The sequence below is a fragment of the Nicotiana tomentosiformis genome, chromosome 1 (assembly GCF_000390325.3).
Source record: "Nicotiana tomentosiformis chromosome 1, ASM39032v3, whole genome shotgun sequence".
NCBI lineage: Eukaryota > Viridiplantae > Streptophyta > Magnoliopsida > Solanales > Solanaceae > Nicotiana > Nicotiana tomentosiformis.
The window spans coordinates 16,511,593-16,574,904 of NC_090812.1; the positions used below are offsets into that span (position 1 = coordinate 16,511,593).

General features: G+C 40.5%; 5 protein-coding genes across 5 annotated transcripts; 4 read left to right on the forward strand and 1 right to left on the reverse strand.

Moving 5' to 3' along the window:
• The first annotated feature begins 9,897 nt into the window (after positions 1 to 9,897).
• Positions 9,898 to 11,872, forward strand: LOC138893665 (basic blue protein-like). The gene is made up of 2 exons (XM_070178317.1): positions 9,898 to 10,298; positions 11,564 to 11,872. Exons 1-2 carry the CDS (start codon positions 10,115 to 10,117, stop codon positions 11,761 to 11,763), a joined length of 384 nt encoding a protein of 127 aa, XP_070034418.1. The 5' UTR covers positions 9,898 to 10,114; the 3' UTR covers positions 11,764 to 11,872.
• A 15,506-nt stretch (positions 11,873 to 27,378) lies between these two features.
• Positions 27,379 to 28,210, forward strand: LOC104100421 (chemocyanin-like). The gene is made up of 2 exons (XM_009607641.4): positions 27,379 to 27,654; positions 27,960 to 28,210. Exons 1-2 carry the CDS (start codon positions 27,489 to 27,491, stop codon positions 28,151 to 28,153), a joined length of 360 nt encoding a protein of 119 aa, XP_009605936.1. The 5' UTR covers positions 27,379 to 27,488; the 3' UTR covers positions 28,154 to 28,210.
• A 1,104-nt stretch (positions 28,211 to 29,314) lies between these two features.
• On the reverse strand, positions 29,315 to 29,750 carry LOC104100423 (chemocyanin-like). The gene is made up of 2 exons (XM_018772174.3): positions 29,618 to 29,750; positions 29,315 to 29,511 (listed from the first exon to the last, which is right to left on the reverse strand). The coding sequence occupies exons 1-2, from the start codon at positions 29,748 to 29,750 to the stop codon at positions 29,315 to 29,317; spliced, it is 330 nt and encodes a 109-aa protein (XP_018627690.1).
• Positions 29,751 to 44,003: 14,253 nt separating this feature from the next.
• Positions 44,004 to 44,528, forward strand: LOC104100424 (basic blue protein-like). The gene is made up of 2 exons (XM_009607643.4): positions 44,004 to 44,127; positions 44,335 to 44,528. The coding sequence occupies exons 1-2, from the start codon at positions 44,004 to 44,006 to the stop codon at positions 44,526 to 44,528; spliced, it is 318 nt and encodes a 105-aa protein (XP_009605938.2).
• A 9,533-nt stretch (positions 44,529 to 54,061) lies between these two features.
• Positions 54,062 to 57,144, forward strand: LOC138902983 (uncharacterized). The gene is made up of 2 exons (XM_070190908.1): positions 54,062 to 54,908; positions 56,957 to 57,144. The coding sequence occupies exons 1-2, from the start codon at positions 54,062 to 54,064 to the stop codon at positions 57,142 to 57,144; spliced, it is 1,035 nt and encodes a 344-aa protein (XP_070047009.1).
• Positions 57,145 to 63,312: the final 6,168 nt, after the last annotated feature.

Genomic DNA, 63,312 nt, shown 5'->3' on the forward strand with positions numbered 1-63,312 from the left:
GGTCGCAGGTGCGAGGAAGTTCCACATCTGCGATGCCCGCAAATGCGCAAGGCTGTTCGCAAATGCGCAAGTTGCGCAGAAGCGGAAAGGACGTCTGCAGGCGCGAGTGCGCAGGTGCGGCCCTTTCGTCGCATGTGCGAAGGCAGAGGGGGTAAGTGAGTTGCGCAGATGCACACGTTTTTCGCACAAGCGCACCCGCAGGTGCGAGCCCAGATTCCGCAGGTGCGGAAATACCTGGGTAGTAATTAAAATCGAAGGGCTTCGCGATTTTTATCATTTTTGGCTTTGCAAACTCGGGTTAGGGCGATTTTTGAGAGCATTTTTGAGGCATTTCTTGAGGTAAGTCCCTTGTGCTTATTTTTGATCAATAATCTTGCCTTGCCATGTATTTTTTCACCTAGTTAATATGTATTTAAGGTGAAAATTGGAAGTTGGAGGCTAGGGATTTGGAAGTTTGAATTGTGGATTGGAGGACCATTTTGTGTCGGATTTTAGTAAATTTGATATGGTTAGACTCGTGAGTGAATGGGATTTCTAGTTTCGTAAATTTTGTCGGGCCCGGGAGGGGGGGGGGGGGTGAGTTTGAGCCAATTTCGAATTTTGGCCTAATTTTTATAGTTTTTCTTGTGGGATTCATTCCATTAGCGCGTATTGATGGTATTGTACTGTTTTGAATAAATTCGGGCCATTTGGAATCGGATACTCGTGGCAAGAACGTGATATCGAGTTGATTTGAGCGGTTCGAGGTAAGTGGCTTGCCTAACCTTGTGTTGGGGACTTCCCCCTTAGGATATCTTGATATTATTTGGTGTGCGGGCGCCGTGTACGTGAGGTGACGAGTACGTACACAGGCTATTATTGCAAAAATCCTGTTTAACCTTTTTAAAATCATAAATTATTTCTCTTATTAATTGTACTAATATGTTTAATTGTGTAGTTTAGACTAGAAAAGTATGCTTACGTGTTTTAACTGCCTAATTGACATTCTGTGCGTCATGTTCAGTTAAGTCCTTATTTGCCTTATCTGTGTCCAGTATAAACTGTATAACTCGATGTCATACCTGTCATTTCATCTTGCGTTGCATATTTAAATTGGGACTACGGACGTATTCTGGGAGATCCCCCTGTACTGCATATTTACTTTGGGACTACAGACGTATTCCGGGAGATTCTCCTGTACTGCATATTTACTTTGGGACTACAGACGTATTTCGGGAGATCCCCATGTACTGCATATTTACTTTGGGACTACAGACGTATTGCGGGAGATCCCACAGCACTGCATATTTACTTTGGGACTACGGACGTATTTCGGGAGATCCCCATGTACTGCATATTCATTTGAAACTACGGGACGATATCCCGAGAGATTTCCCACTGTGTTTATCTGGTTTTGAGCCGAGGGCTCCCTTAACCGTTAAATTTTCAAAAAATTTCTTTAACTCTATTACCGTAAATTCTACTTATATCATTTACTGTTCAATTTATTATATTTATTCTAGTAGGGCCTTGACCTGACCTCGTCACTACTCGACCGAGGTTAGGCTTGGCACTTACTGGGTACCAGTGTGGTGTACTCATGCCCTTCCCTGCACATATTTTCTTATGCAGATCTAGGTACGATCTATTGGCCTTGGGGTTAGTGCGTGCTGTTGATTCTAGGAGACTTCAAGGTACTTCTGCTTGCGTCCGTAGATCTTTGGAGTCCCATTCTATTCCCTCGCCTAGATACTTTCTTTGTTATCCTCAGACTTTTGTATAGAGCTACAAAGATTATAGCAGCTTGTGACTTAGTGATATTCCGGGTCTTGAGAAATTATTTTATATATGCCGAGTGGTACTACTCTTGGCTATTTATAATATGTTGTTTATCCTTAAAATATTGTATTTTATGTATATTTTTCGCAATAGTAGGTTTACCTAGTCGTAAAGACTAGGTCCCATCACGACACCTTACGGAGGGTTAATTTGGGGTCGTGACAAGTTGGTATCAGAGCTTAGCTTAGTTCTTGAGCATGTTCAGCACTCTGGCTCAGGCTGGACTATTTCTAATAGCTCCCGCTACATCTCAGGCAGGGGGAGGGGCACAGACTCCCGCACCCCGCACCCTTGAGCAGAGGGTCCAGGCTGATCAGGCCCCAGAGTATATTCCTATGCCCCCAGTGGCTCCGGTTCAGAATGAGATCAGGGTAGCTGCTTCTGAGGCAGAGCAACTCAGACTTGAGAGGTACAAGAAGTATCACCCACCTACTTTCAGCGGACTAGCTTCAGATGATGCTCTGGGTTTTCTTGAGGAGTGTCATCGTTTTCTACGCACTATGGGCATTGTGAAGACGAGTGGGGTTACTTTTACCGCTTTCCCACTGAGGGGAGCAACATATCAGTGGTGGCATGCCTATGAGCTGAGTAGTCCGGACGATGCAGTCTCACTCACTTGGACTCAGTTTTCAGAGATGTTCTTGCGTGAGTATGTTCCTCAGTGCCTCAGGGAAGCTTGGCGCGCAGAGTTCGAGCAGTTGCGTCAGGGTTCTATGACTGTGTCAGAGTATGCAGTCCATTTCAGTGGGTTAGCTCGCCATGCACCGGCTCTGGTTGCTACAGTTAGAGAGAGGGTTTGTCGTTTCATTGAGGGACTCCACCCTAATATTTGGACCAGTATGGCCAGGGAGTTAGAGATGGACATCATTTATCAGTAGGCAGTGAGCATTGCCAGGAGAGTGGAGGGCATGTTCGCCCGTGACCGAGAGGAGAGAGAGGCCAAGAGGTCTCGAGAGACTGGACATTATTCAAGAGCTCGTGCACTAGCAACACGCTATGGTAGGGGTTTTGTGAGTCGCCCTGTTCATTCAGCTCTTCCAGCAGCCAGCGGTGTCCCAACTCCTCCTAGACCTCAGGAGCCCTATTATGCACTGCCAGTATCCAGTATGCCTCCTACTCGAGGTGCTATTACCGGCCAGTCCAGCATGCCAGGTCCGAGTTAACCTTAGCCGCCGCGTCCTTCGAGAGGTTGTTTTAAGTGCGGTGACACTCGTTACCTGGTTAGAGATTTCCCTAGGGCCAGGGGGGGTGCATCTCCACAGACTTATCAACCTCCACGTGCTCCACCGGGTCCTTCGGCCATTCTTCCAGCACCAGCTACCACCCCACCTCCTCAGCCAGCTCGAGGTGGAGGTCGGGGAGGTGGAGGTCGCCCTAGAGGGGGAGGCCAGGCCAGGTACTATGCCCTTCCAGCACGTTCAGAGGCCGTAGCTTCAGATTCAGTCATCACAGGTATCGTCCATGTCTGTCATAGGGATGCATCAGTATTATTTGACCCAGGCTCTACGTATTCATATGTGTCTTCTTATTTTGCTCCACATTTGGGGATATCTCGGGATTCTTTGAGTTTCCCTGTTTATGTATCTACTCATGTGGGAGATTCTCTCATTGTGGACCGTGTATATCGGTTGTGTTTGATTGCTCTTAGTGGTTTTGAGACCGGAGCCGATTTGTTATTACTCAGTATGGTAGATTTTGATGTTATCTTGGGCATGGACTGGTTGTCGCCCCATTATGCTATTCTTGATTGTCACGCTAAGACAGTGACGCTGGCAATGCCAGGTTTGCCGAGATTAGTGTAGAGAGGTACCTTTGAGTATACTCCCCGCAGGATCATTTCATTTCTTAAGGCTCAGCGAATGGTTGAGAAGGGGTGTGATGCGTATTTGACCTATGTGAGAGATGTCAATAGTGATACCCCTGCAGTGGAGTTAGTTCCAGTAGTAAGGGACTTTCCAGATGTGTTTCCAGCTGATCTTCCGGGCATGCCGCCCGACAGAGATATTGATTTTGGCATTGATTTATTGCCCGGCACTCATCCCATCTCTATTCCTCCATATCGTATGGCTCCTCCTGAATTAAAGGAGTTGAAGGAGCAGTTGCAGGAATTGCTTGATAAGGGCTTTATTCGGCCCAGTGTGTCACCATGGGATGCTCCGGTCTTTTTTGTAAAGAAGAAGGATGGTTCTATGCGTATGTGTATTGATTATCGACAATTGAACAAGGTTACAGTGAATAATAGGTACCCATTTCCTCGTATTGATGACTTATTTAACCAGTTACAGGGTGGCAGGGTGTTTTCTAAGATTGAATTGCGTTCTGGCTATCATCAGTTGAAGATTCAGGAGCCGGACATCCTGAAGACTGCTTTCAGGACCAGATATGGTCACTATGAGTTTCTTGTCATGTCATTTGGGCTGACCAATGCCCCGACAGCCTTTATGCATTTGATGCACAATGTATTCCAGCCTTATCTTGATTCCTTCGTCATTGTGTTTATTGACGATATCCTGGTATATTCCCGGTCTCGGGAAGATCATGAGCAGCACCTGAGGACCGTGCTTCAAACTTTGAGGGAGAAGAAATTGTATGCAAAATATTCTAAGTGTGAATTCTGGCTTGATTCAGTGACATTCTTGGGTCACATAGTGTCTTGTGATGGGATCAAGGTAGATCCAAAGAAGGTGGAGGCATTGCAGAGTTGGCCTAGACCGTCATTAGCTACAGATATCCGCAGTTTCCTTGGTTTGGCGGGGTATTACCGTCGCTTTGTAGAGGGATTTTCATCCATTGCAGCACCTATGACCAGGCTGACCCAGAAGGGTGCTTCGTTCAGGTGGACCGAGGAGTGTGAGCAGAGCTTTCAGAAGCTCAAGACAGCTTTGACTACAGCCCCAGTATTAGTATTGCCTACAGGTTCAGGGTCCTACACTGTCTATTGTGATGCCTCGAGGATTGGCCTTGGAGCGGTATTAATGCAGGACGGTAGGGTGATTGCCTACACATCTAGACAGTTGAAGGTGCATGAGAAGAATTATCCAGTTTATGATCTCAAGTTAGCAACTATTGTTCACGCCCTGAAGATCTGGCATCATTATTTGCACGGTGTTCCCTGTGAGATTTACACTGACCACTGGAGTTTGCAGTACTTATCCAGGCAGAAGGACCTTAATTTGCGTCAGCGGAGGTGGTTGGAGCTACTTAAAGACTATGATATCACTATATTATACCACCCGGGGAAGGCCAATGTAGTGGCCGACGCCTTGAGTCGCCAGGCAGAGAGTTTGGGAAGCTTGGCATATCTTCCGGCAGCTGAGAGGCCCTTAGCCTTGGATGTTCAGGCCTTAGCCAGTCAGTTTGTGAGATTGGATATTTCAGAGCCTAGTCGGGTATTAGCTTGTGTGGTTGCTCGGTCTTCTCTTTATGACCGTTTCAGGGAGCACCCGTATGATGATCCCCATCTTCTAGTTCTTCAGGACAGGGTTCGGCGAGGTGATGCCAGAGATGTGACTATTGGTGATGACGGTGTGATGAGGATGCAGGGCTGGATCTATGTGCCCAATATAGATGGGCTTCGGGAGTTGATTCTTGAGGAGGCCCACAGCTCGCGGTACTCCATTCATCCCGGTGCCGCGAAGATGTACCAGGACTTGAGGCAGCACTATTGGTGAAGGAGGATGAAGAAGGATATAGTTGGGTTTGTGGCCAAGTGTCTCAACTGTCAGCAAGTCAAATATGAGCACCAGAGGCCGGGTGGATTACTTTAGAGGTTAGAGATCCCAGAGTGGAAGTGGGAGCGGATCACCATTGACTTTATAGTTAGACTTCCACGGACTTTGAGAAAGTTCAATGCTATTTGGGTGATCGTGGACCGGCTGACCAAGTCAGCCCATTTCATTCCAGTATTGACTTCATACTCTTCAGAGAGATTGGCTGAGATTTATATCAGAGAGATTGTCTGCCTTCATGGTATTCCAGTATCCATCATTTCAGACAGAGGTACACAATTCACATCCCGGTTTTGGAGAGTAGTACAACAGGAGTTGGGTACAAGAGTAGAGTTGAGCACCGCCTTTCACCCTCAGACGGACGGGCAGTCCGAGTGCACGATTCAGATTCTTGAGGATATGCTCTGTGCCTGTGTGATGGAGTTCGAAGGTTCATGGGACCGATACTTGCCACTTGCAGAGTTCGCTTACAACAACAGTTACCAGTCCAGCATTCAGATGGCACTATATAAGGCTTTGTATGGTAAGCAGTGCCAGTCCCCAGTGGGATGGTTTGAGTTGGGCGAGGCCCGATTATTGGGTACAGATTTGGTCCAGGATGCCCTGGATAAGGTGAAGGTGATTCAGGAGAGACTTCGCACAACCCAGTCTAGGCAGAAGAGTTATGCAGACCGTAAGGTTTGTGATTTGGCATTTATGGTTGGTGAGCGGGTCTTGCTTCGGGTATCGCCTATGAAGGGTGTCATGAGATTCGGGAAGAAGGGAAAGCTGAGCTCGAGGTTTATTGGTCCTTTTGAGATATTGCGGCGAGTTAGGGAGGTTGCTTATGAGCTTGCCTTGCCTCCCAGCCTAGCAGGAGTTCACCCGGTATTCCACGTGTCCATGCTCCGGAAGTATCACGGTGATCCGACTCATGTATTGGATTTCAGCTGAGTCTAGTTGGACAAAGATCTATCTTATGTTGAGGAGCCAGTAGCCATTTTGGACAGGCAGGTCAGACAGCTTAGGTCAAAGAATATTGCTTCAGCAAAGGTCTAGTGGAGGGGTTAGCCGGTCGAAGAGGCGACTTGGGAGACCGACCAGGATATGCGCAGCCAGTACCCTCATCTTTTTACATTTTCAGGTATGTCTTTATACTCATTCGAGGACGAACGATTGTTTTAAGAGTGGAAGGATGTGACGACCCGACCGGTCATTTTGAGAGTAATAGCCTCGATCCCCTATTAACTGCTTTACCCAAATCATTTTCTTCTATTGTGACTTGCCGGGATGATTGGTTTTAAGTTTCGGAGTATTTTGGGACACTTAGTCCCTAAATGAGAGTTTAAGCCTTAGGATTTGGAACGTAGTCGGAACTATGTGAAGATGACTCCTGAATAGAATTTCATCAGTTTCGTTAGCTCCGTTAGGTAATTTCGGGTTTAGGAGCGTGTCCGGATTGTGTTTTGGAGGTTCGTAGCTCATTTAGGCTGGAAATGGCAAAAGTCAAATTTTTAGAGTTTTGGGCCGGTAGTGAAATTTTTGATATCAGGGTCGTTTTCTGATTTCGGAAGTTGGAGTAGGTCCGTAATGTTGATTATGACTTGTGCGCAAAATTTGAGGTCAATCGGACGTGATTTGATAGGTTGCGACATCGATTGTAGAATCTTGAAGTTTCAAGTTCTTTAAAATTAAATTGGAGGGTGATTCGTGATTTTTGCGTTGTTTGATAGGATTTGAGAGATCGACTAAGTTTGTATGGTATTTTAGGATTGTTTGGTATGTTTGGTCGAGGTCCCGGGGGCCTCGGGTGTGTTTCGGATGCTTAACGGGAAGAAATTTGGACTTTGGAAAATCTGGTGCCTTTGCTGGTTCTGGTGTTTCGCACCTGCGGAAAATAGACCGCAGATGCGCGAGCCGCACATGCAAAGAGAGAAGCACAGATGCGATAAGTCGAGAGTTGGCCTGGGGTCGTAGGTGCGAGGAAGTTCCACATCTGCGATGCCCGCAAATGCGCAAGGCTGTTCGCAAATGCGCATAAGCGGAAGGGACGTCCGCAGGCGCGAGTGCGCAGGTGCGGCCCTTTCGTCGCAGGTGCGAAGGCAGAGGGGTTAAGTGAGTTGCGCAGATGCGCACGTTTTCCGCACAAGCGCACCCGCAGGTGCGATCCTAGGTTCCGCAGGTACGGAAATACCTGGGTAGTGATTAAAACCGAAGGGCTTCGCGATATTTATCATTTTTGGCTTTGCAACTCAGGTTAGGGCAATTTTTGAGAGCATTTTCGAGGCATTTCTTGAGGTAAGTCCCTTGTGCTTATTTTTGGTCAATAATCTTGCCTTGCCATGTATTTTTTTACCTAGTTAATGTGTATTTAAGGTGAAAATTGAAAGTTGGAGGCAAGGGATTTGAAAGTTTGAATTGTGAATTGGAGGACCATTTGGTGTCGGATTTTAGTAAATTTAATATGGTTAGACTCGTGAGTGAATGAGCTTTCTAGTTTCGTGAATTTTGTTGGGTTTCGAGACGAGCACCCGGGGGGCCGAGTTTGAGCCAATTTCGGGTTTTGGCCTAATTTTTATAGTTTTTCTTGTGGGATTCATTCCATTAGCGCGTATTGATGGTATTGTACTATTTTGAATAGATTCGGGCCATTTGGAGTCGGATACTCGTGGCAAGAACGTGATATCGAGTTGATTTGAGCGGTTCGAGGTAAGTGGCTTGCCTAACCTTATGTTGGGGACTTCCCCCTTAGGATATCTTGATATTATTTGGTGTGCGGGGCGCCGTGTACGTAAGGTGATGAGTACGTACACAGGCTATTATTGCAAAAATCCTGTTTAACCTTTTTAAAATCATAAATTGTTTCTCTTATTAATTATACTAATATGTTTAATTGTGTAGTTTAGACTAGAAAAGCATGCTTACGTGTTTTAACTGCCTAATTGACATTCTGTGCGTTATGTTCAGTTAAGTCCTTATTTGCCTTATTTGTGTCCAATATAAACTGTATAACTCGATGTCATGCCTGTCATTTCATCTTGCGTTGCATATTTAAATTGGGACTACGGACGTATTCCGGGAGATCCCCCTGTACTGCATATTTACTTCGGGACTACGGACGTATTCCGGGAGATTCTCCTGTACTGCATATTTACTTTGGGACTACGGACGTATTCTGGGAGATCTCCTTGTACTGCATATTTACTTTGGGACTACGGACGTATTCCGGGAGATCCCCCAACACTGCATATTTACTTTGGGACTACGGACGTATTCCGGGGGATCCCCCTGTATTGCATATTCATTTAAAACTACGGGACGGTATCCCAAGAGATTTTTCACTGTGTTTATCTGGTTTTGAGCCGAGGGCTCCCTTAACCGTTAAATTTTCGAAAATTTTCTTTAACTGTATTACCGTAAATTCTACTTATATCTTTTACTGTTCAATTTATTATATTTATTCTGGTAGGGCCTTGACCTGACCTCGTCAGACCAAGATTAGGCTTGGCATTTACTGGGTACCATTGTGGTGTACTCATGCCCTTCCCTGCACATGTTTTCTTGTGCAGATCCAGGTATGATCTATCGGCCTTGGGGTTAGTGCGTGCTGCTGATTCTAGGAGACTTCAAGGTACTTCTGCTTGCGTCCGTAAATTTTCGGAGTCCCCTTCTATTCCCTCACCTAGATACTTTCTTTGTTATCCTCAGACTTTTGTATAGAGCTACATAGATTATAGCAGCTTGTGACTTAGTGATATTCCGGGTCTTGAAAAATTATTTTGTATATGCCGAGTGGTACTACTCTTGGCTATTTATAATATGCTGTTTATCTTTAAAATGTTGTGTTTTCTGTATATTTTTCGCAATAGTAGGCTTACCTAGTCGTAAAGACTAGGTGCCATCACGACCCCTTACGGAGGATTAATTTGGGGTCGTGAAAAAAAAATTTCTTTAGTTTAATGACTTAGGTGGTTCTCACGAGTCAATTTTGAGCCTTTTTTAAATTATTATGCGAGACGTCCCGGCCTGGAAACCCCGTTCGCCCCAGCTTGGCGAATCTGATTCCCGAGCAACGAATTGTATTTTAGTGGAATGGCTTAACTTACTCCCCATACGAGACCGGGATAGATGTCGTCGTAAGTTTTAAATATATTGTTAATTACTAGAGCTAGCTAGCTAGCGGATATTGAGTTGTCCTACATCCATTTGCGAAATGTAAATTTGGTCTTTTTGTATGATCTTGCGCAATTTTCTTCTTAATGAGTTAACTTTTATGGTTGAACTATCCTTCACATACCCCACAGTGTGAGATAATACTAAGTATTTTGTTGTTGTTATTTCTTAATTTAATAATGCCAAACCCATTACAACTAGTTTCCACCGTCCCCTTCTCTTACTTTGAACTTTGAAGCAGTGGTCTGTGGACCTCCACTGGCACTGACAGTACTGCTTGACCAAAGTCAGTAAAGAATCCAAAGACCCACCCATCATAGAATTCTCTATATAATGGTTTTGTGGGAATTGCAAAACTAATACAAAGTCAAGAGTTTTAGTCTTTTATATTTATAATTAACACATATAGTAAGATCATGTCTGGTCAGGGAAGAAGCAGTGCAATGAATTCGAAGGTGGCGTTGGTGTTGTGTGTTGTGGTGCTAATTCAGACACAGATGGCTCAGGCTGCTGTGTACAACGTTGGTGGTTCTGGTGGCTGGACTTTTAATACTGTTGCTTGGCCTAAAGGCAAGCGCTTTAGGGCTGGTGATATTCTTGGTAAGTATTGCAAAGAATTTTTATACACTATTTTATTATACTTCTTCTATTTGTTTGAACGTATGAGGGACTAATTTTTGTGTGAATTCGGACATAAATTTCTTAAGTTTTTTTTGATATAAAATCTATATATTTAGAAACTACATAAAAGATAGTATAAGAATAATTAATAGTTCAAAATATTTAAAAACTATTTGCAAAATATATGGTAAAATACCATTTGACTCACCAAATAATTATAGGTTCATTCTTTTTTAAACCAAAAGACTCTTACTAGTTCTACTTATTATGGAAGTAAAAAAATTTTTTAGTGCGAGCTTATAGAATTGTTAAACTACTGAAGTAACATTGTTAGCAACAAGTACTTTTTAAAATTGTTATAGCAAGTCTTTAAACTCATTTTGTGCTCAATAGTGATGACATTATCACCATATTAATTTTCTCCTTTTTAACGTTTCTAATTGAAAATATACGTCTTAGATCTATAACCGATGCGCTATTTACTTGTTTTTTTAAAACTTAGAAATCCCACATCCGTTGTGGCCTGTGGGATCGGTAATTTGTTCTTTATATGGTTTTGAACCATTCTAACCTCATAAGAACTTAGGTCCAAGCTAGATCCATTTCTAAATGTTATCTTGAAAATGAAAAACTGCCAAAGTTTTGTTTAATGGGACCCAGCTTTACTGTTTGTAGTTTTTGTTTGACTCTATTTCAACATTTCGAAAACAGAAGTCAATTTCGGGTTAAATTAGCAGTGAACAAACTGTCGATTTCTGACAACAGGGCCTGGTCAATTGGTTTTGAGACTTTTATAAAATTGTTTTAATTTTATGACCCTATGTCTTTTCTTATATATATATATATATATATATATATATATATATATATATATATATATATATATATGATACGAGAGATTTACATTTACACGTAGAAAATTTATTTTTTACTCAATAAATTTAAAAAATCTTAAAATTTTAAAGAGACTTAAACACGGCTAGGGGTCCATTGAGAGGCATGGTATATGATTAACTACATATAAAGGCATTTATGTTGTCAAACCAACTTTGATTTTGTAGAAGATTTTGTGTCAGGTACAATTATTTCACTCACATGACACTGCCAAAAAAAATAGTACAAGATGTTTTAATGTATTGAAATATTAAAAATAATACTCTAATAGTAACTCATTATTTTCTTATATACTAGTTTATATGTTACCGTTAATTTTGCGTTACATACAATTTTTATTGTTGTTGCAGCATTCAACTATCTCTCGGGTGCACATAACGTTGTGGCAGTGAACAAAGATGGATATAGCAATTGCAGAACACCTCGAGGTGCAAAAGTGTATACTAAAGGGGGTGATAAGATAAAGATAGTGAAGGGACAAAACTACTTCATCTGCAATTTCGCCGGCCATTGCGAGTCTGGAATGAAGATTTCTGTCTTTGCTTCATGATTTCGATCTATGCTCTAATCAGACTTCCTATATGATGTTGTCAACTACTTACTTTGTTTTGTGTACTACTTATGTGAAATAATGGATAACTATTTATGTTTTGTTATTATTTTGTTGTTGTTGTTGCTGCTTTTCCATTACTATACATCTGTTGCTTTAATGTTGTAATTATGTTGGACTGAGTTGAGTTTCTATCTGAAACTATCTTTCTACTTGTACAAGTGTAATGTCATGGGCTGCTTTCCATCATCGACCCATGACCCCTTGGACGCGCCCCGTGGCGTCCCGGCAAGCCTCCCAACGCCTAGCGCCACGGTCGGCCCCGTGGTCTCGGCAGCGCCAAGTGACAAGCGAGCATGCGCCTCTGTCGCCCCACCGATAATCAATGCCAGCGCCCAGCGGCTGGCCAATACCATCAGTGCCGCGCGCACCGACAATGTCGCGCGCCCAAATCATCATGTTGCCATCAGCGCCGCACACCCAGACAGTGCCCCGCGCGCAGACCCAATGCCAAGCACCAGCGCCCAGCCGCTGGCAGATCCAAATAGTGCCGCGCGCGCCCACAGCAATGCGCGCGCAGACCCTGCTGCTCAAGACAAAGTTGCTGCCATCGGACTTGCTTCCATAGAAGACTAAGTCCTTTTCATTGTAATTATAGAGTAGTTTTACTTCATTCATTTTCAGTGTGCTTCTACAGCTTTCTTAGGTCAACTCATGTAACTTTGGTTTATTTTTTTAAGCATTATTAAGGGGGACCAAAGCATTCAAACATTCAAGCATTCAAACAATTCTCTGTACTGGTGTCTCTCCCCCCGATACCGCATTTCATCTTGTAATAGCTTTCATCATCATCAATACAATCATCAGCTTTCATCATCAATTGCTCATTTTTCGCTGCTCAATTGCTCACGACATTGGTTTTTCCGTACGGCACTGACAATCTAATCTAGCGTACGGCGAGGGCCTCAGTTGGCGCATAGCAACCGCATTGACATCGGTTGCTTAGCCTTACGTCGCCCTTCCAAGGAACTTCAGGAAGGCGCCGCGTAACAGTTGGTATCAGAGCCTAGGCTCGACATCGGACGAGGGAACTCATTGCCATCATCATCACCATTTCTGACCATGGTGAATCACGGGGATCGCATCACGACCCTAGAAGAGACGGTTGACGCATTACGGCCCATCGTGCATACGTTGCCTGATCTAAAAACCAGCCTAGTGCAAAGGTTGGACGACTTGGACCGCAGAATGCGGCAGGCCGAAAATGACATAGCAAACATCAGTCAAGACTCTGAGGAAGACCGGCAAACGGCTGCCGTCGAGACAACCAAAATTCATGGCCAATTCGAGGACCTCCAACAGGAGCGTGCCGAGGATTTAGCCCATCGGGAACTAGAGGCAGACAGACTGACAGTCATGCAGCAAACCATAGACAACTTGACAGGCCAGCTCAATGTTGTCAATGCTGCCCTTCAAAGCCTGCTCAAAGGAGGCGAAAACCACATCAGGGGTGCCATGAACATTGCCCCCATGCCACAAAAGCTAAAAATTCCAGAGCCCAAGCCATACAACGGAGCCCGGGATGCTAAAGAAATGGAAAACTTCATCTTCGACATCGAACAATACTTCGATGCCGTTGGACATTTGGAAGAATCCAAAAAGGTAGCAACTGCTGCCATGTATCTTCAAGGCGATGCAAAACTCTGGTAGCGAGTCAAATACGAAGCCATCAGGGCCGGTGAAGATACTCTCCAGACATGGGCAGAACTGAAGGCCGCCATACGCCTGCAGTTTTTCCCCAAAAACGTGGAATACAATGCACGGAGAAAGTTGCGTGAACTCTGCCACACCAGGTCGGTGCGGGACTACGTGCGTGAATTCTCCGCACTCATGCTAAACATACGGGATATGGGGGACAAAGACAAACTGTTCGCATTCATAGAAGGTTTGAAACCTCATGCTCGTATGGAGCTGTAAAGACAACGGGTAGATACCCTGCCCAAGGCCATTCAAGCTGCTGAGTGCCTTGGGGATTACCAGTTGGAAACTCAGAAGGATAGGCCCCAGCCGCCTGTCCGAGGAGGATACAATGGGAGCCAACCTAGCAACGGTGGCCCCAACAGAAACGGAGGAGATCGAGGTACATCCAAATCCAAGACTCCTTCCTCAAGCAGTAACACTACTGCATCAGTCAACAACCATCAGGGGAGAAAGCCCCCATCAGAATGCCATCATTGCGGCGGGGAACATTGGAACAATCAATGACCCAACACACAAGTCAATGCTCAACAAACTGTTGACGATGACGAGTCAGATGCCGACGACTCAGACGACATCGATCCAGTAGGTTCCTTTAACGCATTTGTCGGCTCCATTCATGATACCTTGGCGGGAACCAGTACTGGCAACCCCAAGAAGAAAGCATTCCCAATCGACAAGAAAGGGAAAGGAAAGGCGAACGAGAGGCCTCCCACATCACAAAAGAGGACCTTAATGTTCGTTGACATGAAAGTAAACGGCAGACCTATTCGGGCATTGATAGACACGGGTGCTAGCCACAACTACCTGGCCTCAACTCAGGTGCAACGCCTCGGTCTAGCAGTGCAAAAATGCAAGGGTCGTGTCAAGGCTATCAACTCTCCATCTTAGCAAGTGAGTGGAATAGCTAAAGAAGCGCCAATCCAGCTTGGCCCATACAAGGGAATATTCGACCTACGCATAGCTATCATCGATGACTTCGAACTGATAGTGGGATTGGAATTCCTCAGGCAGACCAACACCATGCCGGTACCATATGCCAACATGCTCCTAATGATGGGAGACAACGGGGCCAAACCCCACACCATACCGTGCATATCCAAGAAGATGGCCGCTGGAAACATCACGGCCATGCAGTTTAAGGAGGGAACCAACAGACCTGAACCCACAGTTCCGGCTGCCCTCAACATCATCAAACATGCATCACATCATCAGGGTCCAACAGCTCATGGCGCCCCTCATTGTGTGAAGACTTGTCAAGCATTCCCAAAGGACAAGTCGGATCACCCAGCACAAGCGGGACTCTTGGAGCCGCTACCTGTCCCACAGAGACCTTGGGAAAGCATTTCCCTGAATTTCATCACAGGATTACCCAAGGTCGGAAATCATGCAACCATCATGGTGGTAGTAGACCAGTTTTTCAAGTATGCTACCTTCATCGCAGCCCCACAGAACATGTCGGCAGAAGAAACATCTCGACTCTTCTTCTCCCATGTTGTCAAAGATTGGGGTATGCCCAACAACATCATCAGTGACTGCGACCCACGCTTCACTAGCAAGTTTTGGACCCAACTCTTCAGTTGCCTCGGATCCAAATTGAGTTACAACTCAAGCCATCATCATCAGCAAACACATGATCAAACAGACCGGTTCAATGACATGCTGGAGGAATATCTCCGCCAATTTGCAACCGGGTCACAAACACATTAGGTGAAGCTTCTGGATGCTGCTCAGCTGTGTTTCAATTCACAAAAGTGCGCCCATACAAACAAAAGCGCTTTTGAAATTGTTACCGGACAGCAACCGCTACTCCCACATAATGTGAATGCACCAAACATACCATCATCTCATCGAGCTGCCAGTTTCTCTACAGAATGGGAACAAACTTTGAAGATAGTGCGGAGCTATCTTGTCAATGCCCAAGATAGGGCAACGAGGCATGTCGAACAAAACCGTCGCTTTGCCCAACATCAAGCAGGGGACAAAGTGATGGTAAGAACCCCAAGGCAGAACTTGTTTGCAAAGAGGACCCAAGATCCTCGCCTATTGCCAAGCTATATCGGGCCTTTATCCATTGAAAGGCGCATCGGGAAATCCACATACCAGCTGAACACACCAGCCTGGTGAAAAATCCATCCAGTCTTCTATGTCAACCGCCTCAGGCCATTTCAGAAATGCATGGAAGATCATTCAGAAAGACATCTCACAGCTCCGAGGGGAACAGACCTCCCAGCCATCAAGAGCCTGACCAATCATCATCATCCTGCAGGTAAGGCTCCGAGGACGTCGCCAACTCAGGTGGGGGAGAATGTCATTGGCTGCTTTCCATCATCGACCCATGACCCCTTGGACGCGCCCCGTGGCGTCCCGGCAAGCCTCCCAACGCCTAGCGCCACGGTCGGCCCCGTGATCTCGGCAGCGCCAAGTGACAAGCGAGCATGCGCCTCTGTCGCCCCACCGATAATCAATGCCAGCGCCCAGCGGCTGGCCAATGCCATCAGTGCCGCGCGCACCGACAATGCCGCGCGCCCAAATCATCATGTTGCCATCAGCGCCGCACACCCAGACAGTGTCCCGCGCGCAGACCCAATGCCAAGCACCAGCGCCCAGCCGCTGGCAGATCCAAATAGTGCCGCGCGCGCCCACAGCAATGCGCGCGCAGACCCTGCTGCTCAAGACAAAGTTGCTGCCATCGGACTTGCTTCCATAGAAGACTAAGTCCTTTTCATTGTAATTATAGAGTAGTTTTACTTCATTCATTTTCAGTGTGCTTCTACAACTTTCTTAGGTCAACTCATGTAACTTTGGTTTATTTTTTTTTAAGCATTATTAAGGGGGACCAAAGCATTCAAACATTCAAGCATTCAAATAATTCTCTGTACTAGTGTCTCTCCCCCCGACACCGCATTTCATCTTGTAATAGCTTTCATCATCATCAATACAATCATCAGCTTTCATCATCAATTGCTCATTTTTCGCTGCTCAATTGCTCACGACATTGGTTTTCTCGTACGGCACTGACAATCTAGTCTAGCATACGGCGAGGGCCTCAGTTGGCGCATAGCAACCGCACTGACATCGGTTGCTTAGCCTTACGTCGCCCTTCCAAGGAACTTCAGGAAGGCGCCGCGTAACAGTAAGTATGCATACACAGTAATATCCTCCCAAAATCCTCACATATGGGATGACACTGCGTTGCTATTAAGTGCTTCTATTGGAATACTTGTCTGGTAAAAATATATGAAGAACTCTAATGGTAGCTTAAGTTCTTATCTTATCTAAGGAGATAGTTCAACAATATAATCAAGTGATCAAAATTTCGAATTTCAATATTATCGTTTATATCGCAACAACTTTATAACCAATAAGAGAACACAACAAAGAAAAAAGTCAGAATAACCAGCTCTTCAATTTCCAAACAGGTAGTAGAAGCAGCGCGCAAATGCTTAATTAATAAACTAATTACAACCCGATAAAAGTTGAAGATGCAGGCTTAGAGCTTTTATCCAGCGTTCTCTACTGTCCAATTGATTTTCTTTTTTAATTTCTTTTAGTTATGGTTCATCCCTTAACTCAAAGAATTTAGCTTTTTCTTTTTGTTTCTTAGGACTCCACTAGCTTGTTGAGTCCGGAACCAAAATGTAATTCTTTTGGATTTAAAGAATCAAAATGCATGGAAAAAAACATAGAGACCAAAATATATATAACGCCCATTTAAAGGGCGTTATACCTTAACGTCCGTTTGCCCGTTAAGGTATAACGCCCTTTTAAAAGGCGCTATATATATAACGCCTTTCCTTACCGCGCTATACATATTATGTGGGCCCACCAATAATTCTTCTGGACTTAACTGATATAACAATAATTCAACTGGGTATAACGCCCTTATTTAAAGCGCTATACCTAAAACAATTATACCCCTGATTGGTTTTTGTCTTATTTAAAGAGGTTAAGGATTTTCTAAAAATCCATTCACAAATATAAGTCTTCTGAAATATTTTTTCGTTAAGGTTTTTTGCATTTTGTCATAATGTTTGAAGAGCGAAGAATAAGAGTTTCATTATACTGGGGAGGGGGAGGGGGGAAGGTGAGGTTGTGGTGGAGAATAACTCAGTAACCTATAGTTTATCTCCACAGTGTCATGTTAAGTTGCCACTTATAATGGAGTACGATACATTGGTATTGTTGTTATGTAAAAAAATGAGTGTGAGCAAACGTTCGGTGAACCTTAAAGTAACCGGAAGATATTCAGATTCTGTCAGTCCGCAAGGGGTTACTTGTTATGCTGAGTTTAATATCGAGGATGATGAAACTCTGAGAAATTTTTTGAGGACTCCGGATGAATACCGGAAATTTCTTGTGATAAAAATGTTGGAAATGTACGTCAAGGTTGAAGACGCTCGCAATAATGAGGTTGCGCAAAGCAGGGATATTCTTCAGTCATCGGGTGGTTATTTTGGAGCAGTTTTAGCCAAACAGGTTCCGGCTGAAAGCGTTTGGCATGATCTAAACTTATCTCCACAGGCGAATGAGGAACGAGGAAATAATTTGTCTCCTAGTTTACATAATCCACAAGATGAGTGGTAAAATTTAATTTTCCTTTGTGTTACGATGTTTATTTTTGCTGTATTGAATTTGTATTAACACTCATATATTTCACAGGGGGTACCAGCCAGATATGAATTTTACAAGTTATGAACCAACGCCTAGTTGAAATGTGCCTAGTTCTGGTATGTTGGATCATGGTGGTGCATCCGAGAGTCATCACCAATAGGATAATGTCTATCATGGGATGTCAACACATTACGATTTGTAAGTGGAGTGATATAGCTATATGTAAAGTATTTATCAATTTGAGTAACTCATTATTTTATTGGTTGTGCAGTGAAAACGAGCATCCTGAAGGTCCTGTATTTACTCAATTGTCCGAAGACGACATATTTAATCGGGATCTGGCAGATACACAGAGTTAGAAAGGGAATAGTGATTATGAAAATAATGCTGATGAATCTGGAGATGACACACCCTTCCCTGATAAGGGTGATGATAAGGAGGAAGAAAATGCTGGACCTGATTTGATGAGGGAGCATGCTCTACCCTCCGTTAGACCAAGTGTACGAGTCCCACGTGTCGTTTCATTCAAGGGATATTACCTTGATCATTTGCCAAGTACACCGGATGTAGATGCCCTCACAAGGGATATTGACGAAATTTGGACAGCAATGTGGGATGAATCTAGAGCAATGGTGTTGTCAAAGGGCATGTTTTTTCCAGATAAAGAGCACCTAATCAGGGCGGTGCTAATGTATAGCGTAAAAGAGTGTCGTGAGTTCACGGTACGCGAGTCATCTCCAAATGTATACAAGGTATTCTGTCGTAGATGATTTACGGGTTGTAATTAGATGCTTCGTGTGAGGAAGAAGAAAACAAATATGTGGGTTGTGGGTATGTACATTGGCACCCACAATTGTGAAATGGACACATTCAGTGGAAATCATTTTAACTTGAATGCTGACTTGATTTCTCTTGTATTGATTCCATACATTGAAGCGTTCATAAGATACAAGATCAAAAAGTCTATAACATTCGTCCACCAGGAATATGGGTGCACCATTACCAAAAGAAAGGCATTTCTAGGGCGCAAACGTGCGTTTGAAATTGTTTATGGTAACTAGGATAAGTCCTTTGCATCTCTACCCAGGTATATGACTGCATTGCAACACTTTAACCCCGGGACTATTGTTGAATGGAAGCTTGAGCGGAGCCCGAGAATACCAGAACATATATTCAAATATGTGTTCTGGGCATTTAAACCAGCAATTGATGGTTTTCTGCATTATCAGCCGATAATATCCATAGAATCATGTCTATGGAAAATATGATATTAAGTTATTGATCGTTGTTGCAGTAAATACTAATGGAAGTATATTTTCTTTAGCTTTTGCTATTTGTGCCAATAAAAGCCAAGAGACATGGACACTATTTTTGAACCACTTGAAAGAGCACTTTATCAAACAGCGCTCAGGTATTTGTCTAATATCTGATTTGCATGGTGGTATTTTAAGTTCTGTACAGAATTTGTGTGTATGGCAGGAACCGTATGCCTACCACCATTACTGTGTGAGGCACCTGAAGGCCAATTTCCAAAACGCATATCCCAACAAGGATTTGCATGATTTAATGTGGATGGCTGCAAGAGATCACCAAGAGTTTAAATTCAGGAGGCGCATGGAATCCATCAGGCAGGAAGACGAGGGAGCCTATCGTTGGTTGATGCGACATGAGCTTGACAAGTGGACTTTGCATGTGGATGGTGGCAGAAGATGGGGAATTCTGACTACAAATGTGTCAGAGTCTTTCAACGGGTTATTGAAGTCTGTACGTGGATTGCCTGTCACTGCCAAAGTGCGGATGTCATTCAAGCAGATGGCAAAAGAGGTTTGTTGAAAGGGCTAGAGGTGTATCTTCATTGATAGAAAGTGGTGTTGAATTTATGCCAATACCAATGAAAAGATTTGAGAAATACAGGCACGAGCACATTGGCATTCATATTTACAGTTTTGCAACGAGCGAAATATTTTTGTAGTTCGCACCGCTATCCATCAAAATCGGGAGAATAATACACACACCGTAAATGAAGCCAAACAGTTATGCTCTTGTGGGAAATGATCCATCTTCCACATGCCGTGCTCAAATGCCATCAAATGCTTTCAACATACAGGTTTAGGGGCAACCAACTATGTTGATAAAGAATATAGTGTTGATGCATACTTAAACACCTATAATGGGCAGTTGCAGCAAGTGGGTGCTGAGCATTATTGGCAGCCAGAACCATTTAAAATGGTGTGTAACAAGGACTATGTACGTCAACGACAAGTGAAAAAAAGAACGCGTATACTGAACCAAATGGATGTTGGTGATACCGTTTATGCACGCAAATGCAGCATATGCTCGCAAATAGGACACGATCGTCGTAAATTTCCTTCAGCTAGTTTGGGTGGCAGTGGTAATTCAACCCCTGGTAAAAGTTCATCTAATGTGCCCAACTATCAAGGATACATATAGTGTTTTATTTCCGTAATGTGGTTGTAATAAGTGTATGTACTTGTTTATCTTGCAGAATGTATGAAATAAAATTATATTTCCATTGGTGTTAAATCTTATTGATATTTAACATTAATACTTCAGTACAACAATCTAACATAAACCCATTTGAAAAAATAATTGTCTTGTCGACCTGAAATGCTGCTTGCCTGCAAAAGCTATCTTCTAAAAAAGTTGTATTGTACCCGAAAGAATCTTTAACACATGAAGCATAGCACGGTGAAATACTACGTTATGTATGTTATCTTGTCGACCTAAAAAGCTGGTCGCCTACAAAAGCTATCTTCTAGAAAAGCTGTTTTGTACCCGAAAGAATTTTTAACACGTGAAGCATAGCGCGGTGAAATACTACGTTATGTGTGTTGTCTTGCCTATAAATAACTAGCGCATTTTAGTTATTATCTGCACTTAACCAAAATAAATAGCAAAAATTTCCATATATTTTTCATTTTTCTTGCATTAACAAATGTCTAGACGCAATGACCAACCAAGGTGCTATTGTGGCAAACATGCGATTTTGAAGGCATGTTGGTCAGATGGTAATATTGGGCGCATATACTGGATATGTCAACAATTATTTGGACGCAATGACGGATATCAATGTATGTTTGAGGAATGGTATGATGAACCCATTAACCAAGAATACTACAAATCATGTTTGCAGTATATTTAAAATATGAACAGTTAATAGCAACACCAGATCTCTGAAATGCAACGAGAAATTGCGGCAGTGCAGGAGAAACTAAAAGAGGCGGAAAAAGAAAAAAATAGGCTGGAAGAGAAATTTAAGTGGTTGGAGCAGAGAATAATAGGCGATAGTGACTAAACAAACACATGTATGTGTTAAGTATTGTATTTTATCTTTATGTTTTCTGTGTCATGTATTTTCATTAGTTGTACCGAATTTAAATTATTTTAAGTTGCTATGTTTGTTTTGTAGTATTAAAATAACGAAAAACCGGAAAAATAAAAATATAATGCTCATATAATATAAACAATAAAAATTGTTGCTATTATTTACTGAATGTCGTATGTACATAAAATAAAAAAAATCAATGTGTCCCACATCCTGTATGTTTTAAAGCAGCCGTTGGCCTGAGGCGCATCCCATCTTGCCCGGCTACACTATCAGGATCATCCTCATCACGTCACCTCTTTATCGGAGGATGCGCTGCAGCATGATCGTTAGTAGGCTGGCAAGCTCAGTAGAGGGGGTTGTCGGTCCAGCAGTAACCTGCAAAATAATAAGATATTTTAGTATATGAAATATGTATTAGTAATGTACGTGTTAAGTCACATAAATTTAAATTGTCTTACCATGTTCTCGTGCTCCTGAATATAATCATCCGTCGCAGCCATGTCAGTATCGCACAAGGTGGCCTCCGTGACGAGCGAGGATGAAGCCTTAAAACAATATTTAGATATTTATGACTAATCAATGAGATACGAACAAATATAAATAATAGTAATACAAATAAACCTGTGCCTGTGAAATATCCTCAGCATCTCTCGATGATGAGCCATAACTCAACCGATGACCACTATCCACATCTCGTGTTGGACGATCATCAGCGACGGTCGATGGGTCAGAAAAATACTGATCCCACTCCTGTCACGTAATGGTCGTGCCCACGATCAATAATGGAGATGATGGGGTCACCTGCGAAGTCCTTGGAGTAAGTTGAAGGCTGAATGAAGGCATATCTCTAGGAGCATGGTCTGGCTCATGGTGGTCACCCGGCTGATCAACTCCAACATCCACAATAGGTGCCTCAACGGCCCCGTACTGGGGACCACCTCCTCGCCGACCCCCACGACCTCGTAGGACACCCCTACCTCGTGGGACATCCCTACCTTTCTGGGCACGCCTGCCACGTCGACCATGTTCCGGATCCACTGGTGGCCCACGATGGTACTGCTCTAGCGCCACATACTTAGCCTCGTATTCTAATCGCTCATCATCTCGGGCTCGCCTCAATGTCCGGGAAGCCAGATCGGTAACCTGTCGGCCATACTCATGCAAAGCGGATGCTCCCTCGCGGATATGCTGCTGCATCTGCAGTCCCAACTGGTGGAACAGATGTAGGCCAATAGCCTGCACAACATACCAGTGCCTCGTGCCTCCCGACGTATGGAACATACCGACTGCCAACACGATAAATGGGATTCCCAAAGAAAAGTCAGGTAACGCTGCCGTACCAGCCCATATACTCATGCTCACCATCCGTACGGTCAGGTGGCGGGGGTGGCGAAATCAGGTCATGTCGTTGGTCCCAAATATCGATATATGTCTCTAGCCATGCCACACATGTCTGGTCAATCCTAGAATGATCATCCTGCTGGTAATGTGTCATATGCCAAGCGGGCGGTGGCAGTACATGCTGCGGGCGACCAAACTGGCGACGTACTCACTCGGTGGCATGATGCTCGACAATATCGAGACACATCAACGAGACAGAAGAGCTCCACATAATTCGGCCGATCGAGCAATAATCGGGCAAACCAGCTATTAGCTTGTCACTGTATGGCCTCCAAATGAACTAGGAGTATTAAGTAAAAACAGGAAACGTGAGTATACGCAGCACATATAAAGCCAGGCCAAGTAAACTTAGGTATACATTTACCTGTGCGCCCTCCAGCAAATCCAAAAAATCCTACAATATGGGAGATTATGTCGAGCCTCGTACTCCCGTCCATATCCTCGCCTATCAACCCACCTCCTAGCTAAAGGGAGAAACAGAGGTGGTGCATCCGGAGCTAAAGGTGGTAGAGGTGACTGCAACTGCAAGAACCGCTCCCAGGCCCAAACCTAATATACAACGTGGACGTAAACTTTAAGGTATATTTTTACTAGGTATGTTATAATGAAGAGAGTATTTGACTATGTTTTCACATGCAGCAGCGGCAAAAATCCTGCAACATCTAGTTGGGTGCCCATGCTCGCATGTCACATCTGCCTGTACAAGTAATCGAGAACAGCAGCACCCCAACTGTAATGATGTAAATCATCTAGCCGCTCAAGATGATGAAGAAATCTCAAGCTAACTAGGTTTCCCGAAGTGTTCGGGAACAAAACCCCTCCAAACATAAGCAGCAGCAGCAAACCTCGTGTACCGGTGAATATGAAGCTCCGATATATCATCTGTGATGTCAGCATGCATCGCCTCCAAATGCTTCCGGACGGGAGTCAACTGCAGACGATTGGCCCCAATCAATGCAGTCTCATCCGGTGGCTGGAAACCGGTGAGCCGCTGCAGCATCTCCAGGTAATGCAAACTCATATACTCTCTAATGGCATTCGGCAAAGCAACAGGGTGTCCATCAACGGGCAGCCCATACAGGACCTCCACGTCCTGAGGCGTGATAGTGGCCTCGCCAATGGACAAATGGAATGTGTGCGTCTCCGGTCACCACCGCTCTATCAAGGTCGTGATCAACGACCAATCCAGCTGCAACTGGCCGATCTTCACAATCCTATAAAACCCGTATCCTAGAGGCGTCTGACTATACGGGGATGGAGAGGGTGAGTCCTAAGAAAGTCCCACATATCATCTACTCTCCTAGCGCGGAACGTCTGGGCCAGTAACTGTCCCTCCCATATGTAAGACGACCTATGCTCGCCCTGTAGCAACAGTAGGTCTAGCGTGGCAGGTCCGGGATGCAAAGGCGGAACCTCCATGTCGGCTACTGTAAATTGAACAATATTAATTACATTATTTTACTTTAATATGTTAGTTTTATTATTTTATATGTTTGTTTGTTGCTCACCTATTTTTGACTATAATAAAATTAAATAATTAATTTTCATAATTATACAAGATTTAATTATTAAATATTTATATATGGATTCTGGGCTCGATATTTGAGGCCCAGTAGCACCAAGGTATCCTGAATTCTTGTGTTCATGATGAAATTGTTTTTTCGATTTATCACTCAATAGTTCTGTTATTTTAAATATTAGTTTATTATTTATATGTTAGTTTAATATTGTATATGTTAGTTTTATTAATTTATATGTTAGTTTTATTATTTTATATGTTAGTTTTGTTATTATATATTTTTGTTTATGACTCACTTATTTTTGACTATAATAAAATTAAATAATTAATTTTTATAATTATACAAGATTTAATTATTAAATATTTACATATGGGTTCCGGACTCGATATTTGAGGCCCAGTAGCACCAAGGTATCCTGAATTCTTGTGTTCATGACGAGAAAAGTTTCCTGATTTATCACTCAATAGGTCTGTTATTTTAAATGTTAGTTTATTATTTATATGTTAGTTTAATATTATATATGTTAGTTTTATTAATTTATATGTTAGTTTTATTATTTATATGTTAGTTTTGTTATTATGTATTTTTGTTTATGACTCACTTATTTTTGACTATAATAAAATTAAATAATTAATTTTCATAACTATACAACATTTAATTATTGAATATTCATATAACAATACTTAGTTCGGGAAATATTGTTGTTTTCTCATGTTATTTTCTTACATTTGTTGACTAGAATTGGACAAAATTTATGTTTGAACTATCAGTTTTTTTGACGTATTTTTGGGTATAAGAGATACTTAAATGATTAATTTCAATAACTACAAGAATACTACGCTAAAGGGCACTACATTTTACTACGCTAAAGGGCACAACATTACAAATACGAGCATTACATTTGGCCACAAGATACCACTACAGGGAACTAAACTAACAATTTATCTATTTTTCTAATCTTTTAGCAAATAAATAATCTAAAGCGGATAACAACAATAAATTAATTTAATAAAAAAACAATCACGAAAATACATATACCACAGTAAAAAGTAACTAATTAATATTTTTTTTAACAACTAATAAAAATTTCTCTATTTTACTAATTTTTTAGCACACTAATACTATAGTCCGAATAAAAAATAACAAATTAGTTAAATCGCAAAACAATCAAAAAATAACATAGAGCACATTAAAAATAACTAATATGCATTTTTTATACGAGTTTTAACAAAAACTAAGTCGCAATACCTCGATTTAAGATTTTTAGAAAGTTGAAGATTTTGTGATTTGGAGCCGAAACGAGCAACCCACTACTAGAATACGTCTTAGCAAGGATGTGTGACCGAAAATATATACTCTTTATGAGACCAGTGGGGTCCACTCTATTTTTTTTCGTTGACAATTTGGGTACCACTGTTTTTTTGTTTTGTTTTTGTTTTAAGGGGGAGAGAATTTTTGATTTGGTGGGAAAGGGAAGGGGACGGGTTTTTATGTGGGTATAACGCCTTTTATTAAGACGCTATACTATAGCGTCTTAATAAAAGACGTTATACCTTCCCGCTCTTTTCACGTTCAACTATAGCGCCCTTTAAAAGAACGTTATATATATTTTGATCACTATATTTTTTTTTCCACATATTTTAATTCTTTGAAACCAAAATAACCACATTGATTCACGACTCCTAGTTTGTTTCTCTAATTGCAGGTCACTGTCCTTTTTGTGTTGTTCAATGTATTTTCCGACATAATGATGAAGCAAAAGAGGTTTAAAGTGTAAATCAAACTTTAGTCCTAAAACTAAGGGCAGGTTTGGCCATAAAAAAAAAAAAATCATTTTTTGACAATTTTATATTTTTTTTTTGAAATAAGTGTTGACCATGAAATTTTTAAATTTTACTTAAAATTTAATATCGAATTTTTTTAAAAATTTAAAAAATTTCAAAAAGTTATTTTTCAAATTCTTTACTTTAAATCCGTCACAAAAATTCAAAAACCTCTCCAAATTGTATTAATGTCCAATTGCAATTATAATTTTAAACTTTTTTAAAAAAAAATAAAATCAGTTTTCTTCTGAAATTTCACAATCCTTATGTCCAAACCCCGCTAAACAGGTCATGAATTTCATTTGAAATTTTGTCTAAGAAATTATTTTCCCTTAGAGCGTCAAAATTAATATACCTTTATCCCTCTTTTTCTTTCATAATAACTTGGCAATAGAAGTTTTCCTTAACTAATCAATTTTGTGTAAAGATTTTTTTTTTCTCGTCATTTGTATATTCCTTCCATTCTTATACATCTGGTGGTCTGTCTATTTGGTTTTTCACTGATTCGAGGACTTAAAAGCCTAATTAATTTTAATTTCCTTCTTCATTTATTCCAGGATTCCAACAATCTGATCAATTAGTTTGAATTGTTTTTGGTTTTAAAGAAAATTTTAGTCAAGCATTTTTTTACCCGCAATTTGAACAAGTTCACGTTTTTTTTTAAAATCTTTTTCTCGAGTAACTACGATGAGATTAATAAGTAACACACATGTAGTAAAATATATACAACCAATAACAATCTGAATATTCTTAACCGACAAACTGTATATTTTAGTAGCTCCCAAAAAAATAGCCGATAAAATATATACATATTTTTGTATAAATATATAATGCTATATATATATTATATTTTTTAATCAATAAATATAATTAATTTCGGCCGACCAACCGATTTGCATTTTGCTCAGTTAACATCACCTAAACGGTTATTTGAGCTCTTATCTTAAATCGTCCATAATTGAAAGAAAAAGAAAAAACTTATTGCACGAAAAAGTCGCACTTTTCCACCATGCAACATGGGTAGATTTCATGAAATCTACATTGAATGCCCAAAAGAAGATTGCCAAAATCTAGAAAATGAAATTAGCATTAATTGGGCAGTCTAGCTAGCACCACTATAAAAAAAGCCACAAAGTTGTAACAAGTCATTCAGCTAACTTCTAAATCTTTGAATTACACCTTTTAAAATAAATTCCATCTCCTACTCTACTATATAATTTCTATCAAAAAAAATAAATACTATTTACTAAGTAAAACAAAATGTCAGGTAAACAAGGGTCTGCAATTTTATGGGCTATATTTATGGTGTTGTTTACTATTCAAATAACTAATGCTGCTATTTACAATGTTGGAGATGGTAATGGCTGGACTTTGGGTGTTAGTAACTGGCCTAATGGCAAGAATTTCAAAACTGGCGATGTGCTTGGTATGAAACTAATATCCATTATTTGCCTTTTTAAACACTTTTTTTCTTTTGTTATAAGCACTTTATTTTTAAACTATAAATCAAGTGAATGCAACTTCTCAAGCTGAGGTATAATTTCTTTATAAGTTGTCGAAGCAGTTCTGTTGTCACAATCTTTTTTGTTAAATCGTAGAAGTGCTCATTTATCAAAGTGAGATAGTATGTTAAGGAAATAACTGATTATGTCAGATTAATTAGGAGTTTATGTAGTGTTTATTTATTACTTCATGACTTTAACAACCTTTTTTTTGTTTTTTAATTTGCAGTATTCAAATATCCTAAAGGTATTCACAATGTGGTGATAGTGAACAAGGCTAATTACGGTACTTGTAAGGCTTCAGGGAAAACACTTAGTTCTGGAAATGATAGAGTAACTCTTGGCAAGGGCACATACTACTTTATTTGCGGCATTCCTGGTCATTGTAATGGTGGCCAAAAGATTTCAGTTACTGCTAATTGATAAGTATATCTCTTCATTTCTATATTTGAAGAATGAAATAATAACTTAGTTATACTAGTTTTCTTTTTTCATTCCAGTACTCCACAAGCAAAAAACATCTATATGGATCAAGAAATAAAACATTCTATATATATCATTGGTACTCCAAAGTACAACAATTGGAATGAAATAATACTACTAGATTAATTTTGATAAATGCGGTTTAAATTGAAATAAATTAATTGGCAATAACAACCGTCTTAACGCCATTAGAACAATGTGGCCCGATTGTACAAATGAAGTACTGTGTTCCGAATTCAAAGCCAAAATTTGAATTGCATCACATGAATTAAGACGAAGGGAGTATTTTGTACAAACCCATATAAAATAGATTAATAATGCCAAAATAAAATTAAAAACTTAGCAGGTATTCGTATTAAACCAATAAATGCATAATAGTATTTTTCAACTAATTATTTATCACTTAATAATAATTAATTATTATGTATTAAATTTTAATTTGTTATTCTTAAACTCAAATTATACGAGAGGAATGTAAATTTTTTTTCGAAATGAGAGTTCCGGACATCAAAAATGTTAAATCCACCCCTAACTCTCAAACTCATTGGAAAGGTATTCCTTTTTTATAATCATCTGGTGTCTTATATCCACTAGCCTGGCTAATTCAGATTCGCTGAACTCATCGAAAAAGAATTTACTCAGTGGCGGTTTGGTAGTATTCACTTGTTTTGTTTTTCTACAATTCACTTGTTTATTAATAAAATTATTTTTAATCAATTTTTTCATAACAAAATTAAAAAACAAAAAGTTCGAAGCGTCGGAATGCTCCCACTGCTTATTGTATGTTTTATTTGCTTTAATTTTCATGTGATAGTGGCGTCGGCACTTTGATTGTACATCAATTTACTTTCTGGAACTATTCTAAATCAGTACAAAAGTTTTTGTTTAGTCGCAAGTGTTCGAACATCGAATGTGAATTGTAACAAAAGAAAAAATGAAATGACAACTTACTTATGCTAATTTGTTTTTCCATTCAAGTACTCCACAAGCCAAAAACATCAATATGGATCTAAGAAATAAAACATTCTATATATATCATTGGTACTCCAAAGTACAACAATTGGAATGAAATAATAATACTAGATTTAATTTTGAAATAAATTAATTGGCGATGACAGCAACCTTTACACCATTAGAACAGTGTGGCCCGATTGTACAAATGAAATACTGTGTTCCTTGTACAAGTGTTACTTTGTCGTCTCCTGAACTAAAAACTTGTCCTCCAGTACCATCGCAAGAGTCAAATCCTGCCTTGCTCACTCTCACAACGTTGTGCATCCCAGCCATGTATTTAAATTCTGTATTTTAGGAAAGAAAAACGAAAAACAGAAACGTTAATTTTTGTAAAATAGATGCACTTTTTCATTATTATTTGAATATAAAAATTTGTTTATGAATGCTTACCAATGACATCGCCAACCTTGAAAGTCTGGCCATTAGGCCAACCATTCATATTGAAACCCCAACCATTAGCGCCACCAGCAGGAAATGTAGCTGCATTTGAAATGTTGGTTTGAAGAAGGACGCATAACATCATAGCTACGGCAATAATTGTGACTATTTCTGTAACAACCCGATCGGTCGTTTCGGGAAGTTATATCCCCGTTTCTCCCGGGTTAGTTGGTTCGGGCCCGGAGTGGTTTCGGATTGGAATGAGACACTTAGTCTCTTATTTAGAACCTTAAGTTGGAAAAATCAACCGGATGTTGACCTATATGTAAACGATCTCAGATTTAAATTCCGATGGTTCCGTTAGCTCTGTTAGGTGATTTTGGACTTAGGAGCGCGTCCGAAATATGATTTGGAGGTTCGTGGTAGAATTAGACTTGAATTGGCGAAATTTAAAAATTTGGCGATTTCGGTCGGCAGTAAAAAATTTGATATCGGGGTCGGAATGGAATTCCGAAAGTTGGAGTAGGTTCGTATTGTCATTTGTGATGTGTGTGCAAAATTTGAGGTCATTCGGACGTGGTTTGGTTAGTTTCGGCATCGGTTGCCGAATTTGGAAATTTAGAAGTTCTTAGGCTGAAATCCGAGGGTAATTTGATGATTTGATGTTGTTTTGAGTGATTCAAAGGTTCGACTAAGTTGGTATGTTGATATATGACTTGTTGGTATTTTTGGTTGAGGTCCCGAGGGCCTCGGGGTGATTCCAGGTGGTTAACGGATTTGTCGAAGTTAGAAAAATGCTGTTGAAGCTGCTGCTACTGCTATTTTCGCACCTGCGGAAGAAAGAGTCGCAAGTGCGAGGCCGCTGGTGCGCGTGTGGAGTTCGCAGGTACGGGCAATGCTGGGCTAAGCAGGTTGCGCAGGTGCGAGTTGGAGGTCGCATCTGCAAGCCCGCAGGTGCGAAACCTAGGGCACATATGCGGAAAGGGGGATGCTGGGCAGGCTTCGCAGAAGCGGAGTATGAGCACGCAGGTACGCTTGCGCAGGCGCGAAAATTTGTTGCGCAGATGCGGAAAAATGTGAGGCCAAGGCTGGAGCGCAGGCGCGAAGGATTTGGCCGCACGTGTGAGCCCGCATGTACGAGGCCTGGAGCGCAGGTGCGGAAGCTGGGGAATTAAGTGGAGTTCGCGGATGCGGCACCTTGACCGCAGGTGCGGTCCTGCAGGCGCGAAAAAAGAGCCCGCAGGTGCGAAAAACTTGGGAAGAAACCATAAATAGAACACTTCGCGAATTTGGTTCATTTCCACCATTTTTAAGTCGGTTTGTGGAGCTTTTGGAGTGATTTTTGAATGGTGGTTCAAGGGCTATCAGTGAGGTAAGTTGCTTGAGCCCTAATACTCGTATATGTGGTGATTTTCCGTTATTTAATCATGTAATTAGTGAAAATGAGGGGTTAGGGTTGGAATTTTTGGAGAGTAATTTAAGGATTTGAAGGACCAAACGATGTCGGATTTTGATAAATTTGGTATGGTTAGATTCGTGAGTGAATGAGCTTTCTAATTTTGTGAATTTTGTTGGATTTCGAGACGTGGGCCGAGTTTGAGCCAATTTCGGGTTTTGATCTAATTTTGTAGCTTTTCTTGTGGAATTTATTCCATTAGCACGTATTGATGGTATTGTACTGATTGTGAATAGATTCAGAGCATTTGGAGGCCGAGTCTAGAGGCAAGAGCATTGCGGGGTAGTGATTTGACCGGTTTGAGGTAAGTAACGATTGTAAATCTAGTCCCGAGGGTACGAAACCCCGAATTTTGTATCATTCTACTATTTTTAGTGACGCACATGCTAGGTGACGGGCGTGTGGGCATGCACTGTTGGAGATTGTAACTTGGTCTGTCTTGTAGCAACTGTAAAGTTGCATACTTTGTTAAGACTATATGATACTTATATGTTTTAGAAAGAGTTTCTGTAAATTGGGCTGAATGCCATGTTTGGGCCTTGTGCCAGTGTTGTTTGGACCCTTAGGGGCCTTTTCTTACTATCCTCTCAGTGTTTTCGATTGAAAAATCTATACTCAGTCATGTTTATACTTGTTTACCGCATAACTCAGTTTTATGACTCTATTTTGATGCATATAAATATTTTGGACCGAATGTCCGAGTGGCTTGAGAGGTTTATGACTGAGTGAGGCCGGAGGCCTGATTTGTGAGGATATTTATGGGATCGGGCTGCACGCCGCAACATGTTGCATATTAATGGGATCGGGCTGCACACCATAGCATGTTGCATATTTATGGGATCGAGCTGCACGCCACAGCATGTTTGATATCGGCCGAGGGCCTGATTGTGAGGATGAGTGTGGATCGGGACTGCCCGCCTGCAATATACTTTATTATGATAGCACGTGAGTTGTCCGTGCAGCACATGAGTTGTCTGTGCAGATTATAGCGCTTGGGCTGAAGGAGCCTCTCCGGAGTCTGTACACACCCTCAGTGAGCGCAGGTACCTACTGAGTGCGAGTGCCGATGCTGAGTGACTGGGAGGCATGAGTGATTGTGAGGTATCCCCGAGTGGCACGAGTGATTGTGAGGTATGCCCGAGTGGTACGAGTGACTGTGAGGTTTTCCCGAGGGGCTGTTTATGATTTCATCATTTTTGCTCACTTTGCATTTTTTCTCTGTTTGAAAACTGTTGAAAAATATCTTTAAATGATTTTTACTCGAACTTGGTTTAAACGAGATATTTTGATTCAAATCCTGATTTATAAAGCATGTGGTATTTTACTGAGATTTCCTGATATGAACGTTATATGCTTTATTGCTCGTCACTACTGCTCAGTCTTTATTTATTGTTGTTGCTTACTGAGTTGGCGTACTCACGTTACTCCATGCACCTTGTGTGCAGATCCAGGTGTAGCTGGATACGGTAGCGGTTGTCGATTGTTCTGATTGCAGATTTTCCCGGGGATAGCAAGGTAGCTGCCTGGCGATCGCAGCCCTGCTCTTCTCCCTCTTATCTTCCTCTAGTTGTATTTTGCTATTTTTCAGGCTGAGTTAGCCTTGATATTGTTAGACAGATTGTTGTAGATGCTCATGACTAGTGACACCCCGATATTGAGCTTTTTTTTCGCACTTTTGTTTTGATTTGAACTCCTTTGCGAAGGTTTTTATGTTAAATAGCATTGAAATTATCTTTGAAATGAAAATATCGGTTTGTTTTGGAAATAAGTCGGCTTGCCTAGTTCCACGATAGGCGCCATCACGACAGGTTACATAGGTCTCACGAGTCATGAGCGGGTTTAGTAGAGTTTTCCGGATCGGTACGGAGACGTCTGTACTTATCTTCGAGAGGCTGCAGAACCCTTAGGAAAATTTCACTTTCTTGTATTCTATCGTGCAAAATTGATTCATCTTGGAACATAACTCTTTGAATTCCTTCCACGCATTCGTATGTGCACATGAGCGCTCGGTATCGGTTGTGCATCGCCAGCTTGTGATTCTATGAACGAGGTTCGAGATGTGTATTATGTGTTTTGGTGATGGGCTAGTCTGGAGGACTTGAGGCCAGGTTTAAACCGTAGTTTTGGCTCGGTAGCTTCAGTTGTAACCTGTACATTTGGACTCATATGTCCGGTAATGCCCCTACGAGTGGAATTCGTGGCTCGATGAGCGGTGGAATGGCTTTGTGATGAGTATGATGTAACTGCTGGATATGGTAAGACGATTTGAATGTGACGAGAAGTGTTTTCTTGAAATGTAAAAGAAGGCCATTGGGCGCTTGATTTTCATTTTGATGTGACGTACGGTCTCGAGTGCGAATGTTTTGGAGGATCTTTCACGTTGTTAAATTTTGGGGCAAATTAAATTCTCATGTCTTGTCAATGAGTGTGGACTCAAGAGGAGTAAGTGATTGTGTAGTAATTGTGGTTGCGAATAGGTATTTTTTGATGTTGATGGCTCGAGAAAGATGATCTTCGAAGAGACTTAGAGTCGGTAGCATTTTATTGGTTCAGGTGCAACAGAGATACATTTCGATTTGATGCAGCAGTTGGGTAGCAAAGTATGAGGGAAGACATGACGGGCAGTGTTTCGCGGTGGTTGAAGTACTAGCAGGTCAAGTAGGAGAAGTAGAGATTGAGAAGTTTCTTAAAGAAGATGATTTAACCGAAGTAAGAGTGGCAGATTAGCATATGAATTCACTAGTAGGGTAGTCGTGCGCCTTGAGAAAGTGTAGAATGGTTTAGAATCATGTTAGTATGTGAATCGGCCTGCAGACTCTATTTGGAGTGATGGTTAGTGTACAAAGAAAAATTGAATATGGCAGAAAGGAGTGTGTTTGAAATGAATAGAGGCGTGAAGATCAAATTATCGTGTCAGGTGCAATATGACTTGAGTTCGGAAGGTATTGTCGACGTACAGTTGATGTCAATAGGGAAAGTGCAGACTTATACAATGGTGGGCGAGCATGAACTCAGGAGAATTTACGGATTTAGTGGTCGTTGCACTCAGTGCAGTATCATTGGAAGATGTCAGTAAGGAATTCCACATGTGGGTTATCTCCTGTGTGCAGCTAGCGGTGGCATGATGTTGATGAAGCTTTTGCAAGGAATATTACTTGCTACTCGGTAGGAGGTCGCGTATGCGATTTTGGCTGGAGATTCGGAATATTCATGAAAGGCTTAATAAAAGACTTCGAGAAGTCTGGTAGGTTAACGATGCGAGACCTTGGTAATTGAGAAGGAGAAATCCTTACAGGTTCTAATTTTATATAATTGCAGCTTAAGGCTAAGCGGGGGAGTCTGCTATCGACGAGTTAATTGCACGGTTATGGGTCGTATTAGTTTCGGTTCGGGGTATACCTGTGAATCAGTTATGACTTGCAGATGTCGAGATCAAGGATGACTCGGGTAAAGGAATTTTTGGACACAAGTTGTATTACACTCTATGGTTATAGGAGGAGCATAAAATAATTGAGTGGTTATTCATAGAGAATGTAGTGTACATAGAGCGGGAATTTGCTCGGTTGCGTAGGAGTGTGGGTTACTCTTTATTACCTTGGGTGTTGGTGTTCTAATGGGGCACAAGTCGGTTCGGTTCGTTTGGTCGGTTAATTCGAGAATTGAGTAGAGTGGATGACTCTCGAGAATGGTTCTAATAGATTCAAGATTTATAAATATGGCTAGAAAACTAGGAGTTGCATTGAACGGTGTTGAGACTCGTGGCATCTTATACCATTGTGAATTATGCATTTCAGTATCAAGAAGGTGAAGGAAACAGTTTTAGGTTCACATAAAGTCTCTTCGGAGTAAGCATTTTTGGTTGTGGAACCTTTGGGATACATAAAAAGGGAATTCGGCAGCTTATAAGCCTTAGGGCGGCGTGATTCTATGCTAGAGTTCGTGGGGTAAGTTTTAGTTAAGGATAGTAGTGTTCTAACAAGGAAAAAGTAGCAATTTAAAGGCAATTTAGAAAGAACTTGGAGAAATAGGACAGCTTGGTAGTAGGTTGGGTTAGCACAGTAATGGGTATGATCGGTTCTTTGGGTACTTATGATGTGGCTAATATCTATAGGTGTTTCGTGGCAATGCTCTCGAATTTGGCAACCTGTGTGGCTTGGTGGAGTTAGAGGAATTCAGTTCAGATAGCTTGGTTATGTTCGAATGGATTTCAAAGTGTTCATGATGGGTTCTACCATGGTTTGAACCAGATATTTTCTACCGATGTACGGAACGTGTTGTGTGTTATGATTTCCTCCTAGAAAGAAGTAAGAAAAAGGTTTCTGACTAATAAGGTATGTAATTTGCTAGTGACTCAGAGTTGATAATGGAATTCTTATGCTTGTCACATGATGGCATAATAAATGTGGTGTGTTGTGCCGGAATAGGATTTACATGTACAAGGTCACAGTTCAGTTTTGAAGGGAAGGACATAAATTCTTAGGCAGCATGAACGGTTTCCGATAACTTGGTAAATAATATTACTATCTTGTATAGCTTGATGAGAGTGTACATTTCAGAAGGGGCAGTGTGTTCTGATTTATGGGTACTTCGCTAGTATTGCGGCACTCTCCTGGTTGATCGACTGTTGATATTCAAATTTTTGCCAAGTGGCACGGAAGAATTTTTTTTTGTATTTCTCGTGGGATGATTGTGTATGAGAGAGGTGTTAGGCATTCGGGCGGTGGATGTGGAATCAAATATGGTGATTCATGTGTTATATGGAATTGGAGATTGGGAGTTCTCAAGAGCAGATTGTTTCATGGTTGTGGACTGTGAAGTTGTGGCCGGAGCTAGCCAGATGATAGAAGGTGTTATGAATCCATCATTGTGGACTTTCGGAGGTTGTTTATCTATTGGTGGCTGACCATGGGGCCCATTGGTAGGCCCAATTAGGATGTGTATTCTACACCGAGCCGGATTGATTGGCTCCATACTGCTATTGTTGAAGGATGTGCCATTCGGTTGATATGAAGCTTATTCGTGTTCTAAAATAATCTGTGAGTTACTCTTCTATACTACGAGGAGTTGTGATTCGTTGGTTATATGCACATATGGTGCGGTTCTATTGTGGCCTTATAGCGGAATTTGAGCGAGAATAGTATTGGATATTGCTTGGTTGATGACATATTGGTTATGTTCTTTCGGGTTTTATGTGGCATGGTATTGTTTGCTTCTCTGTGGTTATGGTAATGCACTTTGGGTACTTGATGTCGAATTGCGCATGGTTATTGATTGTAGCAGGGTGGCTTGAGGTGTTTCATATGGACTAGTATTTGGATAGGGTCGCGTATTACAGCAGAGTTATGTGGAAATATGATCTCTTGTGTAAGATTCGTATGTTATGGTTTTGTGGTGTGTGATGGGTTCTTAGCATTGCATCAGGGTGGTACTCGTCGAGCTTGCAGAACGGTTCTCCTGTTTGGGTCATTGTTACGATTGGGTACATTTGGAATGTTGCTATCTGGTACACAGATTACACGAGTTGTGGCTTTAGATTGTATTGATGTGTCATGTCACTAGAGTGGTCGTGTTGGATGAGACGAGGTCATTGGCCCAAGGTCATTGGGCCTAGAATGGATGCTATCAGATTTGATTGTGGTATAATTGGGAGGATAATATCGGAAGTCGGCTTTGAAATTGGCTATAGTTCTTGTAGAAGAAACGGGAGCTCCATGACCTGTTGGTTTAATGAATGGTTATGAATTCAGTATGTTTCTTTCATCATCGGCAGTGTACGAAGGTTTTAGAACGAGGTTTTGTCTGAAATGAGGTTTATTACTAGCACTGATTGATTTGAGTCGATATTGTGATTTGAAATCATTGCTTCGAGCATTTGAGCTATGCAGTATTTGAATTTGAGTATTTGAGTTATGGTTACGGCTTTTGGTACAGCTTGTTCATACTTATACGGTATGTAGATGCGAACTTCTAATCTTATAAGAAATTTCGGATGTCGGAAATTTGATTTGAAGGCTTGTGGGCTAGGTTGAATTGAGGAATTTCAGTTATGCTGTGCTATCGGACCTGTATGGGATAGGGTGATGTGGGATCATCCTCGGGTATGTGCATGGGAAAGTTACACACCCATTTCCTGGCATTTGGAACAACTCTCGGCAGGTTCGAGGATGAACGTATGATTAAGTGGGGGAGGATGTAACGACTCGGCCGGTCGTTTCGGGAAGTTATAGCCCCGTTTCCCCCATTTCTGTTTCCTTTATGCTCTTAAGCTATATTATGATATACCGGGTTGGTTGGTTCAGGCCCGGAGTGGTTTCGGAGTGGAATGAGACACTTAGTCTCTTATTTAAAACCTAAAGTTGGAAAAGTCAACCAGATGTTGACCTATATGTAAATGATCTCGGATTTGAATTCTGATGGTTCTGTTAGCTCCGTTAGGTGATTTTGGACTTAGGAGCATGTCCGGAATGTGATTTGGAGGCCCGTGATAGAATTAGGCTTGAATTGGCGAAATTTGGAAATTTGGCAATTTCGGTCGGCAGTGAAAAATTTGATATCGGGGTCGGAATGGAATTCCGGAAGTTGAAGTAGGTTCGTAGTGTTATTTGTGATGTGTGTGCAAAATTTGAGGTCATTCGGATGTGGTTTGGTTGGTTTCGGCATCGGTTGCCGAATTTGAAAATTTAAAAGTTCTTAGGCTTGAATCCGAGGGTAATTTGATGATTTGATGTTGTTTTGAGTGATTCAAAGGTTTGACTAAGTTGGTATGTTGATATATGACTTGTTGGTATTTTTGGTTGAGGTCCCGATGCCCTCGGGGTAATTCCGGGTGGTTAACGGACTTGTCGAAGTTGGAAAAATGCAGTTGAAGCTGTTGCTACTGCTATTTTCGCACCTGCAGAAGAAAGAGTCGTAGGTGCGAGGCAGCTGGTGCGCGTGGGGAGTTCGCAAGTGCGGGTAATGCTGGGCTAGGCAGGTTGCGCAGCTGCGAGTTAGAGGTCGCATCTACGAGCCCGCAGGTGCGAAACCTAGGGCGCAGATGCAGAAAGGGGGATGCTGGGCAGGCTTCGCAGAAGCAGAGTATGAGCACGCAGGTGCGCTTGCGCAGGCATGAAACTTTGCTGCGCAGGTGCGGAAAAATGTGAGGCCAAGGCTGGAGCGCATGCGCAAAGGATTTGGCCGCACCTGCGAGCCCGCATGTGCGAGGCCTGGAGCGCAGGTGCGGAAGCTGAGGAATTAAGTGGAGTTCGCGGATGCGGCGCCTTGACCGCTGATGCGGCCCGCATGCGCGGAAAAAGAGCCCGCAGGTGCGAAAAACCTGGGCAGAAACCATAAATAGAACACTTCGCGAATTTGGTTCATATCCACCATTTTCAAGTCGGTTTGTAGAGCTTTTGGAGTGATTTTTGAAGGGTGATTCAAGGGCTATCAGTGAGGTAAGTTGCTTGAGCCCTAATACTCGTATATGTGGTGATTTTCCGTTGTTTAATCATGTAATTAATGAAAATGAGGGGTTAGGGCTTGGAGTTTTTGGAGATTAATTTAAGGATTTGAAGGACCAAACGATATCGGATTTTGATGAATTTGGTATGGTTAGATTCGTGAGTGAATAAGCTTTCTAGTTTTATGAATTTTGTCGTATTTCGAGACGTGGGCTGGGTTTGAGCTAATTTTGGGTTTTGGTCTAATTTTATAGCTTTTCTTGTGGAATTCATTTCATTAGCGCGTATTGATGGTACTGTACTGATTGTGAATAGATTCGGAGCATTTGGAGGCCGAGTCGAGAGGCAAGAGTATTGCGGGGTAGAGATTTGACCGGTTTGAGATAAGTAACGATTGTAAATCTAGTCCCGAGGGTACGAAACCCCGGATTTTGTATCATTCTACTATTTTTAGTGACACACATGCTAGGTGACGGGCATGTGGGCGTGCACTGTTGGAGATTGTGACTTGGTCCGTCTCGTAGTAACTATAAAGTTGCATACTTTGTTGAAACTATATGATACTTATATGTTTTAGAAAGAGTTTCTGTAAATTGGGTTGAATGCCATGTTTGGGCATTGTGCTAGTGTTGTTTGGACCCTTAGGGGCCTTTTCTTACTATCCTCTCACTGTTTTCGATTGAAAAATCTATACTCAGTCATGTTTATACTTGTTTACCGCATAACTTAGTTTTATAACTCTATTTTGATGCATATAAATGTTTTGGGCCGAATACCCTCTTTTACTGAAATGCAAGAGTGGCTTGAGAGGTTTATGACTTAATGAGGCCGAGGGTCTGATTTGTGAGGATATTTATGGGATCGGGCTGCACGCCGCAGCATGTTGCATATTTATGGGATCGGGCTGCACGCCGCAACATATTTGATATCGGTCGAGGGCCTGATTGTGAGGATGAGTGTGGATCGGGGCTGCCCGCCTGCAGCATACTTTATTATTATACCACGAAAATTGTCCGTGCAACACGTGAGTTATCTGTGCAGATTATAGCGCTTGGGCTGAAGAAGCCCCTCCGGAGTCTGTACACACCCCCAGTAAGCGCAGGTACCTACTGAGTGCGAGTGCCGAGTGTTGAGTGACTGGGAGGCATGAGTGATTGTGAGGTATGCCCAAATGGCAAAAGTGATTGTGAGGTATGCCCGAGTGGCACGAGTGACTGTGAGGTTTGCCCGAGGGGCTGTATATGAGTGATATTTTGCCCAAGGGGCTGTATATGAGTGATGTTTTACCCGAGGGACTGTTTATGATTTCATCATTTTTGCTCACCTTTGTATTTTTTCTCTGTTTGAAAACTGTTGAAAAATATCTTTAAATGATTTTTTCTGGAACTGGGTTTAAACGAGATATTTTGATTCAAATCCTGATTTTTAAAGCATGTGGTATTTTACTGAGATTTCCTGATATGAACGTTATATGCTTTATTGCTCGTCACTACTGCTCAATCTTTATTTATTATTGTTAGTTACTGAGTTGGCGTACTCACGTTACTCCCTGCACCTTGTGTGCAGATCCAGGTGTAGCTGGACACGGTAGCGGTTGTTGATTGTTCTGATTGCAGATTTTCCCAGGGATAGCAAGGTAGCTGCTGGCGATCACAGCCCTGCTCTTCTCCCTCTTATCTTCCTCTAGTTGTATTTTGCTATTTTTCAGGCTGAGTTAGCCTTGATATTGTTAGACAGATTGTTGTAGATGCTCATGACTAGTGACACCCCGATATCGGGCTTTTCTTTTCCGCACTTTTGTTTTGATTTGAATTCCTTTGCGAAGGTTTTTATGTTAAATAGCATTGAAATTATCTTTGAAATGAAAATATCTGTTTGTTTTGGAAATGAGTCGGCTTGCCTAGTTCCACGATAGGCGCCATCACGACAGGGGGTTTGTTTGGGTCGTGACAGTTTTCTCTTGACATCTTTTAAGAATGGTTATAAAAGAAAGGCTCTCAGTGTTGTTGTGCCAATTGAGTGAGAATTTAGACCCTTTTATAGGGAACTTCTTGTACCATTTGACTCACTATTCATTGGATTTGGAATATCTACTATTTATCATTGTCTGCAAATTTATTAACAACTTTCCCAAATTGTTATCTTCCAAGTTTTTCATTGTAAAAAAATTAAAGAATCTTTATTTTTATGATAAGTCAATAAAATATTACAAAAGAAAAAAGGAATAAATTGATGGACTTTCCAGTGAGGCAAAAGTGACTAAGATTACCGAAGGAAATGTTACAAAAAGAATAGAGAAATTTTGATGTAGTTTCCAAACAAGCATATTGATCACGCCCAACTCTAGTCCTAAAAAAAATAAGCGGTCGTTGCAAATATAATCCGTTCTAAAAGTCCGGAGTCGAATACCACAAAGAACTAAGGTTTAGCTACAACTGTTTACTATCACTAAGAAGACAAGCTCGAACAATTCCTAAATTATAATTATTAAGATTCTTGTATCTAATTAACTAATAAATTAAATTAGTAGATTAATAACTAGGGATACTAAGGTTTGGAAACAAGATTAAGGAAGTCTAGAGTTATGATTTCCCCAATTGTCGGAATCCTTCCCGCTACGTCTTCTATAATTTCGCCTAAGTATTCTCTACCGATCGTGAGTACTTCGCGTGTCGTAATTCTCTTCCGAGCAACTACCACAATTTACTAGATATATTCTTCCGAACATCGCTAGCTGACACTAATTCACCGCTCACTAAGATCGCACCAATGTTTCGTTATTCCTAATCCCACCTTTAAACCCTCTGTATTTATTCCTCACATACGTTAGGAATGATGTTGTTCAACAACTATCTAAATATGTACTATTTTCCAAGCAATACACATTAAATAGGCACAGCCAATTGAGGGCCCTTCAATTAACTAAGATAATCATGTAGTTGAAAAAGAAGAGAAAATCCAACGGCAAAATCATATTAAACGCAAGAGAAAATCATCCTTCAAAAGGGTCCATCAAATCCTAGATAAAAGAGTTTAGCTACTCATAACCATACTAATAATCATGATAATAATTGAAAGCATTAAAATATAGATTAAGAAAGAACGGAAGAGAAAACTCTTGTGATTTGTTGCTTCCAAGTGTTCTCGTAGCATTCTTGCCTCTCCAATAATGTCCAACCCTTTCTCAACTCATTTAGGGAGTATTTATATGTTAGGGCCGAAATTCCTCATTCCAAATCTGGGTTGGAGTCGTTTAACCCGCGACTTTTAATTATCGGGCTATAGACCTCGCGAGGCCATGCTTATAGTGCGGTCAGCCTGGCTACAGAGCTGACTACAGATGGCCTGTAGCGCGGTCAAGCTGGCTAGAGCTGGCTTTACTTGGTCTGTAGCACGGTAAGGTAGGCTATAGAGCTGGCTTTACTTGGTCTGTAGCACAGTTTGGGTACTTGATGTTTTTGTGCTCTTTTCTTGCATTTTTGTCCTCTTTTTGTGCAACTTTCATTCGATTCTTTCTTCCGATGCTCCTACACATAAAACAACACAATTTAGCTCAAATATCGCACAATTAATCACTAAACCAACAAAATATAAATGTACTAAAAGTATAGCATTTTGGCCGAACATCACATATCATTTGCATTTTAAAGGTAACATACAGGTGTTGAAGTTTTATATACTTTTAACAAACTTTAATTTAGAGTTTACTGTGTAGGCACTTATTGGATTGAGCTAACACAAGGGCTACATAAACGTTTAATACATATCGGCCCAAATAAATATATGGATCAATAGAGTTAGTAGAGTAGAAATGATACAGGTAGCCACTTTAAAGGGCTGTTATTTAGAAATTAGCCAGTACATCCTAAATTTTAGTTTTTTAGTTTAATTTTTTAGGACAAAAATGTCCTAAGTTGTCCTCAAGTTAAGATTTTTAGTTTCAAATTTCAGGACAAAATAAGTATTGGCTAATGCCTAAATAGCATCCCTGAGAATGACTATCTGTGCACTTGCCCCGTTAGTAGATTTCTGTCAAATCCAATTACACGTATTTAAGTGAAATCCAATTACGTTGAGTTGGATGATCTTGGTAAATAGACACTTTTCTGGTCAGTTATTAGAGTTTAGTCATATTTTAATTTGTATTTGCAAATTAGCCATTTATTAATGCAAAAATACAAGTCTTGATAAAAATACTCCTATCTAAAAATACGGAACAATTCCAGGAACTACTACATGACTTTGAATATTTATAAGTTCAAAATTCAAGAATTGTTCTTGGAGTTTGAATGACCTTAAGCAGTAGCTCTCTATTATTGAAGTAAAATGTGAATTCAAAAACCATGATTCATTCCGTAATTTTCTTGATTTTTGCACTAGTAAAGGTTACAAAATTATTATTTTTCTGAATTTTGTATTTAAAAGTAAAAATTACTGACGTATAATGTGAATTCAAAAATCATGAATCTTTCCTGGATTTTGTACAAGTAAAGGTTAAACAATCACTAATCTTTCCTGAATTTTGTATTTAAAAGTTAAAAATTACTTAAGTATACTGTAAATTCAAAAATTATGAATCTTTCCCGAATTTTACACTAATAAAGGCTCAATTTAATCTTTCCTAAACAATTTTAGCCTATGTTCTTTTCTCTTGCCTAATTTAATCTATTATGTATATAATTTGTAACTTCTTTTTACCTATTAACAGAGTATTGCGGAAATATGTGTTAGAAACTTATTTGAGAGTGATATTCATGTTTATCATTACACATTTAAGCATCGTTGGGTAAATTAAAATGAAAATTAAAAACTCTATTGTTCAAATTCTAAAAGCTTGAAAACTCACAAATGATTTTTGTGATTTGTCCAAAATTTTAACAAATTGATGATTGAGGTTCGTTAGGGGTGTCATTTCAAAGGTGTCATTTGAAACTCAACGACTATTATACATTTCTGCTTAATACATGTTGACCCAAATAAGTAGAGTTAGATTAATTCATCAAGTTCAATAACATGTATTTAATTGAAATCCAACATTTTCGAGTATCAACGTTGAGAATAATAAAAAAATACACTTGTAATGAATATTTAATCAATACTAATCTGGAAATCTTTGTATAGATTTAATTTCACCTAAACATTTATGTTAAGTTCTATATTTGAAAAATAAATTGTCCTGTTGTCACTTGTCCACACCAAAAGTCACACTTTTCAACATGCTGTATATTAAGCAGATTTCATGAAATCTACATTGCATAATATAGTCAAAATCCGGAGAAATTAACATTGTTAGCAATAGTTGGGCACTCTAATTAGTGCCACTATAAATAGCCACAAATTCTAACTTAAGGTATTCACCTAAGTTTAAAGTCTTAGGACTACACCTTGTTAAATTCCATCCCCCTATATTATATACAGTTTCTACTAAGAGACGTAATTACTACTACTAAGTAGAAAAATGTTAGGGAAATTAAAAGGGTCTGCAATTTTTTTGGTCATATTTATGGTGTTATTTGCCTTCGAAACAACAAATGCAACTACTTATAATGTTGGCGATGATGGTGGTTGGGATATGGGCGTTAGCAACTGGCCTAATGGCAAAAATTTCAAGGCTGGCGATGTGCTTGGTATGTATAAATTACGTGAATAAAACTATTCGAGCGAGATATAATTTTTTTTAGAAGTTGTTAGAGCAAATTTATTATTGAAGTCTTTTTAAATAAGTTAATCCATGTAACTGCTTATTTATCACAGCGAGAAATTAATCAAGAACTCATCTAGTATTAGATATTTCATGACTTTAACAACGTGTTTTTTTTCTTTTTTTTTTGCAGTATTCAATTACCCCAAAAATGTTCACAGTGTGGTGATAGTGAACAAGGAGAACTACGATAGTTGTACGCCTTCTGGAAAAACATTGACTTCTGGAAATGATAAAGTAACACTTGGCAAGGGCACGAGCTACTTTATTTGTGGGAAGCCAACTCATTGTCAATTTGACCAAAAGATTGCAGTTACTGCTAATTAAATATATTTAAGAGGAGAAAATGTAAGAGTGTCAAATTATTGGTTCATGATTTCAATGAGGTCATATATTTTATTAGTGGCATTCTAGTTATATCAAAGTTTGAATATATTTCAGATAAATTTCTTAGCCTTTTGATATTGGGAATATATCGATCCCTTCACATTTAATTTAAATTAGAAAAAGAACGATTTGAGACTTTGAGCTAAAAATCAACCAACAAATGAGATAGTCGTGCTGGAGTTTCCAAAGATCCACAAATTACAGCCTACTTATCATGTAAAGGCAAATATTTCCATTTTAACTGCAGAAAATTCTTTTTAACGATAACACGTTGAAAAAAGTGTTCTTTCAACGTGTCCTACCGAACCAGAATTTGAAACTTGCTATCCTCTTACCTAGCAGGCAAAAATTTACGTCCGTGGAAAGGGGATCTCCCGGAATACGTCTGTAGTCCCAATTTAAATATGCAACGCAAGATGAAATGACAGGTATGACATCGAGTTATACAGTTTATACTGGACACAGATAAGGCAAATAAGGACATAACTTAACATGACGCACAGAATGTCAATTAGGCAGTTAAAACACGTAAGCATGCTTTTCTAGTCTAAACTACATAATTAAACATATTAGTACAATTAATAAGAGAAATAATTTATGATTTAAAAAGGTTAAACAGGATTTTTGCAATAATAGCCCGTGTACGTACTCGTCACCTCACGTACACGGCGCCCACACACCAAATAATATCAAGATATCCTAAGGGGGAAGTCCCCAACACAAGGTTAGGCAAGCCACTTATATTGAACCGCTCAAATCAACTCGATATCACGTTCTTGCCACGAGTATTCGACTCCAAATGGCCCGAATCTATTCAAAACTGTACAATACCATCAATACGCACTAATGGAATGAATCCCACAAAAAAACTATAAAAATTAAGCCAAAACCCGAAATTGGCTCAAACTCCCCCCCCCCGGGCCCACGTCTCGAAACCCGACAAAATTCACAAAACTAGAAAGCTCATTCACTCACGAGTCTAACCATATCAAATTTACTAAAATCCGACATCAAATGGTCCTCCAATCCACAATTCCAACTTCCAAATCCCTTGCCTCCAACTTCCAATTTCTACCTTACATACACATTAACTAGGTGGGAAAACACATGGCAAGGCAAGATTATTGACCAAAAATAAGCACAAGGGACTTACCTCAAGAAATGCCTCGAAAATGCTCTCAAAAATCGCCCTAACCCGAGTTTGCAAAGCCAAAAATGATAAAAATCGCGAAGCTTTTCGGTATTAATCACTCCCCAGGTATTTTCGCACCTGCGGGAGCGCTTGTGCGGAAAACGTGCACATCTGCGCAACTCACTTACCCCCTCTGCCTTCGCACCTACTGCAAAAGGGCCGCACCTGCGCACTCGCGCCTGCGGACGTCCCTTTCGCTTCTGCGCAACTTGCGCATTTGCGAACAGCCTTGCGCATTTGCGGGTATCGCAGATGCGGAACTTCCTCGCACCTGAGACCCCAGGCCAACTCTCGACTTCTCGCATCTGTGCTTCCATCTTCGCATGTGCGGCTCGCGCACCTGCGGTCTATTTTCCGCAGGTGCGAAACACCAGAACCAGCAAAGGCACCAGATTTTCCTAAGTCCAAATTTCTTCCCGTTAAGCATCTGAAACACACCCGAGGCCCCGGGGACCTCGACCAAATACACCAACCAATCCTAAAACACCATACGAACTTAGTCGAGCTCTTAAATCCCATCAAACAACGCAAAAATCACGAATCACCTTCCAATTCAATTTGAAAGAACTTGAAACTTCAAAATTCTACAACCGATGTCGAAACCTATCAAATCACGTCCGATTGACCTTAAATTTTGCGCATAAGTCATAATCAACATTACGGACCTACTCCAACTTTCGGAATCGGAAAACGACCCCGATATCAAAAATTCCACTACCTGCCCAAAACTCCAAAAATTTGACTTTCGCCACTTCAAGCCTAAATGAGTTACGAACCTCCAAAACACAATTCGGACATGCTCCTAAACCCAAAATCACCTAACGGAACTAACGGAACCGACGAAATTCTATTCCGGAGTCATCTTCACATAGTTCCGACTACGGTCCAAATCCTAAGGCTTAAGCTCTCATTTAGGGGCTAAGTGTCCCAAAATACTCCGAAACTCAAAATCAATCATCCCGGCAAGTCACAATAGCAGAAAAAGATTTGGGAAAAGCAGTTAATAGGGGATCGGGGCTATTACTCTCAAAACGACCGGCCGGGTCGTCGCAATATATATATATATGTTTTTATTTTTTTAATTATATTTACTTAAATTATGTTGAAACTTATTTTATGTTATGTTGTAATTTTACATAAGAGTATGACGTTAATTATTTTTGAATTGTGAATTTATGTTATAATTTCGGTTCAATTTTATTTGCTTTAGTATTATTGACTTATTAATTCAGATTGCATGCCATTCAATTTTCAATTAGAATTTATAGATTATTGTTTTGTAAAATATTTGAGTAATGTTACGGCATTCTATTTATAAATATTAATCTTTTTATCAAGCATGCTGTGATGACCCAAAATGTCATCTTTAAATTTAATAATTAATTATGTGTTCTAAGACCTCAAAAAGTACTATTTATCATTCCTCAACTTGCGTGTGCAATCTGTAAAATTTTTTGGAAAGTTTTTATTTGAAAAATGGATTAAAATATGAATTAGAGCTTTAAAACTCAACTAAGTTGACTTCGGTCAACATTTTGAGCAAACGGAGTCGGATCAGTATTTTGGCAGTTTCAGTAGGTCCGTATCGTGATTTGGAACTTGGGCGTATGCCTGGAATCAAATTCCGAGGTCCCTAGCCCGAGATATGGAATTTTGATAAAAAATTAAAATGTTTAAGTTCAAATAGTGATCGGATGTCTAATTATGTGAAAACGACCCCGGAATAGAATTTTGATGATTCCAACAGCTCCGTATGGTAATTTTGAACTTAGGAGCGTGTTTGAAATTTTATTTGAAAGTCCGTAGTTAAATTAGACTTGAAATGGCTAAAAACAAGAATTTAAGTTTGGAAGTTTGACCGAGAAGTTGACTTTTTGATACCGGAATCGGAATCCAGTTCCAAAAATTTTCATAGCTCCGTTATGTTATTTATGAATTGTGTGTAAAATTTGAGGTCAATTGGAGTTGATTTGATAGGTTTCGACATCGAATGTAGAAGTTGGAAATTTTAAGTTTCATTAAGCTTGAATGAGAGCATAATTCGTAGTTTTAGCGTCGTTTTATGTGATTTGAGATTTTAAATAAGTTCGTATGATATTTTAGGACTTGTTGGTATATTTGGTTGAGATCCCGAGGGTCTCGGGTGAGTTTCGGATAGTTAACGGATCAAAAGTTGGACTTCAAACAGTTGCTGCAATTTTTTTTTCCTTTATGGTGGAAATTCTAGCCCAAAATCGAGGCCTAAGATCGAGGCCCAAAATCGAGGCCAAGGATCGAGGCTGAGGATCGAGACTGATGATCAAGGCCGAGGATCGAGGCTGAGGATCGAGGCCATGGATCGAGGGCTGCTTGGGCAGAATTATAAAAGAGGGCATTCGTCCCATTCGCCATTTTTAAAAATTGGAGCTTGAGCATAGACGATTTTTGATAGATTTTCAAGGAAAAGACAGTGGGGTAAGTGATTCTAACTTGGATTTGGTCTATAAACATAAATATATCTTTGTTCTCATCATTTAATTAGTGTTTTGAGATTGAAATTTGGGAAATTTTTAGAAATCTCATAGAAACGAATTTTTGAGATTTCGGTATCGATTCAGAGTCAGATTTGAGTGAAACTAGTATGGGTGGACTCGTAATTTAATGGGTTGTCGGATTTCATAACTTTTGCCGGATTCCGAGACGTGGGTCCCACAGACGAAATTTTAATTAATTTCGGAATTTTTATTTAAAATATAGTATTTTCTTATAGAATTGATTCCTATAATTTTTAGTGATTGTATCGAATTATTTTAGCTAGATTTGAGCCAAACAGAATTGGATAATCGTGAAAAAAGCCTTCTAATGGATTAAATTGGAGCAAGACGAGGTAAGTCTCTTGTCTAACCTTGTGGGGGGAAAACTACCTCATAGGTGATTAAAATTAAATAATTATTGCTAATTGTGGGAGATACGTACGCACGAGGTGACGAGAGTCCGTGCGTAGCTACTATTAATGCTAAAGTCCGGGTAGTTTAGGACTCAAGCATGAATTACTTGTGTAAATTATATTCTTTATTTAATTAATATTATTTGACATATATATATATATATATATATATATTGTGAACTGTTAGCTAAAAATATTAAAGGATGAAAATCTCATATACTTGATTTTCTGTTTATATTAATTAATTGTTAAGAGAAATTATTCTTCCTCCCGAATTTATTTTATAATAAATATACTCTCCATCCGGAGGCACATAAGAAAATGTCCTCCTTTCTTGTGGAGCGGGCCGAACGCCTCGGCAGGATAGATGCATCTATGGATCGCACCGCACGTCCCTCGGCAGTGTACACGACACTCTAGATCGGGCCGTACGTCCTCGGCAGAAATCGTGCTTAATAATAATAATAATAATAATAATAATAATTACACAATACTTTGACGGTTTATTGCAGCTTGTAAAGCAATTTGATAAATTGAAAATTCATTGAAATTGAATTGCAGCTTGTAAAGCTATTTGATAAATTGGAATTTTTATTGAAATTGAAGGATTTAATATATATATATATATATTGAGAATTATTGCGTTTTGAAAGAATTTATATATATATATATATATTGTTTTGAAGGAATTTAATTATTTCTGCTGGTTAAATAAATTATTGTTATATTCTGTGAATCATGTTGATTTAAATATTCTAGTTTTATTTTAATTATTATTATTGACCCATAGTGAGTGTCAAAGTCGGTCATCTCGTCCCTACCCCTTCGATATTAGGTTTGATACTTACTGGGTACACGTTGTTTACGTACTCATACTACACTTGCTGCACGTTTTGTGCAGGATCTGAGACAGGTACTAGTGGAGGACCTATCATCACATATCCACGTCATCCCGAGACATAGTGGTGAGCTGCCTTTCTGAGCCGTTCTGCAGCTACTAGTATCTCTTCTTATATTTACATTCTGTCTATTTCATTTCAGACAGTATTTGGAGTTTTGTATAATATACTAGATGCTCATGCACTTGTGACACCAGGTCTTGGCATATAAACATTGGTAGAATTTTGTATTTTATTATTTTCTTGGATTAAAAGTTTAATCAATATATGCTTAATTTATTAGTTGGCTTGCCTAGCTGTAGTATTGAGCGTCATCACGACCTATAGGTGAAATTGGGTCGTGACACATGCAGTCGGCGATGTTCTTACAAAATATGTACTTTTAGTTTTTATAACTAATTAAAGTAAAATATTATTAATATGAAAAATACATGTCAATTATTATTACAATATTAGTTACAAATATATGATTAGTAATTAATATATTTTCAAGAAACATATGTATCTTAAATATCAAATTTAATATTATTTATAAAGGCATATATTTGTTAAATCTTAACTTTTAAGTTTTGGTAATTAATTTATATTTAAAATTTAATCTAATTGTGTAATTACACTTGTGTAACCAAGCAGTACACTTGTAATTGCACTATAAATATATTATGACAAACATGTTGTCGTAATTACAATACTGTATAATTACTAGGTTGTGTAATTACACCAATTCTAATTACGTAATGGCCTTCCAAACAGGCCCTTAATTATTCAATATTTTGCATTTCAATCTGTTGTAACATGCTTTTTTTACGATATTTTGCATGTTGCAATGTTGATTCAAAAACTAATATAGATAGAATTAGAAATTTTGAACTAAGCCCCAACATAGAAGTTGAAAGGGCCAACGTTGTAAAAATAGTGTGGGTTGGCCAATTTTCAGATTGGTAATAAAAAAAATAGTTAGTGTTTGTAAATTCATTGAAAAATAGCCGCTATTTTATGCAGAGATAAAATTTGGACAAAAATATCCTAGCTAAGACACGGTAAGTTACAACATAATATGCTTGATTATAGTGCTCCTGCGTATAAACTTTTAGCATATTATGTTGGAACTCCAACACATTATACTGAAATCTCATATGTAAAAAAATTCGAACTCCAGCATATTATCCTCAAACTTTTTTAGATTATAAAGGATATTTTGCTCTAAATATCGATTACTTTTGAAACTGTGGCTATTTTTCTATTACTAGTTATAAATCAGGATATTTCTTGTCACCCAGAGTTATAAATAGGCCCAAAAAATGATTACAATCAAACTTCTCTATAACAACCTTGTTTGTTCCGATATTTTTTTAGCTTTTATAGTGAATGACTATTATAAATCTATAACAACATTTGACGTTTAAATATTTTTTGGCTGTTATAGATAAAACTTATCCAAAAAATTATTATTATTTATTTTGTAATGTTACATATAAAAGATAAAAAATTATTCAAATTCAAAATCTCAAAAGATATGCATATCTCACAAGGTAAATATTGAAGAAAGCTAATACATTATTAGTAAATTCATAACTAAACGTTCAAAGACTTGAACTCCAACGCACACATATTAAAGCTACTTGGAAAATAATATCTTTCAGGATTGATGGAAGAATTTTGTAATTGTAGTTGTTTCGTAGATTTCATTTTGTTACTACCGATATAACGCTTGATCGACGGAAAAAAAAAATACATACTATGAGACCTTTCAATAATAACATTTTTATATAACAGTCATTCACTATAAAAGCCAAGTTTTTCCAGAAAAGATTTTTTAAGTTATATTTTACCTCTTTATAACAACTTTTTTTACCTATAACAGCAACATCCATATTTATAGCATAATGCTCTTTATAAAATTACTCTTCTATAACAACCATATAGAATATTTAAGATTACTAATAATAATTCTAAATATACACACACAATCTTTTCCATTGAACAAAGTTTCTATCTTGCATAAGGCATAAGATTTTAAGATTTGCACATCACATATTTTCCATTAGATATCTTGTTGCTAAAAATTTGGACGCGAATCTTCACATATTACTCATAGGGAATGATATACCAGCATAGCAAAGTATCAAAATTTGTCTATTTGAATAGTTCTCCATGAAAGACTTGGGAGAAGCAACTTATATATTGGGAATAAATATATGTAGAGATAGATCGAGGAAGCTGCTTGGGCTTTCCTAGTATTTGTACATTAATACCATTTGAAAAGGTATAACATGGATAATTTCAAAAGAGGCTATCTACCGATAGGCACTGGAATTACTCTTAGTGGGGAGAATTGTACTAAAACACCTGAAGAGAGAAACACATAAGTAGGATCTCATACGCTAGTGCAGTGGGAGCTATCATGTATACCATGACATGTACACAGTCTTATGTGGCTTATGCACTAGGAGTGACTAGCCGATATCAGGCAAATCCTGGTAAGAAACATTGGAAGGTGGTGAAGACCATTCTTAAGTACTTAAGAAGGACTAAAGACCAATTCCTCACTTATGGAGATTCTTAGTTGAAACTTGAAGGTTATACTGATGCAAGTTTCTCTTCAGATAATGATGATAGCAAATTTATTTTTGGTTATGTATTCACCTTAAATAGTGGTGCAGTGAGTTGGAAAAGTTGCAAACAAGCTACAGTAGTTGATGCAGTGATTGAAGCAAAATATATAGCAGCTAGTAAAGCTGCTAAGGAAGTTGTTTGGATGAAAAAGGTTCTTAACTTAACTTGGCATGGTTCCTTCAATATAAGGTACAGTTACATTGTTGTGCGACAATACTGGAGTCATTGCTCAAGTAAAAGAACCAAGATCACACCAAAAATCTAAACACGTTCTACGAAGGTATCACTTGATAAGAGAAATCATTGAACGTGGAGACATCTAGATTCAAAAGGTGGACGTATTCTGGGAGATCCCCTTGTACTGCATATTTACTTTGGGACTACGGACGTATTTCGGGAGATCCCCCAGCACTGCATATTTACTTTGGAACTACGGACGTATTCCGGGAGATCCCCCTATACTGCATATTCATTTGAAACTACGGGACTGTATCCCGAGAGATTTCCCACTGTGTTTACCTTGTTTTGAGCCGAAGGCTCCCTTAACTGTTAAATTTTCGAAAATTTTCTTTAACTGTGTTACCGTAAATTCTACTTATATCTTTTACTGTTTAATTTATTATATTTATTCCGATAGGGCCTTGACCTGACCTCATCACTACTCGACCGAGGTTAGGCTTGGTACTTATTGGGTACCATTGTGGTGTACTCATGCCCTTCCCTGCACATGTTTTCGTGTGCAGATCTAGGTACGAGCTATCAGCCTTGGGGTTAGTGCGTGCTGCTGATTCTAGGAGACTTCAAGGTACTTCTGCTTGCGTCCGCAGATCTTCGGAGTCTCCTTCTACTCCCTCGCCTAGATACTTTCTTTATTATCCTCAGACTTTTGTATAGAGCTACATAGATTTTAGCAGCTTGTGAGTTAGTGATATTCCGGGTCTTGGGAAATTATTTTGTATATGCCGAGTGGTACTACTCTTGGCTATTTATAATATGTTGTTTATCTTTAAAATATTGTATTTCTTTATATTTTATGCAATATTAGGCTTACCTAGTTGTAAAGACTAGGTGCCATCACGACACCTTACGGAGGAATAATTTGGGGTCATGACAAGTTGGTATCAAATCACTAGGTTCGTAGGAGTCGCGAGTCATAAGCCGGTTTATTAGAGTCTCGTGGATCGGTGCGGAGACGTCCGTACTTATCTTCAGGAGGCTATGTAACTGTTAAGAACAATCACATTTCTTTGATTTCCTTGTCGTGCGAGTTATTGACACCAAAAATTCTAAGATTCTATTCTATTCTTTCTCACAGATGGTGAGGACCCGCAATGGGAGGACTGACGTTCAGGCACCTGAGCCCCCTGCCAGAGCCACTAGAGGCCGGGGTTGGGGTAGAAGACGACCACGCGGTGCAGCCCGAGCACCTGCGAGAGCTGCGTCAGAGGAGCCCCCAGCAGCTCCAGCTGGAGGGCCAGCGCCAGAGATCCCTATTGCTACTCCAGCCCTCCAGGAGACTTTAGCTGAGTTCTTGAGCATGTTCAGCACTCTGGCTCAGGCTGGACTATTTCCGATAGCTCCCGCTGCATCTCAGGCTGAGGGAAGGGCACAGACTCCCGCAGCCCGCACCCCTGAGCAGAGGGTCCAGGTTGATCAGGCCCTAGAGAATATTCCTATGCCCCCAGTGGCTCCGGTTCAGCATAAGATCAGGGTAACTGCTTCTGAGGCATAGCAGCTCAGACTTGAGAGGTACAAGAAGTACCACCCACCTACTTTCAACGGACTAGCTTCAGATGATGCTCTGGGTGGTCTTGAGGAGTGTCATCGTATTCTCCGCACTATGGGCATTGTGGAGACGAGTGGTGTTTCTTTCACCACTTTCCAGCTGAGGGGACCAGCATATCAGTGGTGGCGTGCCTATGAGCTGAGTAGTCCAGACGAGGCAGCTTCACTCACTTGGACTCAGTTTTCAGAGTTGTTCTTCTGTGAGTATGTTCCTCAGAGCCTCAGGGATGCTTGGCGCATAGAGTTCGAGCAATTGCATCAGGGTTCTATGACTATGTCGGAGTATGTAGTCCATTTCAGTTGGTTAGCTCGCCATACGCTGGCTCTGGTTGCTACAGTCAGAGAGAGGGTTCGTCGCTTCATTGAGGGACTCCACCCCAGTATTCGGACCAGTGTGGCCAGGGAGTTGGAGATAGACATCACTTATCAACAGGCAGTGAGCATTGCCAGGAGAGTGAAGGCCATGTTCGCCCGTGACCGAGAGGAGAAAGAGGCCGAGAGGTCTCAAGAGACTGGTCATTATTCAGGAGCTCGTGCACCAGCAGCACGCTATGGTAGGGGTTTTTTGAGTCACCCTGTTCATTCAGCTCTTCCAGCAGCCAGCAGTGTCCCAGCTCCTCCTAGACCTCCGAAGCCCTATTATGCACTGCTAGTATCCAGTATGTCTCCCACTCGAGGTGCTATTACCGGCCAGTCCAGCAGGCCAGTTCCTAGTCAGTCTCAGCCGCCGCGTCCTCCGAGAGGTTGTTTTGAGTGTGGTGACACTCATCACCTGGTTAGAGATTTCCCTAGAGCCAGGAGAGGTGCACCTCCACAGACTTATCAGCCTCCACGTGTTCCATCGGGTCCTTCGGTCATTCTTCCAGCACCAGCTGCCACCCTACCTCCTCAGCTAGCTCGAGGTAGAGGTCGGGACGGTCGAGGTCGCCCTAGAGGGGGAGGCCAGGCCAGGTACTATGCCCTTCCAGCCCATTCAGAGGCCGTTGCTTCAAATTCAGTCATCACAGGTATCGTCCCTATCTGTCATAGGGATGCATCAGTATTTTTTGACCCAGGCTCTACGTATTCATATGTGTCTTCTTATTTTGCTCCACATTTGGGGATATCTCGGGATTCTTTGAGTTCCCCTGTTTATGTATCTACTCCTGTGGGAGATTCTCTCATTGTGGACCACGTATATCGGTCGTGTTTGATTGCTCTTAGTGGTTTTGAGACCAGAGCCAATTTGTTATTACTCAGTATGGTAGATTTTGATGTTATCTTGGGCATGGACTGGTTGTTGCCCCATTATGCTATTCTTGATTGTCACACTAAGACCATGACGCTAGCTATGCCAGGTTTGCCGAGATTAGAGTGGAGATGTACCTTAGAGTATACTCCCTACAGGGTCATTTCATTTCTTAAGGCTCAGCGAATGGTTGAGAAGGGGTGTGATGCGTATTTGGCCTATGTGAGAGATGTCAGTATTGATACCCCTAAAGTCGGGTCAGTTCCAGTAGTGAGGGACTTTCCAGATGTGTTTCCAGCTGATCTTCCAGGTATGCCGCCCGATAGAGATATTGATTTTGGCATTTATTTGTTGCCGGGCACTCAGCCCATTTCTATTCCTCCCTACCGAATGGCTCCTCCTGAGTTGAAGGAGTTGAAGGAGCAGTTGCAGAACTTGCTTGATAAGGGCTTCATCAGGCCCAGTGTATCACCTTGGGGTACTCCGGTCTTATTTGTAAAGAATAAGGATGGTTCTATGCGTATGTGTATTGATTTTCGGCAGTTGAACAAGGTTACAGTGAAGAACATGTACCCATTACCTCATATTGATGACTTATTTGACCAGTTACAGGGTGTCAGGGTGTTTTCCAAGATTGACTTGCGTTCTGGCTATCATCAGTTGAAGATTCAGGAGCCGGACATCCCGAAGACTGCTTTCAGGCCCAGATATGGTCACTATGAGTTTCTTGTCATGTCATTTGGGCTGACCAATGCCCCAACAGCCTTTATGCATTTGATGCACAGTGTATTCCGGCCTTATCTTGATTCCTTCGTCATTATGTTTATTGATGACATCCTGGTATATTCCCGGTCTTGGGAAGATCATGAGCAGCACCCCAGGACCGTGCTTCAGACTTTGAGGGAGAAGAGGTTGTATGCAAAATTTTCTAAGTGTGAATTTTGGCTTGATTCATTGGCATTCTTGGGCCACATAGTGTCTTGTGATGGGATCAAGGTAGATCCGAAAAAGGTGGATGCAGTGCAGAGTTGGCCTAGACCATCATCAGCTACGGAGATCCGCAGTTTTCTTGGTTTGGCGGGGTATTACCATCGCTTTGTGGAGGGATTTTTATCCATTGCAGCACCTATGACCAGGCTGACCCAGAAGGGTGCTCCGTTCAGGTGGACCAAGGAGTGTGAGCAGAGCTTTCAGAAGCTCAAGACAGCTTTGACTACAGCCCCGTATTAATATTGCCTACAGGTTCAAGGTCTTAAACTATCTATTGTGATGCCTCGAGGATTGGCCTTGGAGCGGTATTAATGCAGGACGGTAGGTTGATTGCCTACGCGTCTAGACAGTTGAAGGTGCATGAGAAGAATTATCCAGTTCATGATCTCGAGTTAGCAGCTATTGTTCACGCCTTGAAGATCTGGCGTCATTATTTGTACGGTGTTCCCTGTGAGATTTACACTGATCATCGGAGTTTGCAGTACTTGTCCAGGAAAAAGGACCTTAATTTGCGTCAGTGGAGGTGGTTGGAGCTACTTAAAGACTATGATATCACTATATTATACCACCAGGGGAAGACCAATGTAGTGGCCGACTCCTTGAGTCGCCGGGTAGAGAGTTTGGGGAGCTTGGCATATCTTCCGGCAGCTGAGAGGCCCTTAGCCTTGGATGTTCAGGCCTTAGCCAGTCAGTTCGTAAGATTGGATATTTTAAAGTCTTGCTGGGTATTAGCTTGTGTGGTTGCTCGGTCTTCTCTTTATGACAGTATCAGGAAGCGCCAGTATGATGATCCTCATCTTCTAGTTCTTCAGGAAAAGGTTCGTCGAGGTGATGCCAGAGATGTGACTATTGGTAATGACAGTGTGATGAGGATGCAGGGCCGGATCTGTGTGCCCAATGTAGATGGGCTTCGGGAGTAGATTCTCGAGGAGGCTCACAGCTCGCGGTACTCCATTCATCCCGGTACCGCGAAGATTTACCAGGATTTGAGACAGCACCACTGGTGGAGGAGGATGAAAAAGGATATAGTTTGGTTTGTGGCCAAGTGTCTCAACTGTTAGCAAGTCAAATATGAGCACCAGAGGTCGGATGGATTACTTCAGAGGTTAGAGATCCCAGAGTGGAAGTGGGAGCGGATCACCATGGACTTTGTAGTTGGACTTCCACGGACTTTGAGAAAGTTCAATGCTATTTAGGTGATCGTGGACCGGCTGACCAAGTCAGCCTATTTCATTCCAGAGTTGACTTCATACTCTTCAGAGAGATTGGCTGAGATTTATATCAGTGAGATTGCCCGCCTTCATGGTATTCCAGTATCCATCATTTCAGACAGAGGTACACAGTTCACATCCCGGTTTTGGAGAGCCGTACAGCAGGAGTTGGGTACTAGGGTAGAGCTGAGCACAGCCTTTCACCCTCAGACGGACGGGTAGTCCGAGCGCACGATTCAGATTCTTGAGGATTTGCTCCGTGCCTCTGTGATAGAGTTTGGAGGGTCATGGGACCGATACTTGCCACTTGCAGAGTTCGCTTACAACAACAGTTATCATTCTAGCATTCAGATGGTACTGTATGAGGCTTTGTATGGTAGGCGGTGCCGGTCCCTAGTGGGATGGTTTGAGCCAGGCGAGGCCGATTGTTGGGTACAGATTTGGTCCAGGATGCCCTGGATAAGGTGAAGGTGATTCAGGAGAGACTTTGCACAGCCCAGTCCAGGCAGAAGAGTTATGCAGACCGTAAGGTTCGTGATTTGGCATTTATGGTTGGTGAGCGGGTCTTGCTTCGGGTATCGCCTATGAAGGGTGTCATGAGGTTCGGGAAGAAGGGCAAACTGAGCATGAGGTTCATTGGTCCTTTTGAGATATTGCGGCGAGTTGGGGAGGTTGCTTATGAGCTTGTCTTGCCTCCCAGCCTAGCAAGAGTTCACCCGGTATTCCAGGTGTCCATGCTCCGGAAGTATCACGGTGATCCGACTCATGTATTGGATTTCAGCTCAGTCCAGTTGGACAAAGATCTATCTTATGTTGAGGAGCCAGTGGCCATTTTGGACAGGCAGGTCAGAAAGCTCAGGTCAAAGAATATAGCTTCAGTAAAGGTCCAGTGGAGAGGTCGGCCGGTCGAGGAGGCAACTTGGGAGACCGAGCAGGATATGTGCAGCCAGTACCCTTATCTTTTCATAGTTTCAGGTATGTCTTATACTCGTTCGAGGACGAACGATTGTTTTAAGAGGGGAGGATGTGACGACCCGGCCGGTCATTTTGAGAGTAATAGCCCCGATCCCCTATTAACTGCTTTCCCAAAATCTTTTTCTGCTATTGTGACTTACCAGGATGATTGGTTTTGAGTTTCTGAGTGTTTTGGGACACTTAGTCCCTAAATGAGAGCTTAAGCCTTAGGATTTAAACCGTAGTCGTACCTGTGTGAAGACGACTCCAGAATAAAATTTCGTCGGTTCTGTTAGCTCCGTTAGGTTATTTTGGGTTTAGGAGCATGTCCGAATTATGTTTTGGAGGTTCGTAGCTCATTTAGGCTTGAAATAGCGAAAGTCGAATTTTTGGAGTTTTGGGCCGGTAGTGGAATTTTCGATATCTGGGTCATTTTCCGATTCTGGAAGTTGGAGTAGGTCCATAATGTTGATTATGACTTGTGCGCAAAAATTGAGGTCAATCAGACGTGATTTGTTAGGTTTCGACATCAGTTGTAGAATTTTGAAGTTTCAAGTTCTTTAAAATTGAATTGGAGGGTGATTCGTGATTTTTGAGTTGTTTGATGGGATTTGAGAGCTCGACTAAGTTTGTATGGTGTTTTAGGATTGGTTGGTATGTTTGATCGAGGTCCCGGTGGCCTCGGGTGTGTTTCGGATGCTTAACGGGAAGAATTTGGACTTAGGAAAATCTGATGCCTTTGCTGGTTCTGGTGTTTCGCACTTGCGGAAAATAGACCGCAGGTGCGCGAGCCGCACATGCGAAGATGGAAGCACAGATGCGAGAAGTTGAGAATTGGCCTGGGGTCGCAGGTGCGAGGAAGTTCCGCATCTGCGATGCCCGCAAATGCGCAAGGCTATTCGCAAATGCGCAAGTTGCGCAGAAGCGAAAGGGACGTCCGTAAGCGCGAGTGCGTAGGTGCAGCCCTTTCGTCGCAGGTGCGAAGGCAGAGGGGGTAAGTGAGTTGCGCAGATGCGCATGTTTTCCGCTCAAACGCACCCGCAGGTGCGAGCCCAGGTTCCGCAGGTGCGGAAATACCTGGGCAGTGATTAAAACCGAAGGGCTTCGCGATTTTTATCATTTTTGGCTTTGCAAACTCGGGTTAGGGCGATTTTTGAGAGCATTTTCGAGGCATTTCTTGAGGTAAGTCCCTTGTGCTTATTTTTGGTCAATAATTTTGCCTTGCCATGTATTTTCCCACCTAGTTAATGTGTATTTAAGGTGAAAATTGGAAGTTGGAGGCTAGGGATTTGGAAGTTGGAATTGTGGATTGGAGGACCATTTGGTGTCGGATTTTAGTAAATTTGATATGGTTAGACTCGTGAGTGAATGAGCTTTCTAGTTTCGTGAATTTTGTCGGGTTTCGAGACGTAGGCCCGGGGGGCCGAGTTTGAGCCAATTTTGGATTTTGGCCTAATTTTTATAGTTTTTCTTATGGGATTCATTCCATTAGCGCGTATTGATGGTATTGTACAATTTTGAATAGATTCGGGCCATTTGGAGTCGGATACTCGTGGCAAGAACGTGATATCGAGTTGATTTGACCGGTTCGAGGTAAGTGACTTGCCTAACCTTGTGTTGGGGACTTCCCCCTTAGGATATCTTGATATTATTTGGTGTGTGAGCGCCGTGTACGTGAGGTGACGAGTACGTACACGGGCTATTATTGCAAAAATCTTGTTTAACCTTTTTAAATCATAAATTATTTCTCTTATTAATTGTACTAATATGTTTAATTATGTAGTTTAGACTAGAAAAGCATGCTTACGTGTTTTAACTGCCTAATTGACATTCTGTGCGTCATGTTCAGTTAAGTCTTTATTTACTTTATCTGTGTCCAGTATAAACTGTATAACTCGATGTCATATCTGTCATTTCATCTTGCATTGCATATTTAAATTGGGACTACAGACGTATTCCGGGAGATCCCCCTGTACTGCATATTTACTTTGGGACTACGGACGTATTTCGGGAGATCCCCCTGTACTGCATATTTACTTTGGGACTACAGACGTATTCCGGGAGATCCCCCAGCACTGCATATTTACTTTGGGACTACGGACGTATTCCGGGAGATCCCCCTGTACTGCATATTCATTTGAAACTACGGGACGGTATCCCGAGAGATCCCTCAGCACTGCATATTTAGTTTGGGACTACGGACGTATTCCGAGAGATCCCCCTGTACTGCATATTCATTTGAAACTACGGGACGGTATCCCGAGAGATTTCCCACTGTGTTTACCTTGTTTTGAGCCGAGGGCTCCCTTAATTGTTAAAATTCTAAAAAATTTCTTTAACTGTGTTACCGTAAATTCTACTTATATCTTTTACTGTTTAATTTATTATATTTATTCCGGTAGGGCCTTGACCTGACCTCGTCACTACTCGACCGAGGTTAGGCTTGACACTTACTGGGTACCATTGTGGTGTACTCATGCCCTTCCCTGCACATGTTTTCGTGTGCATATCGAGGTACGAGCTATCAGCCTTGGGGTTAGTGCGTGCTGCTAATTCTAGGAGATTTCAAGGTACTTCTGCTTGCGTCCGCAGATCTTCGGAGTCCCCTTCCACTCCCTCGCCTAGATACTTTCTTTATTATCCTCAGACTTTTATATAGAGCTACATAGATTTTAGCAGCTTGTGATTTAGTGATATTTCGGGTCTTGGAAAATTATTTTGTATATGCCGAGTGGTACTACTCTTGGCTATTTATAATATGTTGTTTATCTTTAAAATATTGTGTTTCTTTATATTTTTCGCAATATTAGGCTTACCTAGTCGTAAAGACTAGGTGCCATCACGACACCTTACGGAGGGATAATTTGGGTCATGACAAGTCCGAAGCTAAAATGGGGATGTCGGGTTGGTTCGGACCCGACACCCCAATTAGGGTTTTTAATCTATTTATTCTGACTTTTCGATTTGGTGTAATTTTCGGTTCGGTTGAACAACCCTAGTGCTTTGCATGGATTCTATTAACCTCTTCTGAAATAAATTAACAGTACACTAAGGTGAATGCACATCAATACAAGCGCGTGGATAGTTAGTTAAAATTTCTAGAATTGACGGGTCAATTAATTTTGTAGCTCATTACAAACTTGTTTTTAGTTTTATGACCTTAACTCTTTTTTTACACATAAGAGATTTGTTTTACACGTAAGAGATATGTCTTTTACACATAAATAATCTAAATATATTATTTTCTTAATTTTAAATTTGTAAAGGGGCATGATGCACAAATAGTCCTATATTGACCACATGGGAGTCCACATATGCTTATAAATCACTTAAGTCAAAATTTAATCTTTCTCAAAATTCATATTAGAGATTTTTTAGGAGCTCTGAAGTTCTATTCGGTCTTTACTAAGGGCCCGTTTGGACATAAGAAATTTTTTTTTTTTTTTTTCAAAAAAAATTTATTTTTTTTCGAAATCAGCGTTTGTTCATAAAATTTTTAATTTTCGATTGAAGATGCATTTTGGAATTTTTCAAAATTTTGAAAAACTCCAAAAAGATGTTTTTCAAAATTTTCATTCAGGTTACTCACAAAATTTCAAAAACAACCCAAAATTATATTCATGTCCAAACACAAGTCTAATTTTCAAATACCATTTTCACTTGAAAATTTTTTTCACTTTTTTTGGGAACTTTACAATTCTTATGTCCAAACACCCACTAAATTAAGTAGGCATTTGGACATAAAAATTGTAACTTTTGAAATAAAATAGTATTTGGAATTTGAAATAATGTTTGAACATGTATTTCACTTGAAAAAATATTATAGTTTTGTAAGCGGGGATAACAAAATTTCTGAATATTTTGAAAAGTGGTCAAAACCACTTTATGATTTTTGAAAAATTCGTTTTCAAAAATTTTTCAAAAACTTGCAAAATTTCATGAACAAACACATTTTAAAAAAAAAAAATTGAAAAAAAATTTGTGGACATACGGGGCCTAAATCATCTCTTGGTATATAATGAACAAAACCGGTAAACGATTAGCGATATTGTCAATTTTAGATCTAATACTGTCAAACTTTTGGGTCAATTAATTTTGTGGCTCTTTACAAACTTATTTTTAGTTTTATGATTCTATCTCTCTTTATACATGAGAAATTTACTTTTACACATAAGAAATATGTCTTTTACATTACTAATAAGATCATTTTCTTAAATTATAAATTGTAAAGGGACATGATGTGCGAATAGCATCAAAAACTTTTCACTAACTCAATATCAACACATAAATTTATTCTCTTGTGACAAGCTTTATTAATTTCACTTTAAACATAATCAGAGAATAATAGGCTCTCACAAAATACAGGTGTATAACTGCAAATTCGAGACAAATCTGAGTGATATTTGTGCATTTTCTTATCGGTATATATACACGAGCTGAAGGATATATATTTCTTTGGAGGAGCAAAGTCATCACTGTCGGAATGGTTAGTGGCGAAACCAAGAATTTTATCTAGGGTGTTCAAACTTGAAAGAAATAAAAATAATTTTCGATAAAAGATGTTCAATATATGTTATATATTTTTAAAATTCAATATTTTACCTATATATACAATATAATTTTTCAACGAAAGGTGGTCAATTGACCATCCTTAGGGCTATGTAGCTTCGCCCCCAGGAAAGGCCACATTTTTTTTTACCTCAAGGAATTCAACTTTTTTTTTTGATGACAATAGTGGGTTGCTCTAGTGGCGAGCACCTGTCACGACCCAAAATCCCACCACAGGCGTCGTGATAGCACCTAGTCTCTAGGACTAGGTAAGCCAATTTCAATTACCTTTTGAAGCCATTTTTTTTTAAACTAACAACGAAAATAATTACATTATACAACCTCCCAACACTGATAGTACTGAGTCACGAACTC

What these genes read in the sequence shown, in the direction of transcription:
- LOC104100424 (XM_009607643.4), top strand. Translation starts at nt 44,004, where the DNA reads ATGGTGTTATTTGCCTTCGAAACAACAAATGCAACTACTTATAATGTT. An exon ending in CAAGGCTGGCGATGTGCTTG is followed by an intron (nt 44,128 to 44,334) that starts GTATGTATAAAT and finishes TTTTTTTTGCAG; the next exon opens with TATTCAATTACCCCAAAAAT.
- LOC104100423 (XM_018772174.3), bottom strand. Translation starts at nt 29,750, where the DNA reads ATGATGTTATGCGTCCTTCTTCAAACCAACATTTCAAATGCAGCTACA. An exon ending in CAAGGTTGGCGATGTCATTG is followed by an intron (nt 29,512 to 29,617) that starts GTAAGCATTCAT and finishes CCTAAAATACAG; the next exon opens with AATTTAAATACATGGCTGGG.
- LOC138893665 (XM_070178317.1), top strand. Translation starts at nt 10,115, where the DNA reads ATGTCTGGTCAGGGAAGAAGCAGTGCAATGAATTCGAAGGTGGCGTTG. An exon ending in TAGGGCTGGTGATATTCTTG is followed by an intron (nt 10,299 to 11,563) that starts GTAAGTATTGCA and finishes TTGTTGTTGCAG; the next exon opens with CATTCAACTATCTCTCGGGT.
- LOC104100421 (XM_009607641.4), top strand. Translation starts at nt 27,489, where the DNA reads ATGTCAGGTAAACAAGGGTCTGCAATTTTATGGGCTATATTTATGGTG. An exon ending in CAAAACTGGCGATGTGCTTG is followed by an intron (nt 27,655 to 27,959) that starts GTATGAAACTAA and finishes TTTAATTTGCAG; the next exon opens with TATTCAAATATCCTAAAGGT.
- LOC138902983 (XM_070190908.1), top strand. Translation starts at nt 54,062, where the DNA reads ATGGGCATTGTGGAGACGAGTGGTGTTTCTTTCACCACTTTCCAGCTG. An exon ending in ACCTCCTCAGCTAGCTCGAG is followed by an intron (nt 54,909 to 56,956) that starts GTAGAGGTCGGG and finishes GCTGGGTATTAG; the next exon opens with CTTGTGTGGTTGCTCGGTCT.